General features: G+C 28.7%; 2 protein-coding genes across 2 annotated transcripts; one reads left to right on the forward strand and one right to left on the reverse strand.

Moving 5' to 3' along the window:
• Positions 1–872: 872 nt before the first annotated feature.
• On the forward strand, positions 873–4,596 carry LOC122719438 (B9 domain-containing protein 1). The gene is made up of 5 exons (XM_043945224.1): positions 873–998; positions 1,113–1,224; positions 2,002–2,110; positions 3,231–3,349; positions 4,493–4,596. Exons 1-5 carry the CDS (start codon positions 873–875, stop codon positions 4,594–4,596), a joined length of 570 nt encoding a protein of 189 aa, XP_043801159.1.
• Positions 4,597–10,737: 6,141 nt separating this feature from the next.
• LOC122719469 (trehalase-like) lies at positions 10,738–48,714 on the reverse strand. The gene is made up of 10 exons (XM_043945292.1): positions 47,817–48,714; positions 27,491–27,607; positions 25,996–26,297; positions 25,263–25,441; positions 21,412–21,593; positions 19,892–20,138; positions 19,106–19,343; positions 16,659–16,858; positions 11,542–11,709; positions 10,738–10,866 (listed from the first exon to the last, which is right to left on the reverse strand). Exons 1-9 carry the CDS (start codon positions 47,921–47,923, stop codon positions 11,545–11,547), a joined length of 1,737 nt encoding a protein of 578 aa, XP_043801227.1. The 5' UTR covers positions 47,924–48,714; the 3' UTR covers positions 10,738–10,866; positions 11,542–11,544.
• Positions 48,715–72,089: the final 23,375 nt, after the last annotated feature.

Consider the following 72,089-nt stretch of genomic DNA (forward strand, 5'->3'; position numbering starts at 1 on the left):
ATCCTCATTTCCTCGATTCACGATTCTCCTCAATTTCTCCAAATATTTAATATCGCGTCAACATAGAGTTTAGCTGAATAATGAAAGCTGTTATATTAGATAACATGACTGACGCTTTCCTGACTACTAAAAGAGAATATTCCATATTATCTACATCTTTTCACCGTTAAAATGAACCACATGTTACACAAAATCGAGGCGCATGCTTCGTTACCAGGACGACCGATTCGCCTAACCGTACACAAAACGTCCATCAGCATAAATAAACCTATTGTTAGTCTCTTTTCCATTCAAAGGTTATAACACTGTTCGAAAAAAATTAGATTTAATCCAATTTCTATCCCTAGAAATTTTCTAAAAATATCGCAGCTTTTAAAAAAAATTAGAATATATATCCCGAAGTAAAAAAAATAATCCGCGGATCTACATTATTTACGGTGGTAATAAATATAATGAATCTAAAATAAACATCGCGAATTTATTAACGTAACAATAAAAAAAAAAATATCATAGATCTAAGTTAATTTAAAAAAAACATTTTCTAAATAAAAAATATAGTGAATAATATAGCAAAATAAAATAAATGTAAAACAAAATATTGTGAAATATTTAACGCAGTGCAGAAATTTTTCTGAAATAAAAAAAAAAAAAGAAAAAAACTTATGGATTTAAAATAAAATAAAATAATCGCGAATACTAAACCTATTCTATTATCTTTATTATTATTCCTCTATTATTCCTCGAATAAAATATATCGTGGATATCGATATATTAATTATCCCGGGGAAACGTTCAGCGTATTCGAAGTGATAAAAATAAATTAAATAAATATAATAAATTAAATAAATCGATCCTCGTCGCGTAATCCTGTCATGTCGATCGAGGGTGAATTTTTCCTCTCAATCACAGGATCCATCGAATACGCGGAATTTTACGACATCGACAACGCCTACTGCAAATATGGATTTCACTTTGGCCCGGAATGGAGCGTGGTCGCGGTGAGTTATTTTGTTTAGTCATTTGACACGACTGGAGTCACATCGACGTCGATGTGATTCCAAAGGGGATTTTAACCGTCGATCGGCCACTGACTTGTGCAAAATTCCATCCAGGGTATTGAGGAGGGTTTGACACAGATATGCAAGTGCAGCGATGACCCGCGAAATCTGGCAGTTTGGAATTTCCCGCTGGAAGTCACGTTCAAGAGTACTAATCCCTATGGATGTGAGTCGATGCTTGATTTGTTTGAACGTTTTCACGCTTGGCCGCGCGAGATATTTCGCATTCTATTTTTTAAAACCGTACATTTTTATTTTTTTCTTTTTATATTTGTTTTCGGCAAAGCTTCGGTATTAAATTTCGATCCGATGTAATGTTATTTATTTATATTTTTTGTTGTTCCGTTTATGTTATTCGAGGATTTGTCTCGTTGAAATTTGTAATAAAATATCATAAATTCTCTCCTTTAATTTGTTTGCTGAACAAATAGGTTGTATTCATATTTATGGGTTGTTATAATTGAATACAGAGAAGATATGCAAAGATAAAATTAAAATTACAAATAAATTTAAAGTAAAATAAAATTCATTATTTTTTAATTTATAAACAATTCATTGTCGAATTGACGCATAGATTAACATATTGGAAATTAAAAATCAGAATGGGGAAAAGAAGAAGATTAATTGTTATAAATAATTTGAAAAAAAGAAATTTTGCCATCTCTCTTCCTTCCATTCTTTATAATTCAATTTACACTAAAAATTATAAACTTGAAATACGACGTGAAATATTTGAAAACGTTATGTCAACTTTTTTTTTACTTTCTATGCTAAGCCACCCACGCTATGCTGTCAACTCTAACTAAACACGAATGAGAATACTATGAATGAAAAATACTTGGAATAAAAAAAAAAAAATCCTAATAATATTGAAAAATTCTCTTAATAAAACTGAAAAATAAAATGTAAAAATCCTTTATCTATTCTCTATATAAAATTCTAGGGCCCCAGTTAATATTGTCTGTTTATGGGTTGGATGTCTTTGGCCACGACGTCATCAGAGGATATGGAGTGTGTCATTTGCCGTTGAAAATAGGTCACCATGAGAAAAGGTATTAGATTATAACCACTCTTTATTATTTCACAGCGAAATTTAACACCGTGTTATTTATTACTTATTGCCACACCTCGGTGTATCAATTAACGATATTTCAATCTAAGAGATAAATGAAGATCATCATCAAAAACCTATGTATGCATCGTGCCTACTAATTTTTTTAACTTATTATTTGGTAGCTAAATCAAGATAGCTTCAAGAGAAAACTATCTTGAAATAAATAATTTAGTTAGAGTTGAATTATTCAATGTGATATTGTCAAGAAGACATGTATATTTAATAATTTCCTGGATTTATCCAATTTTACGAAAATAATGTTTGAAAAAGGAATGAGTTATAGAGTCAAATTTGGAAATTTAAAATTAAAAATTTAAAATATAGTTTAAAACATTTATATTTTTTATGAAATTCTTTCATTAATTTTAATTTAAATTAAACAGGAATTTTGATTATCAATTTCACGATAAAAATAAACTAAAATTTTCCACGATTTCTCTATCGAATTGTTTCTTTGTTGGAATATTTTTAAAGAATCAGTTTCTATCAAAAATAAGAAGATCGAAAAATTGAAATGTAGGACCTAATTCCAAGACCAAATAAAAACAGTCTTAAATAAAGTGAATCGATGATCATCGAACAATAATTTTACGATCCCAAAGAAAAAAAAAAAGAAAGAAAAGAAAAGAAAAAAAAGCCACGATTTATCTTCTCTATAATCTTCAAATACAATCATCCTTCGCGCAAAACAAATAAATCTCCCCTAAATACCTCAAAACCTCCCCTAAAAATCACAAATAACTCAATCCAGAAACTTACTCCCAAAACAAACACATTCCAAATTCTCGAAATTATATTCCCAAATTATATTCACTTCGAAATCTTCCTATCAAATTTCAAACACCCCCTCGAATATCTATATCCGTTCGAACACCTCGAACTATTTACCAGAATGGGGGCCCCACCTAATTATTCGGATAATTATTACGTCGTATCTCGAGCAATCTCGAGCCACCTGGCAAACATCGAGCCACCACCCCCAAGCTAGTTTAATTAGCCAGTCCAAGCATTTCGCCAGTGACGAGCATCGATGAAAACAACGACGAAATTTCTTGCAGGGTATCCGTCTACGTGCCAGAATCTTCATCGATGTTGCAACGTTTCGCAGCCTGGTTAACCGGAAGAAGGCCAGAACTAATTGATCCAACGATATTGGCCACGGGTGGTGGTAGAGAACGTAAGGCAATATTTCGAGCCACTTTCAGTTTCCACGTTCCAGATCTCATCCTGATGGCTATCCCCACTGACGTTAAATTAATTGAACTTGCAAAGATTCGAAGTATTAAGGACAGGATTCGATATACGTCGGCTGTGTCAACGTACACATTTCCGTATTCGCGGACAGGAAGGAATTAAACTGCCCTTCTCTCCCTCTCTCTCTCTCTCTCTCTCTCACTCTCTTTGGTGAGAGAATCTGTGACGCGAGTTAATCGATACGTCCAACTTTGCTGATATCAATTGTTACCAAGATTCGGCCATGCACTGTTTTTCCTCTTTGAAAATGTCGAACGTGGGCTTGTCTCCTTTGGCATTATATCGATGAGAATTTTTGCCCCGGGGTTATTTGCTTTTTTGGACGGTGGTGAGTTTCTTTTTTTCTTTTTTTTTTCTCTCGTTGGCGTTGCAAGGAATTCTCTTCCGATTTTATCGAATTTTTGATCGTATTTGTGGTATATTTTTTTTCTTGGTAAATGCTTGGTTTGCAACGAGGTTCGAAGGATAAAAGGGGTGTTTCTTTGGATAAATTTGGTTGAATGGCTTTTATATTTTATACAATTTTTAAAAAAGTTTAGGAAAATTTGGTAAAATGGAGAATTCGGATGATAGAGATAAATATTTCGAGCATTATAAATCGAATTTTTCGAATTTTCACCGCCGATTTCACGCGCGAGAATTTATTAACAAGTCTTATCTTCGTGAAATATATTTCAATCTAACTATCATCTGCGTGAAAACTATCAAAATCTATCCTCTATCATGACAACGATATTCGAAGATATCATTAAAAAAAATAATAATAATAAATAAAATAATAAAATAAGAGAATAATTCCGATAAAAATCTTCGTCCACTTTTTAATTACATCGGGACAAGGAGAATTTTATGGGTCGAGAAATCGTCGCGAATATTTTTACGATTTTCGCGATTCTGAAGAATAACGCGGAATAAAGTGGTTTGAATGGAAGCACTTGCGCCTCAGAAACACGGTTTATTTTCCACGATTCCCAGACGCCATAAACTATGGCCGAGAAGCTATGCGCACCTGATGTTTTGCCTATTCCCCGCCACCCGAGTGTAATAACTCGTTTTATAATTGCAGTCACGCGCATGAGAGTGGAGGGTATTGTTACCGTAACGTTCAACGTAGTGCTGAAAGATTTCTTCAAGTTGGGATACAACAATGGCGATCATCAAAAAAAATAAGAAATATTTCCAGGCTTAAATCGTGATTACGACATTTCTGTTCCTTCTATCGGAGGAGAAGGATGATACAGAGAAGATGAAAGAAAATTTACATCGTTCACTGCCAATTTAAAATCGATCGTTCAAATAAGTTAAATGTTATGTATAGATACGTATGTGTATAGATTTTTGTGTAAATTTTTTTACATATAACGTAAATAAAATAGCTTTAATATTATTGGAAATGAACGTATGTAATTCATTTTATAATTCGAGAAAAAAATTATTAAAATAAAAAAAAACTTGAACTGTTATAATTTTAAAGATAATCATTCCAGATCGATGGATGAAAGATCGTTAAAAAAAAAATGGAATCGTATTCTTTAAAACGCAATTTGATTTATCCCGATACGACTTCCAATTCCCGAGATATTGTCGCGTAAAATAATGATAAGAAAGTGATACGGTTAAATGGAGATTAAGAAAGACGTAGATAAAAAATGTAAGATAATTTTAATCGTTTATTATCTTCGTTCTTATTGGATACTCAAATCTTTTGTTTGTATCTCACTAACCTATCCCACACTTTAAATAAACTGATCACGATAGATGCGAGTTTCTGGTTTATTTCTAGAAGAATGTATGTATTTCCAGGAATAAACGAAAGATTCATTCATAATTTCTCCATTATCTTAAACATATTATAAACTCTTACGAAATGTCGAGATAAAATAAAAACTATAATAATTAACTAAACTAAATAACTATAATAACTATAATAATTTTTTCTATTTCCTGATTTTAGATTTGAAAAAAATTTTAATTTCTTTTCATATGTAATTTCTTTCTATGAAATTTTAAATATTCAATACAGTTTTTGAAAAAATGAAATTTATTTTAAGTTTGAAAATAAGAGACAAGAATTTAATAAAAATTTTTTATAACTTTTTGATAATGGAGAAAATAATTTGAAAATCTTTCGATTATCGTATTGTGATTATTGTTTTCAAAATTTAACACGATACTATGGTAGAAAAAAATGTGAGGAAAGAAATGAAATTTTAAAAAAAAATTTTTCTTTAAAATACTCTATCCCGAAAAGCGAAAGCTAAAGCTTATATATGCTTTATTCTTTTAACTTATCCGCAATTTCCTTTAATTTATTTATCTATATAACCGTGCTCGTTTCTAGAATACTACGTATTATTATTTCAACAAATTATTTTACATTTCCATTCTCTCTCTTAATCCTTTTGGCAATTTGGAAGTATATGTATATATAATTAGATAAAATATGCCATATAGGATATAAACATGTTTCATTTATGATTGAAATTTTTAATATTACATAAAATAATTCAATAATAAAATAATATGACATATAAATTATATAATTAAATATGCATATTATATCTGATAAATAAATTTTCATAAATTTATTCATCAGACTCATATATTTCTAAAAGATTTTTATTTATAAGTGAAAGAATTACATAAAAAAAGAGAGAGAAAAAGAAATTCCACATGAAAAATTATTGAATTTCTCTTTTTTTGATCTTAAGAATTACAAGAAAATTTTTCAAATAACAAAAAAAAAAAAATATTTCAGATAACAATATACATTTCTACTTCGCGAAATTTTTTTTACAGAAATCAGACGCGTTTGTTATGTTTATCACGATTAAAAAGGACGTAATAATCCTAATGAAGCAACATAGAAACACAGAAACTAAATACCGAGATAAAATGTAAATTAACGAGCACTGCCTGAAGAAAGTCTGATCTCTTTGAAATGAATTGCGCAATTATCACAACGCCCAAGAAAACAAATATTCATGACAACATTTTCTAAAGTTTATGGAACATTTACGATGTATAACAAGACCTAAATTAGATTGGAAAAGCAAAAATATATACAAATGATGACAAAATTACATTAATATATTTTATCAAATATTGTAAATCATTAATAAAAAAAAAAGAATATAACAAAACCAAATAAGAAATGAATATTATTGTACACAATTATTAGAAATAATTATTTTCTTTATATATTTAAAGAAATATTTAAAAAAAATAAATCAACCACCTGTATCAAAATGCGACTTACCGTTCGTAGATAACTTCGTGCTAGTTACTACCTTCTCGATCCACCATTGCAAAGATGAAACGTATCGACACTCACGAATAAACGCGCGTATTCTAACACAATCGTGAATACAATATACGCACTTTAAACAGTCGCGAATACAATATACGTACTTTAAAATACTCGAGAATGCAATATATATATACATTAAACAATCGCGAATACAATGTGCATACTTTAAATACTTAAAAAACACCTGTACGATTTTAAATAATGTATGAAATCGATCATAGTTGCAATATATCTACGCCGTACGAAAGTCGAGACATGAATGCAATATACGTACTTTAAACACTCGCGAATACAATATGCACACTTTAAAATACTTAAAAAACACGTGTACAATTTTAAATAATGTATAAAATCGATCGCGTGTCGTTGCGACGCGACTACGCCGTACGAAAGTCGAAACGAAACTGAGCCCCCCCACCACTCGACTGTGGCTCGGCGGGCAAAGTCACGCGTTGTGTCGATAATAACATTGCGCGAAAAGGAAATATTTCGAATTTATATAATATTATTCTAATTTCTAATATCGTTTAATAATTTAATTAATATTATAAATAATTTATCTATAATTAAATAATTTATATTTTTACTATTAATATCAATTAATTATTATATCGATTAATTCAATATAATTTATGAAATTATTAATTTTATTGATTTTATAAATAATTTAATAATTAATTTACTAATAATTTACCAATATTTTATGATAATAATTATATTTTGTCTCTTTTAATTTTATAAAAATAAAATAATAATTCAAATCAATTTTAAATATTCAAATATTACATTGCACAAACATATAGATATAAATTTTATTATTTTATTAAATTATATTATATTATTTTATATTATATTATTTTATTTTTATTATATTATTATATTATTTAATTATTATTTATAATAATTAATATATTATAATAATAATTAATATATTATATTATATTAGTTTTATTATTAATAATCAAAAATTACATCACATTGAAAATGATACACATCAATAATCTAATATCATAAAATAATAAAAAACAATCTACGTATGTTATTTACAATTTCACATTAAAAATTCATTTCGAGTCCATTATCAATATTCTAACTTTATTATATTGTATCGAACCGATTAAACACTTAAAACGATATCAAAATAATAACTCCCTAGATACAAGACATGAAAATGCATTAGAATTCTACTCCATATACCTCGCTCGTGTTAAGATCACTTAAAACATACGACTTACTCTCGTCAGACTACATCATACTGTTCAACGACTTACCAAACGACCCACTTAACTATGGAACTAAATCCGATCAAGACGAATGGAAAAGAGGGAATCGTGAGCGAATTAAATCCAATGATTCGAAGTCGCGCTCGTGATACACGCGCCTTTTACCTTTCATTTATTGCTTTCTAGAAGAGCGAGCAATCACCTTTGAGGCTGGCGAAGCGTAAACTAGCTATGAGCTTCGCTCTCGTGTACATGACATTATGCACTGTTCGTGATAAGTGAATCGAAAGCAATGTTGCGTTTTGCAATTTTCTTTATGCACGATGGGTTTAATATAAATCCATAGAGTATATCATAGAGGGACGAAAGCAAACATCGAGATATGGATCTCGAAACTCGTCTCAAATTGCAATAATTTAATTCGAGGCAAAAAATTGCTGGTTGATCATTTTTGAAGTAGTACTCGACACGAAACTTTTTTATCGAGTTTCAGATATTTTGTTCCATCTTTCGGTCGAGATACGACAATTTACACGGAGGATGAGTCGAAATAGAAAATAGGACGCTTAAATATCTACGTTCTATATATATAAAAAAAAAAAAAAAAAAAAAAAAGGAAAAAGTTTCTCAAGGAAAAGTTTGTAAAAGTGTTATGTATAAGTATTATCTGAAAAGTTAAGCATTACGATGAGAGACAAATTTTTTGTGGGATATTTTTTTAGCGATTTAAATTTTTTTAGAAGTTGTAGAAAAATTATTCTTATATGATGAGAATTATTTGTTGAGAAATAAATTGATTATTAAAAAAAATTCATAAAAAGAATTCAATGAAAATGATTATTTTTAAGTGTTTGCTACATTTCGAATAATTTGATATAGTTTATTTATAATGGAAATATTTAAAAAGAATGAAAATAAACAAGAGAAAGAAAATAGAAAAGTTTTCTCATTTTAAATGATAATAAATTCTGAATTGCAAATTTTAATTATATTTTATGATATAATATGCAACAAGGAATTCAATATTCGATAAATAATCCATATTTATTGTAAATGTAAGAAATATTATACTCGTTTAATTATATTTCCATTCATTATTCGAAAATCCTATTGTTATTCGAGATGAAAAGATTTGGTTAGATTTTTTAAAATGTGATACGAGTATATTTTGAGAGTGAATTTTAATGAATAGTATATACTGTATCATCAGATTTTAACTGAAGTAACTCAATATGAACAGGAATAATGCATAGCTGACTTCATTAAATGTTGAATAATTATATTTGCTAATATGTTCAATAAATATTTCGTTATCCTATAAATTTATATTGAATTTATTATATAATAGTTAATCTTTTGAAAATATATTCTCATAAATAATTCATCATAAATGAAAAATATGATCCATGAAATTTAATTTTGAATACTTACTTTTTCTTTTTCTCCAATATTATATTTATGAATTTCTCATGATAGCTATTTTTTTCATTTATATAATTCAATTTGAATCTCCATGTAGAAAATAGGATAAAAATGAATATTACATCTTTCATCTTAATTTCTTTTCTTTTTTTATTCTTTTTACATGGCATTTATCTAATATTTTTTTCTCATTAACAACAGCTCCTCCCTAAAATATTGTTATTAAAAATATATTTATATATATATATCAATTTCTCTGTAACAATATTTCTTAATTAATTTTTAATTAAATCGATCCTTACATTTATTTGTATCATAAAATAATTCATTCTTATATACATTTGTTATACGCAGTTTAATCCCTTATCTTATAATCTTGAATTACACTCCTAAGTGTGACTTGTAAAATTTAAATAAAAAAATTTACAACAATAATAATAATAAATTATAAAATAATATTAATATATTATATTTCAACATATAATATAATATAATATAATATAATTAATAATAATATAATAAAAATATTATTATTATGTTACAATATTAAAATTTTTCAAGCCACAAATTATACCATAGTGCAAAAGGACACAATATATATATATATATAATATTATATATCTATAATGAGCGATCTAGAATTTTTAGGTACGAACGTGTTGAAAAACTTGCTGCTTTTTATAGTTTCAAAAAGAAAAAAAAAAAAAAAAAAAGAAACAAAAAAAAATCATAAGTCAAGGAGTTAAAATAAAATATCAGAAGTTTGTCGCCATTCTCCATGAGAAACAATCAAGAAACTGATATGCTAATTTTCTAGAATATAATCTACTTATTATAACAAGTAATATTAAATTAAAATAAAATACTGATGAAGTTGCACACGCAATTATTATACCTTTTTGCGTCCATGTCTTGTACACTCGTTTGTATTCGATTAAAAAGATATTGATTGACATTCATAATTCTTCCAAATTTATATCTCAATGCATAATTTTGATTATTATGAAAAATAATATTCATATGATTTTACATGAAAATTCATTTGATGATTTAAAAAAAAAAAGATTCATAATTATTTTAATAAATTATTAACAAATAAACTTTATAATGCATTCAAGTATTAAAAAAACTGAAAATAAATAAGATATTTAATAATTAATATTAATTATTTTTTCCTTTTCCGATGTATATCAATATAAATAGCTGTTAAAAATGTTTACTTGAAATTTCTTTTTCTTATATTTGCTTTAAGATAAAAGCATATCTATTTTTAACGCATTTCTAATTATTCATTTAGAATTATTTCGCTTCGAAAACGATAGAAGAAGATTTTCCTCTACAATTTTCAAACTTTTGATAAATTTTGCTGAAAATATACATAGACTTGCATCGAACAAACGGTGGGTTTTATAAAACGCGCTGCCCTGTATTTCCGTGTGGACTAGAATCGTTGGAAAATACACGTTGCATTATCACCAATGAAACCTGAAACAAAATTTAATCTAAATTTGCACATACAATTAAATAAATAATTTCCAGATATTCATAAATTGATATTTAACAATTTAAAAAAAAGGCATAATTGATGATTAAAAACAATAAAACTACATAATATTTTAAAATTAAAATTAAAATATTTGTAAAATAAAAATTACAAACTTTGAATTCTATATAAATATCTTAATGACTCCAAATTTAATTTTTTAATTTACTTCATAATATAAAATATATCTACATTTGTTAACATTTTGCAATCATATATTCCCTTTGTCATATTTTAAAAATTAAAATATTTGAAAAGAAAATATTATAGAATTTTCATTAATAACATTTTTCTTATATTTACACTATATCTTCTATAAAAAGTATGATTCAAATGATCAAAGATTACTTATCTATCTAAACATTTGTCACAATAAATCATATCTCCCCTCTATCACAATTTGAAAATTAAAATATTTAACAAATGTATCTAATTGTATCTAATTTAAAAATTACACACAAAATTTCTTCTCCAATATCTGAACTATATTCACTGCAAAAAAAACATGGTAAACATCAAAGATATATTATCCAAATAATACTTCCATCTATCACACACAAATTACACATAAATTAAATCTCCCCTCACCAGGTGAATCCATAGATTGATCATCTCACCTGCTACTGTTCAACCTCGGTTAAGTCGTCCTCGTATCCAACTTCCCTCACCTTGATGCTCGAGAAGGTGTTGAGGAACTCCAAGACTACCCCGTTAGTCCATCCGAACCCTGTCTGCACGTTGTATTCCCCTCCACCACCGCCTTGGCCGGGCACGATCGAATCGTACTGCAATTAAAACGCTAATTACACCAAGTAATCACGCGTTCTTGTTTCTCAAAGGATGGCTGCACATCCCCTTCCGGTAATTAAGTCATGCAGCTCCTCCTTGTTAACTTTCGACTGAGAGCTGTCTTAAACTTTCGACAAATTTTAAGTTCTAAAAATGAAAGTGGACGAGTTTTAAAATGAATTTTGAATTCTCTGCATTTCAATCACCGAAACTGGAAGGAAATAAAGGTATTGTGTATCATTTTGGTTGTTTAATGAGAGAAATTATTTTATTCCTTTTTCTAAATTTTAATCTTTTAAATAAAAGAGTGATAAATTTGGATTAATTTTTTTTTTTTGATTTTATTCGTTTAATTAGATAAGGTAAAAATTTTGACGCGATATGATGAGTATGTCGAGGAATTTTGAAGCATTTTTTTTATTGTAAATTTTAAGTGTGAAGAATCGAAAATATGACATGCAAAAAATCTTGTAAAAAAGAAATACAAGAATATACAAGAAAGAATGATGATGGATAAAATAATTTTCGATATCAATTATTAACAATGAGAAACGATAATTTTGAATTATATTATATTTGAAATAAAGCATTAAGAAAAATTCAGGTGATCGAAATGTATTCAAAGATACATATAATAATAAAATTCTTATATAAATAATATTACGAGATATTAAAGTTTATTTATTAAAAATAACTTACCATCGTTAATTTTCTATATTAAATAATTTCTCTTGATTTTATATTTAATATTCAACACATACTTTATGAAATATCAATCGAATAAGTGTAAACCAGATTCATTAATTTAGCAAAATTTTAAAATTTGACAGGTTCTGACGAGATTTGGGAAACAAAAAGTATCTGTCGATTTACGAGTAATATTAATTTATACTCGTTACACGGCAAATATTTAACAAAACTGAAAGTAAAGAATCGAGATGAAAATTAATAAATCATGTTTTGAAAGGAAGAAAGAGGATTTTGGAATAAAGCTTTGAAACAAAGCCTCGCGATGAACAGAAATCTCGTTTCAGTTGTTCATTCGAAGGTTGTTAAAAATATATTATTTAAAAATATGTCAACTCGACGCTATTTGCATTTTCTTTACCTTTATCCTGCTGTTTTAAGGGTAAATGAATGCATTTAATTAAAGAGTAGAGTCGTTTTCAGAACCAGGGCCAAGTTAAATTAAGATGCAAATCTACTTTCTTAAGAATTTTACGAGAAACACTTGATTATAATCGTTGAATGAATATGATAATTGTTTAAGAGCGTGTTAATTATTTCTTGTCTCATTAAGTTAAATTAGTTTCTAAGTAAACCCTCTTGTCTTTTGAAGAAAATTTCAAAATTCTTAAGTTAATAACGTTTAACAAACTTTCTTAATTTGATTCAATTTAGATTTGTTTCGAAGAGATCTGTCTGACTTTTAAATGCCCATATTTTCTTCTTCTTTGATTAAATTTTTTTAAATTTCTAAAAATTTCTAAAAAATAATTTAGATTTGCCCCAAATCTGTAATTTTACATTATATTTTCTAAACATCTTTTTTTGACAAATTACTCGTTTGCTCTTTCCTTTCAATCAATTTTCTCTTCGATCAAGTTGGTATTACAAATTAATGATATCATATCGTTTAATTAGATTGACGACCATTTATCCCTATATTCCTAAATTTAATTAAGAATTATCGTCATTGATAGCACAGATGCAATTACGGAATAGCCTCTTAAATCTTCTTTACCGTTCCTTATGTATCTATAAGGAAGACCACATGAACGTGATTTCGACTCGAGGGAAAACTTTCTAATTAAGATTTAAGTTATTACATATTATTATGCTGTACGAAATTATTTTATCGGAATATTTCGTTTCAATTAGAAAATTTTTTATCCTATAATATTGATAATACTTTCAAACTATTATTACTTTTTTCTTAGAAATCTTAATTAAATTAATTAATCCTTTGACAATTTAAATTTTTGAATTTAATAAAAATTCCAATAATATTTTACTTTTACCAAACTTTTTAACTTTTTAATTTTTTTTAAAATGTCTCACATTATAATAATCTGTTTTACTTTTTCAACTTAATAAAATTTTCAATAAAAACTTTCTATAAACATTTAATAATATATAAAATAATAAATGATTTCTCTGTCTTATATTAAAAAAAAAAACTATTTTACAAATTATCAAAATTTGTAATCACAAGCAAATAAAAATATCTACTCTTTCTTGAAAAATTCAATATTTCCACGTTAAATTCTAATTTCCTATAATAACATATATCCACATTATATATTATCATATATATATATATATATATATCATATTTGGATCGAACGATAGTTATATCGATTGACAAAAATCTCGATAAACGAAATATTCCTCATTTCTATTCTACCAACGACAAAGAATATACCGATTTTTTCTTTTAACGATTGCGATGAATATTTTTTTTAATTATCGTTGATTTCAATCGACACGTTTTTCATTGTAAACCGTTTATACATCTCAATTTCTCGAATAATTATTTTCCTTTCCTTCCATTTCGACCGTTCTGTTTCATAACGTCGTTTAACAATTATGTTAACATATCTGTAAAGCAGATAAATTTTCTTTTTTTTTTAAATTAACATTCGTTACAAATTTTGAGCGATAATTTAATTTTGTTAATTCGTTTCAGTAATTTCCAGAGTGGAGATTCGCGATCGAAGGAATATATTCCACATCGGATGGTTTATATATATATATTTAAGCGGAGAATTATCTATGGAATGCTGAAACGAGGTTCGGAATCAATATTGAATTCCTTTCAGCTCGATATTAATCTTTGGATCTGTTTACATCTATGTCCTTTAATAAGTATTATTAGAATAAATAAAATAGATATTGGAAAAACTTTGTAGGTAAATTGATCTGAATTTTAATTTATTGAAAAATCATCAATAAGTAAAATTAGAAAGTTTGTGAATAATGAAAATCTTTCTAATCGAATTCGTATTCCTTAAAAATTTGAGAATTGAAGAATTGAAAGTATCATTTATGAGTAAATTATCACATTTTAAAGAAGATTTCAACAGAAAATGATAAAGATAATCTAAAATTAATCGTTTATATTCAAAAACATTTGATAATACTTGTACAAATATTGTTATTAATACTTTGTACGAAATAGACTCCTATATTTCTAAAAAACTGGCCATTAAACACTGAGAAAAAAATATACTTTTTGTCACGATAAAATTAACAATAAAAAAAAAACGAAATATTTTTCAGAAATTTCATCAAAAACTGGCAATTAAAAGTCAGAAAAATATTTTTATAAAAAGAATAAAAGGAATACCAAAAATTGATACAAATGTTATTTACAACATCCACCACTATATTTCTTCATACCACCAACAGCGACAATTTTCAATTTGTTCGAACATGGAACATTTAAATCAATAAATTTACCCTTTGAGAGAAATTTCTGAAATATACTCTTCCAAGCTTAGTTTGTCTTGTCCAAGACTGGAGGGGGGAAAAAAAGAGAGAGAGATAGAGAAGAAAAAAAAGGAAAATGCGTGGCAAAAAAAACGTAAGGATATTTTTCATCAGTAAGCTGCCCGTTGCGAACAAGTTTCATAAATTTTCCTTCGCGTCACGATATCGTGGTCGAAATGAGGTATGAAAGGAAAGTTCATGGTTCTCTATGATGTTTTCTTCCTTCGTTCATCGAGCATCTTTCTTGTGCGATCGTGAAATATAAAAATGAACGACGAAGGGAAAAAAAGAGAGAGAAGAAAAAAAAAGAGAGAGAAGAAAAAAAAAAGGAGAGAGAAAAAAAGAAGAAGGGAAAGGATCGAATGGTTCTGACTATGTGAAAATTCATAGACAGTTGAAAAATGATGAGCAGTGATTCATTCTATCCATGTATTCGAACCCTTTGATGAAAAAGGAATATTTTAATGTGAATTTATTTATTTGTTCGGCAACCCCTGTTGCCTTTTTCGGGAATGAACATATGAAGACTCATTTAGAAGAGTAAAAAATATGGTTTTAATGATATTTGACCGATTATGTTTGAAGTATTCTGATGATTTTAATATCAATAATGGAAAATAGATAAATTCATTGGCATTTTATTGATGAAGATATAGCATATTTATATGTGGAGAATTTTCAAATTCTAAAATAAATTTTTTACAGCAAATATCGTATACTTTGCATACTAGCTATTATAGTTTTTTTTATTTTTGGAATTATGATTAATGAAAAAATAAATCAATTTTGGAATAATTAAAACTTTTAGATCATTTTCAATATAATAAAAATTTATGCCATATAATTTATGGAATGAAAAGACTATTAAGCTAAGTGTGAAATTTTTATCTTTGATACAAAAGATATTGGATTATTTTATTTTCATATCTTTATTTCAGATATTATATAAAAGAAAGTTTCAATTAAATTACTTTTAACAGAAGTATCTTTTTTAATATTTCGACCTTTTAAGAAACTTTCATCTTATTGTTTGAAGTACTATCATCTTTTTCTTCCTTCTAACTTTTAAGAGACCAAGATTTAAAATTGAGACAAAATGATTCCAGAGTTAATAAAATTGATGAAATTGATATTCTGATAAAAGAGAAAGAAAAGAAAGATTTGTAAGAATATTAATTTTTTTCATTAAAAATTCCATTGGAAGTTCAGATAGTTAAAATATTGTCTATTTCATTTTCTTTTCTTTCTTGATTGGCAAGCTATTCAATAGTTTTTTTTTTCAAAAAATATATCAATTTTCACTGAAAATTTAATAATATAAAATATAAAATATTACCTATTTAACTTCTCTATTTCTCTTGATCAATCATTTATCACTATGATATTTTTAATAAAATCTTTCCAATAATTTTTAATTATCTTTATCATTTTTCGATATCCCTTTTCAGCTTACCTTCTCAAACATTTGCCCGGTTTCCTTATAACCAGCGTAATTAGCAGAAAGCCATCTAAACGCCAGTTCATGGGCGAAATCCATTGCTTCCCTAGCCCCAGTCCAGTAGAGGCCCATTACAATAAACGATTGTAACGGTGGCCACGCGTTTGGAAAATCCCATTGTTCCCCCGTATGATTTAGCGATGTGGGTGTACCTCCTGCGGGGAAGAAATGAAAACGAATTCGATTAAACGAGTTTCCTTTTATCTTCATTACAACTCATTTTCTTACAATATGTAACTGGATGTAATTACTTTAATTAAATAGATCCTCCCTCCTCTTATACTCACTATAATCTCAAATATGAATTTCTAGTAATGAAATCAAAAAAAAAAAAAAAAAAAAAAAAAANAAAAAAAAAAAAAAAAAATAGATTTTTAAAATAGATAAATAAAAATTTTTATTCCCTGATTTTCCAAATAAAATTTCCTTATTTGGAAATACTTAAATAAAGAAATAGTATTTCAAATAAATCTTTTAGATTCACTGGATTTTGGACTCACTTATTTATTTTACAAATATATGCAAAATTTAATCCTATTATTACATTCTACACAAAAAAGAAATCTAGAAACTAAATACGTTGTTCTATTTTCTTCACACGATAAAAATGTATTCAAACTTATATCATATTAAACTTCTCTCATTTTAAATCTACGAAATTGCAAAAAAAAAAAAAAAAAAAAAGTAAATAAAGTTAAAATTGTTTTAAGTTTCACAGAATCTTCAATCTTAAATCTCTTAAAATTAAAACTGAACTTTGACCGACCAATGCTGCAGAACTAGTTACGCGATTCCAATAAAACTTTATCACGAGAAAGTAGATATCATCTGCTTTAAAATCGTTTTTGTTTCAAGCCGATACGATTCACGGTTCCTGAGATAAAGTCGTTTAAAGCGAACCACAATTTCGTGTGTTTCGTTGTTTCCATCTCGCTCGCATTCTCGACGCATCCTCGGATCTCTCACTTCCGCATACACGACATTGACCTATCACACTCGCGCCACTTGTGACTAGCGATGGAACTAAACAAATCATAAATAGATTCGAAAATTTAACAAACAAAATTCGAATCTTTTAAGAAATATCTCTTAGAAAAATAGAAACTTAGAAAAATAAATACTTTCAAATAAATTCTGAATCTAAATGTAACAAATTCGAATTATCTACGAGTATTTTCAAAATTGAAAAAACTATTTCAAAATAGAATCGAATATAGGTCGAATAAATTCGATATGTATGTTACTAAAGATTTATCCATTTATTTTCTTTATTATCTTTGAATTTCGTAATTCTCATACAATTTAAGAAATAATTACACGTGTCTCATAAAATATTTAATTATTATCTTTTAGAAATGATTCTTTTGCATTGAATTTAATTGTGGATTTATAAGTTACACGCTGAACTTAATCCCATCGCTATCTGAATGATCAGTGACAGACGAGTCACCATCCTTTTTTATCACCACCACAAACCTACATATGTACACTTTCAAAGAAAAAATGTGGGTCACGCCGGTATTCCGCGAATTAGGCTACCATTCAGCGTACTCTTTAAATGGCCAACGCTTTAAAGCTTTAAACCTTTGTATCTTGGTAACCAATTGAGATATGGACGTGAAACAAAAAGCGGTTTTAAGGCTGGCTTTTAGTTTTTTTTTGCTAGCTTTCGAAACGATTTTTGAGTAAAATTTTGTAATCCTTGAATGTGTTTCGAGGATGAAAGTTTCGAGATGGTATCCGATGTATGTTGGATAATGAATGCGTGATAGATTAACCGCGTGGAATGCTTAATCATGGTGGCTTTAGTTGTTTATGTGATATATGATGAGTGAGGTAAACGACAAATGAATTATTGATTTGATATGGAAGATATGGAGTACAATGTGAGTAGAGAGAGAAAGAGAGAGAATTTTGTAATTTATCAGATGTATGTCCTTTGTTTAATATTATTATATTAATTTTATATCATATTAATTTTATATCATATCATTTTTATGAACTTTTAAAAATGTGTTATTAATAAATATTCTAATATTCTATTATATTTATTATATTATTAAGGAATAATATAATTTTTATTCGAAAAAGAAGATAAAAAATTAAATATCAATATTAATATCGAATATTGTATTCTATGAATGATAAATGTCATCTTTTCTCGTAACCAAAGGTATAAAAAGATGTAGAATTTATTTCTTATCATTCCAATTCCATTCGATTTCATCCTTATAGAAATGACTTTTGACCACGAAAAGCCTTTTCAAAAGCATCTTTTGAATGTGAGAAATCAGAAGAAATTTATTATTTTTCACGTATATAAAATTAAAATAAGAGTTTGAAATTAAAAGTTAAGAAAAAAAAAAAGAAAGAATTATTATTATTACAAAACAAAAACTTACCAAAGAAGTTGTCGATATTCTGCGATTTGAGATATCTCAGAGTAGCTGCGCCATAATCACGTTGACCACGATTGTAACTTTTAGTGTAAAGTGGCGTAAGATTCGAAGGGTAGAACATATGCCTAGGCCTTTGGTTCTTCAGATCGTAATCCAGCCATATTCCATCCGCTTCGTTCCACAGAACATTGTCGATGGCCGTTTGAAGCTGTGATGCTATCTTTTGATAATACTGAGATTTCTAGAAAAATTATATTTATAACAATTGATATGGTATGAAATATAAAAATTTCAATATCAAAAATATATTTTATTTTGCAATATTAATCAAAAATTTAATATGAGATAATATTAAAATGACAGAGAAATTTTACTAATTTACTATTTAGAAAAGTTTCATAATAATTACTCTTATTTAACATTTCACTTTTCCTTATTCCAAAATTTATCCTTTATCTGCATATCTCAAAAGCTAATATAATCCATCAAATAAAACATATATTTAAAAATATATTCAAAATATTGAAAAACAAATACATGAATCAAGATACATGATAAATCACGATACTCGTCCCCAAATGTGCAAGGCGATTAAATTTTTACATTAATCAATCAACAAAAGAATCAGTTTCAGCTCTACGAAACAAGTTAATCTTAAATGAATAATCGACATCCATTGATCAACTTTTAAATTCTACTGATATATATACCGAAAGTCACTGTGTGTAGCACAATTTATCGGATGAATTTTAACGCGGTATGTTTGTCAACGAATGTTTCACAGCTTACCGCATTGTTCCCGAGCAGAGTGTGAAATTCGCCGAGGAGCCGGGCATTTTGTTGCAGAATCGCATTAAGGTCGACAGGTATTATGTATTGCGTGGAGATATTGTATAAACTGAGCGTACTGCTATTGTTGTTTCGTATGAACCACCTGTTGGAAAAGTCCCAGCCACTTTCGGCGCCCGCCTTTATATTATTGTAAAAGAAATCCCGTGATTTTTCGGGCATCCGCTCTGCCATGAGATAATCCTCTCTGATATTATAAAAAAGAGAAAAAAGCATTTATGTATGTATTAGTTATGGGATTGATATTGGATAAGGAGAGTATTGGAATATTTATATTTGTTAGGATAGGGAAGGATTGAAGAAATTGAATGATTGTAGAATTAAGAGATCATTGGAAATTCTGAAATTCCAAAATTTAAGGATTGAAAAATTGTGATTCTAAGTTCAGAGATTCTAAAGAAATGTTAGAATTTCTCAGAATTGTAAGATTAAAAAATTGTAGTAAGATTGGGAAATTCATAAAGTATTTTGAAATTTCGTTAAGAAATAAAGAGATCCAAAAATTAAGAAAAAAGGGAGAAATATTGAAATTTTAATTGGAGGGTTGAAAATTTTTTAAATTCTAAAGCTGAGAAATATAAGAATCCTAAAATTTAAGAATTTCAGAGATCTCTGGATCCTAAGAGCTCAAAATTCTTAGAATCCTTAGAATGTCTAACTTTGGTATCTATAAAGATTCTAAACTCGTTAAATATTCATATTAAAATTAACTATAAAGCTATCATGTATCTTCATTAATACATATCTAAAAGACAAACTAAACTATCAAAGTTGATTAAGTAAGGAGAGCAGTTTGAAATTTCCTGTCTTCATGAAATCAATGCTAATCTGAACGAGATTACCGTTTTCACGTATACACGAAACACAAACAAATTTGACAAACTTCAAATGAATTCGAAATTTATATGAAAAGCCTAAATTTAATGACAGTTCATGGGATACATTAATATTTGCATTCGATTATACTTCAAGGAGGTGTAGACCAGAGAACATTTGAATATTATCATTGCAAGACATAAATTTGTCGTTACAAATTGTTAGATCTTGCTATGAGCGTACGTGCCTGGAATACAATCTAGTTTATCATTGTGCAAATTCAAAAGTCAATTTATTATTATACTTCACTAAATATAAAAAGGAATAACAAATACAATCTATTGATTTACAGAATATTATTTGTCATTCTTATATAATTTTATAAATCCTTTTTATATTTAGAATAAAATATAAAAAGATTAATTAAACATTGAAAGAGTTGCAAGTTATTTGAATATTAGAAATATTATTAGAATATTATTAGAATATTAGAAAGGGATCATAATTTAAAAAACATTAGAAAACAATGGTCTAATATAATTAAAGGATTAAAAAAATTTTAAATTAAATTTCTTCAGTTTTAATGTTAATAAAAATTCGTATAAACATTTATAGTCTATTATATCAAGTTTATTCATTATTACCTGTAACTTTCTGGTCGAGGACTGGTACTATTAACCACGTAGTGCGCCATTTTGTATATTTTTCCATCCTTCTCAACATCGATCATCTTCTCTCGTTGCCAGAAAGAAAATTCAGTTTCCAAAGTGGATATAATCGAACGTAAATAATCGTAATCCCGAGTGAACTCCAAATATCTTGAAACCTGTTAAACAGAAAATATTATTATTAGTAGAACATAACAAACTATTATATATTTCTCATGTAGAGATATACAATTCTTTTGGATTATATTCATAAGTATGAAACAGCAGTGATAAAAAATGATAAATGATATTATTTCATGTACACTGTTTTCTTGTTTCATTTGTTTATATAAATAATAATACTTTTATTTATTCGTTCAAGGATTAATGGAATTAATGGAATTAATTAATAAATATAAATAGGTCAAAGCTTCATTAAAAAGATTCAGTGGAATAATGATAAGTACATTTTTCCATTACAAAATATAAGAGCAAATGGATATATAATGTGTTATCTTCATTAATCCATTATCATTAAGCTACATTCTAGAGTTATTTATTTAATTATTTATTTTAATTTGAATATATATTTTAATATTTTCGTGATATGAATCGATAAATATCCAGATATTTTCACAGAAAATTTAATGGTGCATTTATTAAATGAACATATGTGATATGATACAAAATATTCAAAATATAAATATCTCGATATCAAAATTTTTATAAAATCCTCTCAACCATCTCTCCTCGAATATAAGAAAATTTATTCGATCATAAATTTTTGTTTTTTATCAAATTCTTTGATCAAATAAACCTCTCTCTAATATTCGATGGAAATATTTGATATTTACAAACGATATTCATATATGTATTCAAACTTCCGTGATATTCTCTTGTTCAAAACTTGGCTATCTTCTGAAATAAACAAGCGCAGCAGCAATTCGACTATCCTTACCGAAAACACATTAGAGAGGGTTGGGGTGGTATGGAGGGTAAGCGCACCCTTCTATCGGACTTTTCAAGTGCTGTATTACGGAACAAAAGTTTCGAAATGCGCATCGTGAACGTATATATTCCTTGCCTCCCGATTTACATTTATGGAACAATATTTTCCATCTTAAAAAAAAAAAGATTATCACTTGAACTTATTGAACTCGGCCCATTAATCCGTTAAGTGGAAAAGAAAACTTGATACATTATGTAAGTATGATAATCGATAAGTACGTAGTACAGATTAATTTTCAATTGCTGAAGAATAATAAAATATTTGCTTGCAAAATAAATAATAATTTCACGTGAGAATTATATATGTGGTGGCATAAGTCACGTTATTTTAAGCAATTTATATGTAGAAATGAATATTTAAGAAAAGTTTGGAAATATTTAAAAATATTTAAGAATTCGTATTTTTCTATATTCTTTATTACTGGATTTAATTTGTTTATTACAACAATGTGAAATTATAACACAGTTCTACTTTATTTGGACTTATGATTCTTAGTTTTGTAATTTTATTTATTTTATTCAGTACTGGAGAAACGAGAAGAATATATGGAATTTTTATGGAAAATTTCGAAAGAATATTTAAATCTCGATTGATTCGAAGAAAAGAAAATCAAAGTATAAAGAAAGTTGAAGAAGAATGGATTTTTTGAAATATTATTTGAAGAATGGCTCGAGATTGCTCTTTGCTTTGTCAAAGAACTGGCTAAAAGTACTATGAGAATCTTTCCACCAACGTGCTGGTGGAAATATATTTTCTTCTCGTGAGGGCAAAGAGTTTGCACGGCTACGATTTTCGTATTTTTCCTTGGTTTTCCAGATTTATTCGAGCCAGTGCACCTGCAGTGATTCTAAATTCCTTGACTTATACACTTCAACTTACCAACCTTATTTCCTTTTTCTTTCTCCTTCATTTTGATGAAAAATTTTTCGTTCATTTAATGGAAATTACAAAACCTATTCAACTTATTTATTTTTTCATAAATACAAATCAATTCTCTACTAAATCTTATTCCAATATGAAATCTTTTCTTAAATTATTATAATGTAAAGATAACTTTTTATTTTGACTAAAATTCAGAAAATATTTAAAAAAATCAAAACACTTTATAACTCAGAACACAGCATTTTGAAAATCTTTCCTTTTTGTAAAATTACTCAACATTCCATATTTTCATAATTCTTTTTTACTTTATTATTTCCTTGTTATTCATTTCTTACAATCACTATTAAAAATGATTTTTACTTCCTTCAAATTATTCCAACATTTCAATCTAATTAAAAACACCTCCATTAAAATAATTCAACCCATAATTCAAGCATTCAAATCACCTCAAGAATTCCATAAATTTTATTTCCAATTCTCTCCTATATCCGCAAAGAGTTTAATTACACGAATATCATCTTGAGTGAATCTCCTCTAAAAAAAAAAAAAAAAAGAAGAAAAAGAAGAAGAAAAAAAAAAGTAAAAGAAAAAAGCATCGATTCCATTATGACAAAATCGTTTCAACTTTTCGTCGAATTTTCTTGCCAAAACCAACCGCGTTTCAACCACGTTCACGACAGTTCATATCGATTTCGGTCTTAAATTGCGAACTATTTTCCGACTATTGAATTTCCCCAACTCCAATTGCGTGGAAATCTTTCCAGCGCCGGACCCATCGCCTTTCCCTGAGAAAGGAAAATGCGAGAACTTTTGTTGACTCGTTGAAAGCTCGAAGGAGAAGTTAAAATTCCTTGCTCCACCGCTCCATTGTCTTTACCAACGAGGAGAATTCGAATTGGATATCGTGGAAATTTAGGTGGACAAGCAATTATCCAGCTGTCGAGTCGACTTGGAACTCGATGGAATGTATATATCGATGGAGAATGGAGAATGGAGAATGGAGAGATAGGGCAATATAATTGTAATTGCTATTAACACGATTATTATTGAAGAGATTCGAATTGGATAGTGAAATCTATCTCGTGATTCTTATTTATTGATAATTAATAAAATTTAGAAATTAATGTGAAATTAATAATTGGTAATTAAAAGTATCAGTGATGATACTTTAATTTGGCATTGTTGTTTTTGAAGATTGTATGATTGTTCGATTAATGGGTACAAGAGATTATTATGAATTGTCTAAAATGTATATAATTATTTGATAAAAGATTGGAAATGGAATTATTTGTATAGTAATCTTCTTCAGAGAATGGTTAGTAATTACAGTTTCATAAGTAAAAGTAATAGAAGATTTTCAGAGAGAGTTGTAAACAAGGGAAACAAATTTTCCAGAAGAATGAGCTCTATGGATAGCTTGAACGTTTTCAACAAGTTCAATTAAATTTTATGTGTTTCCTTTCCGTCTAGTAATTACGTGAGAAATTCACTTCCTTGGATTGATTATTCCTTTTTTTTTTTATGTTGTTTTTTTATGTCTTTAAAATGAATAAAATGGACAATTTGAATAAGGAAATTAATATATTCTATATTATGTAATTACTATGTATACAAAAAAGTTCTTTAATTATTTTTATCTTTTAATGAAATAATTTGATAGATATTATAACTATCAATTTGTAATGTAATATACAATTATGTTTCTGTCTGAATAAAAATGAATATCAATTTTGCCAACAATTATGCAAACAAAAGCTTTGTTTGCATAATCAATTTGACTTATTTGATTTATTAGTTCTAATATCGAAACGTTTAATAATTAACTAATATTTATAATTTAAATAATATTTAAATTTTTCTAAATAACACATTTTAATAATGTGAAAATACTCTTTTGCATTTATCGTAGAAAGGAAGATAAACGAGTTTAAAGACAATATAAGAAAAAATAACGTACCATGAGATGTAATAGAGGTGGCTGGCTCCTCATAAGATAATAAATTCTGCCACCATTGGGTATGAAACCATATTTCTTCACCATGTATAAGAAATTGTCTATCATCCCTCTGGCAGTTTGATACATGTCCGATAACAGCAGACCTTCAATCACCCAGTAACTGTCCCAGTAATAAAATTCTGTATAAAAAAAATATATACATATATTATTATTAAATATCTTTTAGTGTTATAAGTATCATATCGAATGAAATTTTGAACAAAATTTAATAACTTGATCAATCCACACATTAAACATAGTCAACTTTTTTTGTCAAGCTATATTTCTATATTTCTTGTTTTAGATATATCTTCACAGATTTTTATCGAAAAATTTATTAATTCCAATTGTTTATAAAACAAAGAATATTTCGAAATTATTTAGAGAAACAATTCTTTTCTCAAGATAAGAAATATTCTCAAAACACATAAATACATCAAATATTCTAAAAAATTTCAAAATTTTCTTTCTAATAATACCTACAATTTACAATATAATAATACAATCTACAATTTATTCATATTTGTTGTAAAATTTACTAGTAAAAATAATTTCTATCAATAAAAATTGAAATACCACACTAGACATTCTAAATTTAAACTTAGATTTAGATTCATATTTTCAATAATATATCAAACTTTATAAAATTTACTGAATTAAATTCTATAAACGTCAAAATATAAAATTAATTTACCTTTAAACCGACCACCAGGAATGATGAATCCATTGTTCACGTATATCAAACTATGCCTCTCAGGATACTCGGCCACCTCTGGATTGATCTTCCTCGCCAATTCCTTCCAAATTTCGTTCAGATGTTTCGCCCACTCGCGATACTTGGCCTCGTTGATTCGTTTCAAGATCGAAGGGCTCTCCGTCCAATCTGGCAGCGTCCAGTTCACGAGCTCGTTCGACGAGGCGAAATTTTCATTAACATATCTCACCAGCTGACTTTTACTCGGTTTGTTCCCCGTTTCATTCATCAAACTGTAGAAGCTGGATACAATCAATCATCCGGTTAATCAATCATCCATCACGAAACGTTGTAATGATTAGCGGTCAGTCGAACGGACCCGTATTAACGAGATAAATAAGATGTGTGTGTGTACTACGTGAATGATGAATGATAGTAAAAAAAAAAAAAAAAATATTACAAAATGAAAAAATAAAGAAATATTTTATATTTATTCATTTCGTGTGATTCGAAATAAGATCAAGAATTATATTTTAAAAGTTCAGTATTTAATTTAAATTGTAAATTGTATTAAAAAGGAAAATTAAAAATGTATGGAGAATGTAAAATTTATATAGGAATAATGGCTTGTTAATTTATTTATAAATGTTTCTTCAAAAAGTCTCAAGATTCAAGTGACTTTTATATTTTTGATTTCTATTTTATTTCGAGTCATGGAATGGAATTTCTGAATACATTGTTGAAGAAAATCAAAATATAAGAAAGAAATAATAAATTATATGATTCGATGCAGATATCATTAAACAATTATACATAATCTATCAATATGCCATCTTCAATACATAAAAGATCAATTCCTTTGCCCATTAACGCTAAACTTGAACGAGCTTTACGCTCTATTCTCGAATTCGCTTTGCAATCCCTATAAAACGAGAGAAAATTCACCCTATTTTGTTCGAGCCAGTTAACTACTCTTTCTCGTACCCCTCTGTACGTAACAATCGCCGAAACAATGCTCGCTTTGTACCACTAGTGAAAATCGAACAGGTCCTCACGAAAAAAGCGAAACAATTTAAAAAAAAAAAAAAAAGTTCTGTGATCATAGATGTAATTAAAGTGAATAAATGGCTTTTTCTCTTTTATTTATTTCTTTCCTTTTTAATTCACGGTATTCTCTACAATATTCTGTAAATACGTGTGTGTCAAAATTTTTTAATCTTATCATTTTCAATTTTATAATGTAAAACATAAATTTCGAATTATGATATTTTTTTTTAAATTCGATTCTCGAAGATAAAAATCAAGATACGCTAAATGGATTCTAAGATATTACAGAGAATCACATTTTATTCTATTGATTGTTAATTTATCAAAAAAATATATATATATTTTTTTATTAAAAGATTTGATAAGATTTACAAAATTAATTATTTTACAAAATTTATATATAAAAAGGAAAATTGACACACACGTTAGAAAAAAATCAATCACTTACTTGGAAAGAGTTATTTCGGGGTCGTTTATCTGATGAAGATCGACGAACGTCTTGCTGTCTGGGAAGATTTCAGCCAGCTGTATCGTCTTCAGCAGCTCCCCCGTGCAATAGATCTCGCTGAAAAAATAAAACAATTAAACTTAGTTAATTGTTTTAAAAATTGAAAAATCGAACTCATTTATCCCGGAAGAGGGGGAGGATGGAAAGCTCGAATATTTCAGGTGGAAGTTTTTGTTTTTCATAAGAATTACAGATAGAAATGTCATCATCCTGGATGGTGGATACGAATCAATAATCCGTGCACGGTCATTTCCTGAGCCGATTATCCTTTGATCCGATTCGTATATGAAAGCTCGTTTGACGAGGAATAAATAGAATAAAAGTCTATTATAAAATCTTTAACCATTTTGCTCTCCATTGTATCTGAGTATTGTTATGGTTAATTACTCTTTTTAATGTAATTAATGCATTGTTCGTACGACGTATCATGCATGCAAGATTCGAATGGGAAGAAAATTGTAGAATTTGTACAATGGCAAAATGTGACGTACAAAGGAAAAAATAAAATATCGAGTAAACGTTACGATATTTGAAAAATAAAGTGAAAAATCTTTATTCGAGTCAAATCATTCTTCAAATAATGTTTATAAAAATTTATTCTTCTCTTAAATAATGTGCAAGTTACAAATTGCATTTCTAAAAATTAAAAATATTAAAAGAATTAATTATATTAATTTTGTGTAATAATTGTGGGATATGAGATATTATTTGAAATTAACCTATGAAATGTGATCTTTTATATTTTTTCTTCAAATATTAAATTATTATTCTATAAAACTTTTACCTTAATTCAAAGTTTGAAATATCAAATAACTAATACAATTTGAATATTATTTTATCAACTATCTTATAATATAGCAAATTGTGTATTATAATTAATTATAAATTTTCAATATTAAATTCGATTAATAAGATTCGTATCGATAACTTAATAAAAATGCAAAGAATTTTGTCTGAAACATTAAACACTTATTTAAGATTAAAATATTTAAAATTTAACTTAACCTAAGAATAAAAACTAGAAAAAATTATTCAAAAATAGATATAATAGAAAGATAGAAAAAATTTTTCAAAAATAGAATACACACTAGAAAAAAAAAAATGAAATGGAAGAATGACAAAATTAAAAGTCGAACGAAAATTATTAACTCGCATCACGTATCTCACGAGATCATCTCTACATCGATTTCTATTCCGATAAAGATTACCCGACAATCGCCATCAACGTCCATTTCTACACATATATTTCACCACGAGCAGTTGTCACGACGATAAAGATAGCCGAACGCAAATCCACGAAAAAATGACATCACGATAAGGGGGAAATTTAACGCCGATGCGGATTTGGCACAAAGCTGACAGCAGTTAAGTAAACCGAGCCGAAACAACGCCTACTGTTCCACGTGTCCGCCAAACGAAAAGGAATTACCGTGGTGCCAAAATCGATCGAGTGAAAAACAGCTGCCAGTGTTCTTGATCCCTGAACCGAAATTTGTACTCTCGTCATTGTTACTCTTTTTTTGACATTTGAAAATATCTGTGATTACATGTGATTGAAAGGAAATAAAAATAAAAAGTTATTTAGATATTTCGAAATTAGTTTCCAAAAAAATCAGATGTTTCGATAATCATATTTTAGAGAAAATTTTAGGGAAAATATTTTGATAATAATTGCGTAATTGTAAAAGGAAAGTAGGAATATTTTTTTTTTCTTATATTAATCTTTAGTTTAACTAAAAATCAGGTCAGAAATCTTTTTATCTCGTGCTTTCTTGTCGTGTGCACTGTTTAGAGTATAAAATTCTCAGGAATTGTGTATATGAAAAACATCGTTATCTGTTTGAACAGAATCATTGAATCACATAAGACTAAACGTAGGTTTTATTAATTTTCAATGAGTAAAGATCTGTGTTGTTATTCTACAAATATTCTTCAAGAATTAAATTTAAAAATGAAGTATATGTATAGAAATTAATACAATTTATGTATTAAATAACTACTGTAAAATATAAAATTAAATGAATGTAATAGACTTTGAAATAAATAAATAAATTTTTAATAATGACATTTATAAAAATAAATTTAAATTTAATATAATACATAACATAAAATATAATACATAAAAATTTAGATAGAATATAATAAAATGTTTAAATATTTGTTAAGATGATAATTTACAAAACAAGAGTTAAACAATTAAATTTAAATTTCTTTCATAAAATCAATATTATTTTAAATAAATAAAAAACAAAAGAGAGATTCTTTTTATTTTAGAAATCTCAAAAAAATGAGTTCCCTGACGTTATCGTTTCTCGTTAGAGAAAGAGAATAAAGGACCAAATGTCTTCCACCTCTTTCTTATTACTTTTTTTTTTCGTTTCCTCTAGTCTTCTATGCATTCTTATCCTCCATCCTCAACAGGAGGTAAGGATGATATCGTAACTATGATCATCGCACCCTAGATTTCATACTTACCATTGTGAATAAAAACAGAAAAAAAAAAAAAAAATGAAAAAGAAAGAAAAGAGTAAAAAATCGTTATCGTTCCGCAATTGTCGACCTTTGTCGCTCTGTCATTCATTCTCTCTTCCTCCTGAACATATCAATGTTTTATCTTGGTTTTTAGAAAGGTATTTAAAGAAAAGTTTTGATTGGTGGAATCTCAATTCAATGGCTTTCAAAAATTTTATGGATGGCCTACAATTTTGTTCACACTTCGATAGTTATGCTTGCACATTGAAATAAATGTGACATAAATGCATAAAATGAAAGAAATTTGTTAGAACAGAAGATTTTCTCTCAAATCAGTATTCTTTTTGACTATTAGAATTGGATGAAAGAATTATTTTTATTGTTAATTAAAAATAATTGAAGAATTTAAATCCCTTTCTTAGAGACATTCCCTTCTTTATTATAACATATTTGAGTCTTTAAAAACTCAAATTCATTAAAAAATAAATAAATAAATAAATAAATTGAGAAAAAATAAATAAATAACACTAATCTATCGAAAACAATTTAAATTTTCTTATTGCACAATTACTTGGAAAATTTTTAATACCAATAATACCGATAAAATGACAAAATTATTTGAACAGGATCAAACCCTTCGAGAAATAAATTCTAAGAAAAAATATTATGGAATGTAGAAACCATAGAATCGAGGGAAAAAAATATAGGAATATGGAGGACACTCGAAGAAAGTCGACGATCAAATAAATCACGAACTGTCCTCCATTTCGAGGTGGTTGCCTCTCCATAGAGGGAACCACTTCTTCAATCGTTTTTATCGAAGGGGGATATTTCGAGTAAAGCAAATCGTTTCACTCGGGCCATGAATTTTTTTTACAAGCTACCTGCTTCTTTTGCCATCGTTTTATCGTTCGATTGATGTTATCTTCGTCAAACTTGCACGAGAACATGTCCAAGTAAAAGAAGTATACACAGGATCGAAATACTACTATAAAAATTCTTATACATCTTTCACGACGTCGAAATGTATATTTCTATACATGGAATAAAAATTTATGAAGTAGATTTAGTAAATTTAGAACACGGATATCAATATTTTATTTCAGCTCTTTCCAAATATCGAAAATAAATTATAAGATGGATATTATTACTCGAGAGACTTTTATAGTTTCTTATTATTAATTTTTCCAAATTTTTCATCCCCTGTTTTAAGGATTGATATTACTATTTAAATGCTTTTTGTATTTTTCTAAGCAGCTATTTAATTTTTTGGCGCAAAATTTTATGAATCCATTAACTATCTCAATTAAATCTTTTGATATTTCTTTTCTCAAAAAAGTCTAATGTTCAATCGATCCCATTTCTTTTTACTTAACAATTAAATTTTTATATTTCACATTCACTTTTGTCTATGTACAATCTATAACAAAGTGATCACGTAACGCGAAAATCAAGAACATCAAATGTAAAATCATCATTACAAAGTCTCACCACTGTATTATTATTCCTCTTCCTTTTTTTTTTCTATTTTCCTCGCTGAATAATATTTCCAAAGCTCCCCCAACTTGATTAAGGCCATTTCGTGGAATCGACATTACGATACTCGAAGATGGAAAGGGACCCCCCTCTTTTGAAAAAGATTTCTCAGGGGTTCGTTCAATCGGCCTAATCAACACTCCTCCTTCTTTCACGTTATTTTATCTAGATCTGAGGGATGTAATTCGGGATAAATTACATCCCCCCTCGAATGAGAGCCTTTGGAAACGAAGTATTCGTAGTACGAAATCACACGAAATGACACATGGAAACAAATTAACGAAGATTAGGAGATCCAATGATGAGATACAGTATTTTTTGGACCATGTAAGAAAACAAGTTATCAAAAGAAGATTGGTAATTATTATGTATATTATTATTAAATGAAAAGAAAGATTTTCATAATTTTTTAATTTATATTTTAAGAAATTGATTGGAGACGAGTTTTTTTCTCCTGACTTCGTGAATTTTTATTTACTCGAAATTATTCATAAATGTATTATATATTTCAAATTAACAATCGATATTCATAAAACATCCTTATGAAACAACGATTCGAGACAAGAAGAATCAACTACAATATGGAAATATGCAGATTTCTCAACGAGCACGAGTTTGATTCCTCTCGAACTGATTTCATTCAGTCTCAAGCGAATTAAGGATTCACGGTTGCTCTCTCACAATCAGTTAATTCTGTTTTCCCTTGTAACTCGAGTTGCACAGGATTCACCATATACTCGCGAATAAATCATTGTATCTGAGAGATTTCATAGAGAATTTCTCTCTTTCTAAGAGAGTTCACTTTTAATGGAACGGGTAGTGCACCACTGTAATTGGTCTAACTTTGAAAATGTAAATTTTCCATTGTAAACTGGTTAATTAACTTCACCAAAGGGTGACGATAAGCCAGAAAGAGAGAGAGACAGAGAGAGAGATTCACGTGTACGTGTATATACTTGGAGATAATTCCAAAGTACGTTTGCTCGATCCATAATGATAAGTAGCTATGATGAAAGAGGATTACACATGTGTAATCAATATAATTTTATTATCAGGTTATCGTATATCGATCGATATATTGAAAGAAAGAGCGACACAAGTCGATAAGATAAATGATGGCGAGGAAAGTAAGAATCGAGTATTATTTCTTGGATGGTTGGATATTAATTTATCCTCGAAAAATTTGTTGTAAGAAATAATTTCTCGAAAAGATGTTCTGTCTAAATTTGAAAAAAAAAAAGTGTATAAAGAAATACATTAATATTCAAAAGATTTGGAATTTATGCCCATCTTTTATGAAACTTTTTTTACGTAACAAAAATTTAATACTACATCTTTTATACATATAAAATTTATTTTAATAGATATCTTTTCTAGTTAGAATATTGGAAAATTATTAAATTTTTTCACGAAAGTTTAATAATTCTCCTTTAAACCTAATTTAATTATAAATTATCTTAAGCGAGATTAAGGAAGACAATTTTAATTCGTTTAATTAAATCACATATCCTATTTAATTAAAAAAAAAAAGAAAAAATAAAATGAAGAGTTAAGAAGAAATTTAAAAAAAAAAAATAAAAAAATAAATGGAAAAACTACATTCTTACATATGTACATACGTTACAAAATGAAATGACAATTTTATTTTTCCATAAAAACAGAAATGTCACTATTTATGAATCTCGTATATCATACTCGTTTAAAGACTTCCACCAGCATAAAGATTATTATGCAAAGTGTCGTAAATAATATTACAAAGTAGACCAAGTAACTTTTTTTTTTTTTTTTTTCTCCAAGTATCGCAATGTTTCTTTATACACTTTTACATTTCAACATACATATAAGTGCGATACGAAAATCTATCTACAAGAGAAACGTACACGTTTCAATTGCTTTTAAATAGATAAATAATATGTAAAAGAAACGACGTAACATTAAGAATATTCGAAATCTGGCAACGAAACTGTCAAATAAAATTGAATTATAGATGTTTCCACTTTTAAACGATTAGAATTACTTTTATTGAACATCTTGCACATTCTCACATATCCTTGTAACGATCACAGTCACGAGTATGGGATCATAAAGTGGATTTTTCCACGATCGTGTTACACAAGAGGATTTAAAGGAAGAATATACATATATATCTTGATTTTAAGGGTAAATTATAATTAAAAATATATCATATTGCTAAAAATTCTTTTTATTGTAATTAAATAAGAGCAAAAAATTAATAGCCATATTTCATACCAAAATGGATTAAATTCTAAAATTTTGGATACAAAAATCTACTTAAATCTTGTACAATTCGAAGATATAATATCTTTAAAAAAAATTCGAGAGAGAAAATGAAAATCACAGTTTCCAAAAATTTATGTTTATTCACTTTACACGAAAATCTCATCCTTTAAATCTCGTCCGTTTTTCTTTTACGATTCTCGATTCGTCGACGATTTACGAAACGTCGAACCAATTTCGTTTTTAAAGGCGTCTTTATAAATCCTAAAAAAATCAAGAGGTCCATAAACAATAAATCGGGGAAAAGTATCACGTTCCGGATCATTTTTACGGCGGAGAGCACGACGGATAAGTGGAATTCCAAGCTTCGAATCGAAAGTTTCTTAACGTGGATCGAGGTTTATTTAACGTGCAACTTTAATTGGACCGGTCTTTTCCTAATTTACGAGATACTTAGCGGGATTTGAGGGTGAAACAGGCAAGGTTTATCCGAGTTTTCGTGTTCTCGCCGTCTCGCCAAAGGCGTTCCACGTAATTTACATCCACGGAAGTTACGATATCAGATATCCTGATTTCGATTTCAAGTTTAAAAGGAATTGGCGACCAATTTCGATCGGTTATCTCTTTGTTGATTATCTCTACGTTTCGCGGATAATTTTTGGAAGATGATTTCTTTATTGTTTTAATTCTAACTGCTTGATAATGATAATACAGAATTAAAAAAAAAATTGGTAATTTGTAATTTTCAAAAATTTGTTAAAAGAAATCTCTTCTTTAAAATTTACATTTCGAGCACAGCAACAAAGCAAAGATTTGCCTTTCTAACGATGAATACACGAAAGATAATTAAATTAAAAATGCATAATTAATATTTCAAATACATACAGTCCATTATTTTATTTATATCCCTCTAATGATAAATCTTTTTCCAAAACCCAAAATACTACTTTTGTACCATTAATTTCGCAAATAATTAAATAAACATTTTTATCACAATTCTCAAAATTAAATTAAATTAAATTAAATTAAACGAACAAGTGAAATATTATTCAATTATTAAATCAATTAAATACAATTTACTGGCAACTAATGATATTAACGGATTATATCTAAGGATAATACATACACGTCTAAGGAGCTTGTCGATGGTTATTATCGATTACTCGATCCTTGTGGTGGGAATCTTGTTGGTACACGTGAGCACAGTAAACTCATCGATCGGAATTAAAACTGTAAACTGAAATGGAGCGAGCAAGATAATTAACAAAGATAGTTCGTGTAATTGGAATCATCTGAACTATCCTATTGGCTTGTGAACCAAGTAAATTGTTGTAAGCACGAGGAACAACAGTGTCTTATCTTGTAAGTAAGTATTTGAAAGGAAACCTTGGTTTAAAAGGGGTGAAAAGGATAAAGAAAAAGAGAAATTTGTAGAGGATAGTATTAGTGAGATATTGTTCAATTTTTATTTGTTATATCTTGTCTATTTAATTATAGTGAGAATGTATAATGAGAATTCATAAAATTAATTTTCTTTCTCCAACGGGTTTTTTTTTTATTTTATAGATATTGTATATTTCATTATTGATTAATTTTTTTCAACATTGCATGAAAAATGCATGTAATTTTTTACGCGGGAGAAAATTTAAAAAAAATTTTAAAAATTCGGACTTTCAATTCGAGGTAAATTAATTAGTCAAAAATCAAAATTAAATTAAATCATTTTTGGCTATTCGAAATATTTTCGAAATTATATTTTAAAACGTAATTTTACCAAATATTTTCATATCCCCACAACAATTTATTGATAAAAATATTTCCAATCGATTCTCTCTCTTCTTGATAAATTTCAAATTCAATTAATGAATACAAAAATGAAACAAAATATCGAGAGTAGAAAAAAAAGCGCCCTTTGAAGAAGAATCTATCGATACATGAAAAATACGTTGGTCGTTCATACTTTATCGTTTTCATTCAACGTCCAACTATTCGACACAATCGATTACTATGTAAATCTATCGTGAAATTTATCAATATCTTTTCGAGCATCAATTTCGTGGACACGAAATGGATTGGATATGAATCGAAAAATTGAGTCGTAAAACGAGACAAGAATCAAATACAGGGATCTACTTTCGACTACTTTTAAAAAAATATATAATTTAACAGATTTAAAATTTTAATGCAACAGGTAAAATATTAAAGAGAAAATTTAAATCGATAATCCATGATTCTGGATTTGTCAAACTGATATTTCTGATCATCTATAAGTTTGCAATTAAAAGAATTGTTTATCGATGATCTTGAAGTAGAAAGTTTTGTGACTGATTGATTCTTGATTGTGTCTTTGTGAAAATAATTTGGAATATCTCATTTGTTTATTCATAATAGATAAAAAATAAAGATAAAATTATAGTAATTAAAGTAATTAAATATTAATTTTAAATAGTTCCAAAAATTGTTATTTGATAAATATTATTATTAATTACGAATGAAATTTGAAAATTTGGATATAATTTATACGTTCCACCTTCTTAAATCTTTTCTAAATTTCAAAGTATACATAAGACCTCGTAGATCGTAGCCATCCATCACTCAGAGAGTGATAGGATTTTTATCGATTGAAGGTGTCGTGATAGAGTATCAATATGTCAATTATATAGCCTTTGAAGCGTTAAAAAAGAGGAATTGGAGATTGTGATATAATCGAAAATTTCATATTGAGTGAAAACAGATATAAAAATTATTACATTCTTGAAATGATAATCCAAAAACTATTTTCGTATATGCACTATCATTCATGTGCTAAAAATATCGACACGATAAAATAACACGATAAAATATCTCAACATCTTCGAGATTAATTTAATCTAACAATCAAATTTTAATTCACAAATTCAAATCACAAATTTTTTTCCCAAATGTATAATAATTCATCCAATCATCTATTATCCAACTCTTAATAAAATAATTGCTGAATATTTTCAAATAAATAAGAAGTAATGTATGCGAATAAAATGATTATTGACGGACGATGAAAGTTTTCAGAAGGAATTTTCCACGTTGCGGCGTCCAGATCAATCTGCCCAAGCTTTCTGGTCGATGAAGACTGAATAAATCTAAGGAAGATCCGTAAGAAGAAAGAAAATGGTAGATAGATACGGGAGCGCTACTTTAATTGACCCGTGAAACCTCGGAACAGTTCAATCTCATGCCGTGGAGGCGATAAGTCAGGGTGGAAAGGTCAAATTACTTCGATCGAGAAATCAATTCGATTTGCTTCGAAGACCGAGTTAGATTCATAAAAAGGGAAGTTAGCCTCCTGGGAGTTTGATGCGCGATGATCGATCGATTCTCGATCAGGGTGCGATGAAACCCATTAATGAGAAGTCTGAAATCGAAATATGAAAGGTGAAGGAAGATTTTTTTTTTTTTTTTTATTTTATTTTCGCTATCATTTTTCATCGTTTGACACTTGAAACGACAAATTGACTTTTTAAATTTTTGTTTCACCAAGTTTATGAAACGGATTCCAGAGTTTAATTCGTAGAAAGAAAATTCGAGTTTTCAATTGAATCTATATATTTAAGAAAAATATTGGTATATTATTAAAAAAAAAAAGAAGACAAATTTTTATCAATGGGATTGTATTTGAAGTTTCATCAACAGTAAACTTTTAACTTGAATTAATGGCAACGTAATAAATTCTTCTCTGTTTTTCACGAAAACATTGAAATACTTTTCTGTTTCCAATAAAATTTTAGTTATTTTTAATAAATTATGAATTTCAATTGCATACATTGTAAAATAAATTTTTGATTAAACTTTATAAAATTTATTATTATTCCAATTCCATATCTTTTATCGAATTCTTAAATTCTAAACACTTATTTGTATGAAATAATAATTCATAACACGAAAATAAGAATTAATTTTAAAAATGTTATACTTTAGCGCTCTCATGCGGCGCGCTCGTTAATTAAATTACGCATCGGCTACGGCGGCAAATTTAAATTTATTCCACAACAATATATTTTATTCCATTGCGTACGAGTTGGAAATAAAAACTTGTCGATTATCTACTTTCATTGTACACATCCTGAGAAGGATTTTTTAAGACGTTCAACTTCTTTGACCATTTAAATTTCACGCTTTATGCAGCTGGAGTCACGCTTTATCGCGAATACCCGGCTTATTGCTCCAGATACGGATCAGTAGCGGTTTTTATGAGCTTGAACATCTGCGAAATAATTTCCTCCGGTATCTTCAGCGTGTGGAAGCAATAAAATTCGCCCGTTTCTATTTCCCGTGTACCATCCACGATTCTTTTACGCGACACGCGGGAAATGTTTCCGAAAGAAAAACGTTTTGCAAAGGAAAACGAAGAGGCGGAAATAATAGGAATTTTCGATGCGTGCTTTGGTCCTTCTTTTTATCGGCTTTTACCTTTGATCTTTGGGGACAAATTCTGGAGAATGCCAATAGTTTTCGTTGAATAATGCTTGATATGCATTGTATTTCTTGTGATTGTTTGAATATTGATAATTTTCAAGGGGAGAAAGTTAATAGAATGAAAAATTGAAAATTGTAATGATTATTTTTTTCGATTTCTTAATTCTTCGAATATTAAAAAGATAATGATTTGCAGAAGGAAGTTAATAGAAATAAAATGAAAAAGTGATTTTCTTTTGATAATAAACAATCAAAAAGAAGTAAAAAATTTAAGAAGTGTGGAATATTTATAGTTTTTATCAGTCTGCTTCGAAATTCCTTTCATTCAAAATAAAATTAGTTGTACATTATGAAATACTATTTGCTGAAAATTATTTGGGCAAATTTTAAAAAAAAAAATCCGTGAAATTTATTGGAATTATTAGGAATGGATAAGATAAAAAAATTTGATGAAAAAATGAAGTGATGAAACAAGCATTTAAACAATCTAAGAAATATTTCTTTATACTCGCTAGAGATATGAAATATCTCGAATTTATACAAAAATTTATATCAAAAGTTTGCCCAAATAATGCGTATTTATTTCTCGCGAAAACATATTTATTCTTGGAAAAGAAAACTTCGTATTTTTCAATTTTCATTTATCTCTCTGCATTTCAAAAACTTATAGTACAACGATATATAAAAAAAAAAAACATATAATTATTTATAAAAGAATGTGCAATATATTAGTATACAAATTTTTCTTTAGTTAAAAATATAATCTTATTTCTTGTTATGTAAATAATATTGCTTATCTCGAGATACTACTAAGGTAATTGATTCTACAAATATTTCCAAACCGACATATCGCAAAAAAGTAAATACATAATAAAGAAAAATAAAGAAAAATAAATTATATTAACATTAAACAAATTCTACATTTTTCAATTATTGACATTCAATCTTAATTATCAATAAAAAACTCATGTTTCTATCAAGATAAAAGGCGCACAATTACAAATAAGACATAACAAAAAAATATATAATTTCAAAAATTATTTTCCTTATATTTTAAATTTCGATAATAAAATTTTAACTCAATTCATTAATTTATCACTATCAATTTTGCTTTCATTTGCTGTCATAACTAATACTCTATTTCTACAATTTGCATTTCAAATTAAATACATGTTGAATAATTGAAAATAAAATACAAATTATTCCAATATAATAATTTTAAGTATCTACATATATTTAAATATCAAAAATGGAAACATGCAAGCAATAAAGAATAAAAAATTTAGGATTAAAATGTAATTAAAAATTTTTTTTGCATGTTCTATTATAAATCTTCGACAATGAAATTCTAATTCAACAACCAACACCATTTTTTTTATAATAAATCATTCTTTTATAATAAATCAACCAATAACGATAACGTTCATATTCTTATCGTTCTTTCCACGTATTATGATCACATTTGCCCAAATTAAATACGAATTCTATTCTAAATTCTTAGATTATAATTCGAACTTGTAACGAAAAATGTTATCATTGAACACTTTGCCTCGACATCAACCAGAATCACGAATTTATGGGATATCGACGAGCAGGCTTTCATCGAGCTCGTAAAGCCTGCCTTTATGGCAACATTATGCCGGATCGAAATGGCTGTTTTTCCATTGCGAATCACGCCTACCTTCGACAAAAAACTGATCGCTTTTAAACTACGACGATTCAAACGACATCTGACCAATTTTTTAAACAACTCCTCTTCTCTTATTCTTAAAGTATCTACGATATTTTTGGATAATTCTAATTCTTAATTGATTGAATGATCATTGTAAATAATTTAAATAATTTCCAAGACTCCTCAAGAATATTTTAACAAAAATACTTTCTTACAATGGTTGAATTGTTACAATTGAGAAATTATTATTATCGTTGTTGTGTTTGTTGGAAGAAGTAGAGAAAGGTTCGATTCTTAAGGGAATGGATATCATGGATAGTTAATGGTCATGGTGGCGCTAGTATCGCATCATTGGTCCTCACAATGTTAAAAACAGGATAAAAAATGAAAATGAAAACCTGGTTTAACGTGAAATGGAATAACTTTGATCAGTAATGTGAAATGGGACAATTTTGATCTGGAAAGAACGTTTGCTTTTGATTTTTAAGAACTGTTTTCGTGTCGTAGTATTCAATACTAGGAACGAGGAAAATTTTATTTTCAAGTGAATCGATAGCATCAAGGAAATGGAAATTCCTTCCGAATAAAAACGTGGAATAGTTTAGATCAGTGATAGCACGAGTTTCCTCTTTCGATCTTTGAAAATTATACTTTCATATTGAATTTGGAAAATAAAATTCTATTACGTTTCTGCTTATCTATCGAGTTTTATAGTCGACGTGACAATTTTTATCAAATTGTGAAAATTATTTAACAAAAGATAATATTAGATTATTCAAATATATAAATGTGCAAACGATGTGTAAGCGAAATCTTTTAAAAAATCAAAGATACCATCCAAATAATTTACTTTTTCGATTATAAATACTAAATTTATTAATATATTAATGTAAAATTAAAGATATTGATTTAATTTCAATCTAATTTCATTTAAATTTATGATTTTTCCAATGTCATGAAATTTTTATCCAATATTTACTCGATTTTTAGAACACATCAATGTCTCAAAATAGAAAAATTCGCATTCCTTTTTAGCGTGAAATAGTTGCAAAACAAATGGTGATCGGTGAAAAAAAAAAGAAATAGAAATCTCGAGACAGATCGGCAATGAATTATGAATTAGCCTTGAACTCGAAGGTAAGCCATTGAACTGAATTCACAGTGGAACAATGAGGTCGGTTCAATTACATTTAATAGCGTTGAAAGCGCGGGACCATTGGCTCTCGTTGTTTTAATCCGGTGAACGAGATCACCGCTGTTCTCTCGCACACGCACATAGTTTTTTCTCTTTCGATGACTTTCCCAGAGAAATCAGATTACCAATAGCGGAAAATAACTTTTAACACTGGAATTATTTTTTTATTTCTGCAATTATTAATCTCGTGACGAATAGTTTCAACCATAACTTTCAGGTCATGAATTAACAAAATATATTTTTGTCACGTTTGTAGAAAAATATAATAATCGAATATTTGAAAACTAAAAAAAAAAAAAAATTAAAAATTATTTTTAATAAAGAATTAAAAATAAATAAATAAATATGTAAGTATATTGGCTATAAATAGTTAATGGTCATGTGGCGCTAGTGTCGCATCATCGGTCCACAATATTAAAAGAATACAATTGTTTTTGAAATAATTGAGTATTTTGAATTTATTTATTCATTTTTATTATGTTACCTTAATTGTAATTATAATGTGTTGCTTAACATGATCACGAAAGAATCTTTAAATTAATGACATTCTGAAAATCACATCACATTATAATTATATGATAAAATAACGAATTAAAAAAAGTTTTAATGTAAAAATTAAAGGTCACGATATTGAAACTGCAACGATATTTTTAATCATTTATGCATACTTAATAAATATATGAATACTTAGTAAGAATTTGTGTCATAATATAATTTCATATAGTAAGTTTCTGATAAACTGTGTGTTTGACAACTTGTTCAAGTCTGTGTGATATTACAGAGGATAGATTAAGCCATGATATTGCATTTTTGACGAATCGATATCCCGGAAATGATAAATACATGTACGAATTATTAATAATTGCAACAAACAAAATTGCATCATGCATTTTCGATATCTTTCTTATCACGTTTTCTGAAAGTATCATTTGAAAGTTGCATTTACTTTTCAATATAAATTACGAAGAACTTCGTAATTTATAAATTACAATGAAGAATGTAATAATAATAATAATATTAATGTTTTTTTGCTAAAAAATTGTAAAGAATAATAAAAAATAAAAGAATTAAGATAAGATATTATCAAATGCTTTTATATTTTTTTTTACTATAATCTACTATAATGTTCTTTCAATGAAAAACAAACATTGGAATTATTCAAATTATGAAATATAAAGGATTTTTCGCTTGCCTTTGACGAACAGAGACCTTCACGGTTCATGATAATTACTTACACGCTTTACAAACTGATAGCATTGAATCAGCACATTGTGTATCAAGCCTTTAGTCAACGAAACGTATGCAAACATGAATGGCCAAATACACGTGCTCGAGATCTATAACGAGAAGCTCAATTGATAGATCGTTTTCATGTATCATCATATTATTTACGAAAATAATAATCTTGTTACGAAGTAAATTCTAATCAATACAAATTAATATGATATAACAATAATGAATATGATGATAAAAATGTAATAAATAAATACGATGCCATATGAATAATGGCAAGCTCGTTACACAATAAATTTAATATTATTTACATTAATATGAATATGAAGACTTTAAAAATACGAATGAAAGTTAATTAAAGACTTATAACAATTTGAAGTTTGAAGTTTGAAACAAATTTGAAAAAGGATCTCATCGCTGTTGGTGAAAAAAAAAAAAAAAAAAAAGAAAAATAGAAAAGTTTTACATAATATTTATGTTTGTTTAGAGGAAAAATTGTTAGTATTTTTTTTTAATGGTAATATCTAGTAACAGTGAAAGAATGTTTTGAAAAATATTTTTAATTAAAATTTAATTTTATCTACTAAATTCTTCTGAGCTGAAACTTTTTGTTTCTCGTTCCAGTTTTCATATTAGATTAAAGATAGATTAGATTAAAGTTATTCTATAGTTAAAATATAACTAAATTAATACATTTAATCCAATCAAAGTATAAAGATAAAAACAGATTAAACAATAATGATATTCGTTCGATGGTTAAAAAGAAAAATAATTATTTTTCGAAATATTAATAATTGAAAGCAAGATTATTATTCCACGTTTCAATCACGTCAAATAAATAATTTCTCGCCATATTGAAAGAAAAATTATTATTTTATGTTTCGTGTAAAATGAACGATGTAATTTAATTTTCGGTAATAAATGTAAAAATGAAAAAAAATAAAAAAAAATTCTAATTAAAATTAATACGATGGAAAATAAGTCACGAAAAATAGAAAACATTGATATATCGAAAAATTCGTATAATAAATATCGCAGATGTACCGATATAAATGCAGCTGTGCCCCGAGTATAAGTGAAATATTGATCGTATTTTCAATGATTTTAAATTGGAAATAACATTTGAAAAAAATGTATTATTTCACCAAACATCTGCTGAACAAACTTTTGCTGAAATTGTTATCGATTACTTCGTATCAGACAAATAAATATCGGTGATAATTTTTGTTATTGGCATATTAATATTTAATCCAAAAAGTGATTGCACTTATAAAAATTGATTATTTATATCCAACGATTTTATCGGTTATATCAATAAATGAATCTATAAAACTTGAGTACAATTATTTTATTTATCGACTGTGCATTAAATAAATAAAATTGACATAAATTCACAATTACTTTGTAACAAGTACATCGACGTAATAAACGATAATTAATTTGATAGCGAGCTATTATTGAAAAATGAAGTAATAATTTCTCGTGTGATAATATTATAATTTTTACGTACTTAAAAATAATTTGAATTATAAATTATCAAATTTTTTTTACGATTTCACGGAAAATAATTGGAATATCTTTAAGTTTGAAATGGGTGAAATAATGAAAATATCGAAAACGAATTTCTTCCAACTTTCAACATTTTTTTTTTTTTTTTTATATACATTAAATATAAATTTCAAAAATTCTAAAATTTTTTCCTTATCATTTTTTACGATTTCATAAATTGCAATTCTTGGCAATCAAATAAGATAAAAGCAAATATAAATTTCTCAAAAATAATAAATTATTTTAAATTCCAAAATCCTACAATTTCCTACAATTTTCTAAGATACTTAAAAAAAAACCATCTAACAATTTTTCAAAAATTTCTTTACAGAATGTCTATTCTCTGATTTCTAAAAATAAAGTCCATTATATTTTGTTCTGTCAAATCTTTATGTAAAAACGACCGTGATTTTTCAAAAATCTTGCAAGCAATTATTTTTTATCGATCTCATTACTGTTCTAATTCCATTTCCTTTCCACATTTTTTTTTGTTTGAATTCTCATTCCGTTTAATGTCTGCAAAAACGTCGAATCTAATGACACGTGTGGTCGACTGAAACGATTGCATAAAAAGGATAAACGACAATAAGTACCGTTTCTCAAAGAAACTTGCCATCAACCTTGCATCGAAGAGATATGTAATAAATAAATGATAAACTCGCTCATTGCTATGAAATCTATGAAACTCTTTTTATATTTTGCAATTAATTACGAGATACGAGATACAACGTTTCCGGAATTTTTTCGTGGAACAAAGAAGATACTATTTTTATCTAACGATCTAACAATCTTACAAAAAGATACGTGAGATTGATTATATTGATTTTTTTATCGAATCCTTATTTTTTTCTTTTTTCTCTCTCTGTGAAGAGTCATATGTTATATATATATATATTGTGTCTTTTGTTCAAACTAAGTGTATTTATATATGTAGTTGATTTACAATGCTCTTGGAAAAAGTTTTTTAACAATTTGATTTGTTAGAAAGTTTGAGATTCTCTTTGAAATAAGAAGATTTGGAAGAGTTGAAAGGAATAAATAAGTTCGCGAATTGAACTTTTTTGTTTTCTTTAGTTTTGTTTTGTAAATGAATTGAATTAAATATCGAACTTTCGAGTTTGATTTTCAACGATATAAAAGAGTTTTGGAAATTATTACTTCAAAGATTAAAACTTTTCAAGATTTTTTCAAGATTTAAAATTTTAAAAAACTTTTGAGTCTCGATGATTTTAAAAATTCTGATTTTAAAAAAAATCTGTATGAATACTAAAAAAATTTTAATTTCAAATTCCAAATCAGTATTTACACAATTTACAAAAAATTCTATGCAAAATTGAGATTAAATTTTCCCCAAAATTCATAAATCTGCAACTACATAAAATATAAAAAATTATTTTTACGTTCAAAAATCTTCCAATAAATTACAAATCTATACATCATTTTCCAGAATATTCGAAACTATTGCGAAACACATTTTGTAATATAACATCAATTGTTTATCACGCTCTCACAAGAAGAAGAAAAAGAAGAAGAAAAAAAAAAGAGAAAAACAGCGTAAATATGATCGAATCAGAGGAAGTGCATGTTTTCATAACAATCGAGTCAAATCCTGTTCATGTTTAGTACTTCCTATATCGCTCTAAAACGTAATATCCCGATGATATCAGAATTTCATTCATTTTATCAACCAACCTCACGTATACGTGTACATATATTCGATATGTAAAAGTGGACTAAGTTTATCTAAGGTTTCGAACCGTTCTGATAATTCGTTCTTGCGCGGAAGTGTTGCTTAGACGACGAGAAAATTTATCGAGAAAATTCGAATTTTTATTGCGGTTATTAAAATATTGGAGGGGAAAAAACGAGAACTCGTGCAATTATAAGTCGAATATGTTATCGATTGTAATTGCACAAGCGTGCAATGACTGTCGAATGTTTGTGGTCAGAGTTATTAATAATTTCTTTTTTTTTTGCTCATTTTGATACGAATAATTTTTCCAAGAATTTTGATATTAAATAAAATGTTGTCGATTGCCCTGGGTTGAATGATTTTATGGAACGATTCTTTCTCTGAAATTTATTGATTAATTTTTAATTAATCAGAGAAGATTGGATACAAATGTAAGTAAGAAATTTTTTTGAGTGACACAATGATACCGATAGTGATTTCAATATCTAAACAGATATCTAAACAAAGATATCTCCTATTTTGTACAAAACACAATTCGAAATCTATTTTTATTTTACGGATCGTTGAAATTTTTTGATAAAAGATCTATGCTTGCTTTTAAATAACTCTAATCGACCTTTCTTTTTTTTTTTTTCATAGATGTTCTCATTTCGTTTTAATTACTCTACAAAATTACATTACCCTTTTACCGTTTTCGCTCATGCCGTTTGCTTTTTTTTGCAGTAAACAAATAGACAATAAAGAGAATTTTCAATAGTCGATAAATAACGAACGAGCAAACGTTGTATCGATTCACGAATTATCGTCTAATCGATCTAATCGAATTTCTCATAGCCACAACAATCGAAATTATTTTTCTCGACTGAGGTGAAAGGAAAATACCACTGGCAAATATAGAAACCGACTATAAACTCCGACATAATTATTCGTTCTCGAGTATTATCGTTATAATTACCAGGCATTGACTCCTCGTTCCTCTTTGTTTAAACGATATCAATTTGCCTGGAATAAAAAGAGGATTTAATCAATCGAAGGCTAATTTCCTATTTAGTATTCGGACAAATGGTAATTCCATTAAGATCAATTAAGATGGAGTAAAACGATTTATTAAAAATTTCGACGCGAATGGATAATAAATAAAATTCATTGATTAGATATTAATGGAAGTTTCGTCAAGACTTATGCATAAATTGAACTTATATATTTTGAAGACGTGTTTATGGAAGAAAAGACTTCTAATGAATCCTGAACTAAACCAATTTTATTTAATTGGTGAAATTAATTTTAAAAATTATACAAAATACTGATTTAATAATTTAATGGAGATTAACGTGTAAATTTACTAAACTAAGAGAGGATTTGTCTTGGATTTTTGTACAAGAACTGTGCATAAAATTGTAAAATTATTCTCAACATATATTCAACCACTTTAAATCCTTCCAAACACGTTTCTTCAACATCCTAATCCAAAACTCTCTTCCTCAATCTCAAATTCATCCCAAGAACAAAGAAACAAAAGAAACCAACCCTTCTCCAAAAAAAAAAAAAAGGAAGAATCCCAAAAAGAACAAACAAAAATCTCTCTCTCTCTTTCTCTCCCTCTATTTCTTTGTCAAAGAAAGAATATCTGGGCCAAGAGTATATAGCTCGTTAAACTTCTATTATTCTAATTAGGAAACAAGATTTTCATATTCAAGATAATTTTCATTACGAAATCAAGAATCCCATAGAATTATACGTCTAATTTTACCGATTAGTGAAATTGCAACGATAAATAAATACCATAGAAATTCACTTAACAGTCCACGTTCAGATAATCGAGCTTCTATCTATCCTTACATTACATAACCACCAGTCAGGGACTTTTTTTTATTATATCAAACTATATAATTACAACGCACAATTTTCTTCTTCATAACAATCCATTAAAACAACAATTATCCACCGCTATCTGTCTCCGACTTTTTTTTAAACTCGTTCGCTTATTTTTCAACATTATTAATTTCTCAGAAAAAAAGAAAAATCGGCCAACCTAAACACCTGTACACACGCGTACGTTCGTACAAAAAAAAAAAAAAAAAAAAAAACGAAAAATAAATAACCAAGATCTTCTATCACACTACTCCGTTGTGTATATACAATAACGACGCGAGGCCAGGGTATCTAATTCTACTTGGAAGCAGAACGCAGCGCCTCTCCGCGCCTTGGCCGTTTCCCTTTCACTCACCTATAGCAGTCCATGGCCTTGCGGTTGGCACGTCTGATGGAGGCGGCATCGGTCAAGGAGGCGATCAGAGCGACGCCGAGAAACGCGAAAAGTCCGGCTGCTGGCATCCTCGTTCCTCCCGAGAGGGGTGGGTGGCCAACTGAACGCGGACGAGTCAAATGGCCGGCTCGAGACACTTTATTCCCGCTGTCACGGGAATACAATGCGCGTCCCTCGCTTCTTTCTTCCTTCCTTCCTCGTCCACCCACGGCAAGCTAGCTGCACGCGGCTGAATCGTACGACGATCGACCGACCGACTGATACGCGCGTGGAGCGCCACTTTAACGTACGAGCAGGCAGCGTTATAACGAGCGATCGCGCTCGGCCTTCCGCTGACAGTTGGCTTGGCCGCGGTTGCGGCAAACGACGCGACGCACGACGCGAGCGGAAGCCTCCACGTCTGTAAGTCCCAACCTTGTTGTTGTTAAGTAATAAGGAGAGTCGGTGAGTTAATCGCCGCCGAGCGACGATTTGCACGGAGAGACGGATGGATAAGTGTGGGGAGGGAAAATGCGGTTACGCGGGTTATAGGAAGTTCGGTTTGGCCGGACCCTTTCTGCACGGTGGACGGAACCGGTGGTCGGTTTATATGTGTGTGGCCAGGTTGATAAGGAGGCGCTGTTCATTGGTCTGGCACGGAACACTCCCCCGGCGTGATTGGTCGCCGATTAAAGTTTCAGCTACGTTTATCTTAGGCCAAGGCGAAAGGCTTCGCGCGACCACTGTTTTTTTTCTCGGGATCTTCTTCTTCTTTGATCGCACGTGACGAGGATCTGTGATCGAACGCAACGGAGGACACTACGCGTCGTCGCGATTTCGTGGTGTGAATCGGGTGTGCGGTGGTGTTTGGTGGTTTCGTAGGTATATTTTTGTTTTTTTTTTTTTTTTTTAAGGGAGGATAAATTTGATTTTGTGAATTTGGGGATTGTGATGGTGGGTGAATGGAATTCGAAGATGATTTCAAGTGGATTTTAACAATTTTGAGTGGTTTCACGAGTGGTTTATATACATGTGGAGAAGTTGAATTTGAAAAAATAAATTTAGGTGGACAGATGGGTGTGTTTAGCTATTAAATATTATCTGAATATTATGAGTAAACTACGGATGCAAATTTGCATTTGTACGAAATTTGAATGTGTTAAATTGTATGATATTTAAGGGATAAAAGAGATGTTTGCTTTCAGTTTATTTTTTTATAAACAAGATATTTTATATAAATCCATAATTTAATTAGAATAGTTGAGCTTTGTACATTTTAGATAAACATCTTGTATTTTTTAAAAATTCTCTTTGTTACCATTTAAAATCATTATTTCTTTGTAACTTGATATATCAGTCTGCTGTTCCATAGTATTTTAATTAAAAGCACGTTAATTATTTCATTTTTTAACAAATTTTCATACACAAAACGAACGACATCTCTTCGTTTTCATTATACATTCAAAAATAATTAATTTATCGGGAAACTAATGAAGAATCATTCGTAAATAATGTTTGTTAAAGATATATATATAAAATTGTACGCGATAAAAATGATTATATATTAACAAAATAAAGGAATAATTTCATTATAAAAATTATTAAACTTTCTTCCTCTTTTTTTTTATTTTTATTCCTTTTATTTATTATATGTTTGCATCCTCGATCATCGTCTATCAATATTTATTAATATTTTAAAAATATATTGAAAAATACTTACTTGAACAAATTCGATAAGATACGAACATACTTATATAAATTGAATCTGATCGATAAGTGTTTTTTATTTAGCGAAATTTATATAAAAAATATTGAACAAAAGTTGAAAAATATATAATAGAATAAATATTTAACAAAAAAATAAGTCAAATACCTTTGATATTATATTGATATTTGAATGTCAAGTATCAATTTACTACAAAAATTTCTAAAACTACGCTAAATTAATCTAAACTAATATTATATAAATAAAAATTCTAAAATAAAAATCTATCAAATTTAATAATTAGTTTTTAATTTGACTGATGCGTAGTATATTCAAAAATTTCATACGATCAATTTCCCTTTTTTCACAGTTAAGTTGTATATATCCATTTTAATTTTTAATTGTTTCGAGTTCAAAAAAATTCCTCGATCGAGAATTACGAAAAATGTAAAAATAAATTCCATCACGATGGAAACACGAGTTTACCAAATGGAAAAGTTGATCTGTCCATTTTTTTTATTACTCTCGTAAATTTTTCTTTTTCGAATCGATTGCAACGAAGCGTTAAGCAATCGGATAGATAGTAATTGCGGCTTCAGTGAAGATAAGAAAACGAAAAATCGTATAACAGAAACGATATCTACGACGAGCGAGGTCAAGGTAACATTTGCTCCTCTCACATCCCTCGATAAATACTCTGCAGAGTATCTGGAAATTCCTTTTACACAAATTCCTTTTCCTTAACCACATTTCCACGCTTTATATTCCATTTTTCACGCGATCGCGAGGAAAATTAACAGAATCTCAAGATCAACGATTGCGATTGATTCCTACCATACGAATTTCAATGTTTAAGATTCAATAAAAGGAGAATCTTTTGAAAATTACGAAAGTAATTTAGTGAAATTTGAAAAATTAAAAAGTATTTGTTTATGCTTCAGAGTTTTAAACTAGTTATTCTATTAAATAATGAATTATAATTATAAATAATAGATTAAGTGAGACTACTGTCAAAGAAAATTTTAATTTTGACAGTCTTTTTTATATCATTATTCAAGTAAATTCAAAATTCTTTTTATCTGACGAAATTCTACCATTGGAAATTCTTAAATGAATGCTGAATTGTATGTTTCCTTACAATTAAAATTCTTTCTTTTCTTTATCAATTAACACCAAATATCAAACATCTAAAAACTAAAAATGTTAAAATAATTAAAATTCCTTTAGAATATTAAATTATCAGAATAAAAATATTGGAATACACGAAATTCTTCCCTTTGTCAATTAACGAAATATCAAATCATAAAAATCGAACAATCGCTTTTTCAATAATTTTCTTTTTCTTTTTTAATTTACATAACGCAGATTATCTAACGCAGTCTCTTCCAGTTCACCACCATTTTTTCCCCAATGAGATCAACGAGATTTCGAAAGTGCCACATTCTTTCCATTCATCCAACAAAATTCAATTTTCCTCGCGATGTAAGTAAATCCTTGAACGACAATGTCTTCGGTAAAGTGACGTTTAAACGCAGGGCCATTGAGTGGCAATTCGCTCCCCCTCAAAAAATTAAATTGCCCTTTAAAAACGATCTTCCTCCTCGACGAAGTTGCATTTTACCTCGTGAAAAATATCTTTTTCATTTCCATGAATAATTCAGGTAACCAGGAGGCGTGACAACGAGAAGACATTGTACTTTGCAAATAGGAACAATGGGAAAATTGCACTGGTTCTATCCATTCATTATTAGATTTTCTTTTCCTTTTCTTTTTTTTTTTTTTTTTTCCATTATTCAATACACGCAAACGTGATGTAGAATAGATTCAAAAATTTCAGGGCTACGTATGTAAATGATAATGGCGAGTACCTCGTGTGGAGATGTTCATGGACAGATTCGATTCATTTATCCTTAATGACTTGCATCTTTAATGATCTGACAACGCGTGCGAATTTTTATGGAAAAATTCACCGAGGAAAAAGATTGTTGAATAATTTTTAAACAATTTTGGCGGGGAAAGATTAGAATTTTAAAATAATTTTTAAACGAGTTTGTTTAGGAAAAATGAAATTTGTATTTTTAAATTTTGATAAGTATTCCGTGAAAAATGTTTCATTATATTAATAATGATAATTAATTTAAGACAATTTACATACAATTAAATAAAAAGGATATTTAACAATCTTGAAATTCGATCGACTTCTTTTTCTTTTCCTCTTTTTTTTTTTTTTTTTTTTTACAGATAAGCTTTCCTCGACACAAATATTCGTTCTAATAAATTGAAAGACGCGCAAAACATTTTAAATAACCCGTAATTATAGATAAATATTTTAAACTTTATCTGCAGTTTTTTTGCTTTACGCGGAATTATCACTGATAAACAGCATTTTCTTATCCAAACTTGAATAAATGAATATCCTATCAACTGATACACAACGAAGTGTTAGAAGAATTTAACATTTAAATCAAAAATTCATAAATAACACAACTCAGGATTTCTCAGTGGAATTCCACAAGATATTAATTAATTCGCATTATATTCACACACAAGAATACAATCTTTTTATAATTTAAGATCGTGAAATTATACACGAAATTATATTATAATTGAAACATTAATTAACGAGAATGTGCGCGCATTACGGGAATTATTGTTCAATATTCGAGATATCTCTCTCTCTCTCTCTCTCTCTCTCTCTCTCTCTCTCTCTCTCTCTCTCTCTCGTCATCGTGAATTATGATGTATTTGACACACGCTTCGATACGTGATTGGAATCGTTGATGCGACTTAGAGAAACGTCGACTCGAGGGAAAGCATCGAAATCAAGTCGTGTTTTTTTGCTTCGGTTAATTTCAAAGATTGGATAATTTGGCATTTGCCGTCTTAGTCTTTGTAAATGGAATTAAATAAAGTAAGAAATAAATTGCGATTTCTAATAATTCAACGTTTAGTGCGTTGTGTGCGTGTGTCTTAGGAATTTTTAATTTAGAAAATTGGCAATTCAGAAAATTGAATAATTTAACATTTTGTTAGATTTGTTAGCCTTTGTGAGAAATAAACCGCGATTTTTAATAATTTAATGCTCACCGCTTTATGCGCCTTAAGAAGAATGGATAATTTAGTATCTCGTAAGTTTTGTTGGCTTTGTTAAGGAATAAATTGCGAATTTTAACGATTTAATATTCATAATTTTGTACGTAAGAAAATTTTGTCTTCGCGTCTCCCCTTATAATCGTAAATAATATTTTGACATTGTAATTTTAAAAAGATTAGATAAATTTGCGTTTTGTAAAATTTTGTTAGCCTTTGCGAGAAATAATAAAGAAATAACTCTTATGCATGTGACGCTACCAATGAATTTGAATGACAGATATTGCGTATTGAATTTTTTGATTTATAATCGTTTGTTATTAATCGTATATGGAAAAAAAAAAAAAAAGAAATTTTCTATATACGATTATAAATCAGATAAATTCAATTTAACATTGAATAATTAATATATGCGTGTGACATTCTTATAGAAGAATTTAAACTTGAAAATATTGTCAAGGAAGTTACATTTAAAGGAAGATCAGAGATAACTTTTTAAAATTACAATTTTTATGATAAAAATCTCTGGAATAATGAAACGGATTAATTATTGGGAAAGATGAATTGAAATTATCTATTGTTCCAATGAAAAAAAATTATGTTTCAAATTTAATATAATTATAGTACGATGTTATATAATAGTATTATATCATTAAATTTCCGTAAAAATAAAATGATAAAATATCAGAGAAATGACGAGATTAAAACAATCTTTTCAAATATTTTCCTTATACTTTTCCATAATTTCTTCTATCACCTATTTTTATCAAGATATATATAGAAAAATGCTTTGTTTATATGATGTTTACAACATTGTTGGCTTGATAATGATATTTTTTTTAATAACATTCTCAGATTTATTTAATTTTTTTTTTCTGTTTTTTCATTTCTCTCAATATTGCGACAACTTTATACATTTATTCATAACATATACTTACCAGTTTTTATCAAAATTATGGCAAACTAGTTTATGTATTCCAAAAACGTTTTCTATTTAGATTACATTAATTCTAAACGATTCGTGGAATATTTATCTAGTAAATTGTTATTTGTATACAGTTGACACTTAAATAACATGAGTTTGGAAAAACTCTACTATTAAAAACTACTTAGAAATTCTTCTAAACAATTAAAAATTGCTAAGTCCTAAGTTTAATTGATTTTGGAAATAACTCTTTTGTTAATAAATTTTATTGCTTAATAAAATTAAAATTAAAATTTAATAGAAATAAAAATTGCAGAAATATCTCTTCCAACGATTTTCCTCTTTCATAAAAATCAAAATGAAATTTAAGAATCAATTTCAAGAAAATGAAGTGCAAGTAATAATTTGAAAATATCTGAATCTTACAAACATGCATTATGTTATTTTACACAAAAAGTAAATAAAAATCCTCTCCTCTTATCCATTATTCTATATTTTTTATTATATTTTCCAACTTTAAAAAAGCTCAATAAAATTAAAAATTGGAGAATAAAAAAAAATTCGAAAAATTTTCAATCGTAAAAATGATAAAATTACCATTTATCATATATTTCTTCCACGATTTTTAATTCATCGATCGTTACTTTACAATTGTTTAAATATTCAACGAACATTTTATCACAATTTAATCCATTAAGAATGATAATTAGACAGATATTTGACATCTATGATATTAAATGCAAGGGAATTGCTATTAATCGACCAACGTTTATATAATCGATAAGAGGATGACAGAAGATGAGACAGTAAATGGCAAATTTGTGACAATCGAGATTCCTCAAATGAATCTTGCTTTACTCGAGAAGGATACTCAAAGAGATAATTCAAGTGTCAATTACTGCTCGTCGTTACGTAAAAAATTGCTGGCAATTTATTATAAAAAAAAGAAAAAAAAAACTATTTATCTAAATAGTATCTGTGATTAAGGATTAATCGATGAATATCGCATTTTTGATATTCAAAACGAAATTATGATCGTAATCTTTTACGTATAATTATATTTTTTTCTATTAATAAACAAAGAAAAATATTTTTACGATAAAATATTACAAGAGATTTTTGTATAATAATGTAAATTTCAACAATAAATTCTTTGTAACTTTTTAATTTTTTTTTTTTTATCCTTATAACGATCTTTTAAATCGTTTCCTATCCAATCGAATATTTTTATATCGTTAGAAAAATATTTAAGTTTCAGTGGAATAAATAATAGAAAAAGGAGAAATCATTGTTAATTTCTCACACGCTTGATTTTCAAAATTTTAGATACCCTTCCAAATTTTTTCACGTTCTTTAAACTCCATTCACACGGATTAAAACATTCGACAATTTGTAACGTCAATATCTTTTTCTACCTTCCATTCTTTCTACCTATCTCCAAACTTTCTAATAAACTTTTAATCAGACTTTTGTTCCTGCAAGTGAAGCGTGACAAAGGAAAAAAAAAAAAAAAAAAAAATGTGAGCAGAATTAAAAAGTTCTTTAAACGAAATACGATCCCAACAACTTATGACAAATCGTGGATGGTTACCAGTCACCACATTTCGTTATTAACGAAATTACGAGTAAAGCTTGGTTAAGAAATGTAATCCTATATTAATTATCTGGTCATACCATCATAATGAAGTTACGCAACGCCAACAAGTTAAAATGTTCCGAGCCGAGACTAATTAATTATCCATCCTTGTTGAAAATACAATGAAAAATGAAGAGAAAAATAATAATAATAATAATACGTCGAAATATTTACGAGAAGAATTTTAATTACCACCAAGTTGAAATCGATTTGGTCGTGATTGACTGATAATATCTCATTTTCGAACCCGCAACTCGATTACGCAATTTAATCGATCCTTCGAATTAATTATTTTATCGATAAAATTGAAATTTGAATAAACGCGCCTTCGAATATCGAATCTTTTAACCACCGCCTCTTCGAATCTTCCGATCTTATGTAAGATTGATTACTCTTAATAACACTATAGTTATTCAAATCGCTTACATAAAGCGACCGATCGTTCTTTTTTTTTTTTTTTTCTTTTTTTTGCACGTGTGCATAAGTACGAAGATCCACGCGAGGCTCGCCAATGCTTTGTATTTATTGTGCCGGTGATTTGATCTGTCGGTGGATATGTCGAGTAATTTATTATAGGATAAATAAAATCGATAAATTTCGTAATAAGATTATAGGCTTAAGAATCCATTATTTACAAACGAAGAATTTCAATTGATTTGTATATTCGAAACGAAACGACATTTCGTTCGACGATAATCGCCGAATATAAACACGAGCTGTCGTCGATATTAATACAGTACAGAGACGACTGCCGTACCGAAAAGGTTAATATTCTTTCTCTAATTCGATTTTAAATAGAATTTCACGCGTTTTAAATTTCCTTTTTTTATCGTGATTATAAAAAAGAAGGGAGATGGAACAAATTATTCAATTGTTATACAAGATTGTCGTAACTGAATGATCTCGTGTCCATCGAGGGTAATAAAGTTGTACTTCGATTTTTCGACAAAAAAAAAAAGAAGAAAGAAAAAAAGAAAAAGAAGAAAGAAAAAGACGAAGGAGAATACAAGTCCAACCGCACGAGGAATCAAGACGAGAGCGATTTTTTATCGAATATCGAAGGAAGGTATTGTCTGGGATACGATAAAAACGAATATGCTTTATATTCACCGCGCGCAACCCTCCGATCCGATTCTCTCGACGCGTTACATTTGTCATAACTCGAGGCCTCGAGAACGAAGAAGAAGAACGAGAAGAATTTTGAGAAATGTAACGCGATTTCGTTGTAAAACGAGACGAATATCGTTATGGGACGATATATTTTTTAAATATCGATCATTCGACGCAAGTCCGTTCACGAGACGAAAAAATTTGTTTTATTTTACACGGTGCAACTACAATCCTTATCTCAAAAATTGTAAAACGTATTCTTCGCGATCGTTTCGAGAATATTGAACGATGTTGAAACAAGTTACGAGTCTCGAGTGATTTATTTTATTGGAACGAGATGATTTTTTTTGGGAAATGTACAAAGTAATCTTTGTTTGAATTATGAGGTAATTAATTTAAATTGGTAATTAATTATAGTAAGGTAATTAATTATAATAAATTTAATTTGAAACGAATTAGTTTCTTTTTTTTCTTTCTTCGTATAATTAAAATTATTACTTTGAGAAATATTTATGTAAAAAAAATGTCCAGACAGATAAAAATATACAATCATACAAATATCATCCCGAATGTATCGAATGAAAATAAAAATATCGATTCGATAAATTGATGAACACCTGAATCATACGATTAATGTGATATTACAACAATATCGTTTATCATTATGATTTAACGAAAAATCGAATGACTTTTATGGCAACAGAGATATAACAAAGAATAAAAAGTTTTCCTTCTTTCTGCTTTTCCTTAATTTTATTTGTTTCCACATTTGACTGGAATAAGAAAAAGTGAATCTCTTTGGAGATTTTATTTCTTAAAAAATGGAAGAAATATATTTCAAAATGATTCTAGACGAAAATTATCCAATATTTCAAACGTTGATTCTAAATGTTTTATATTTGTTATTATTCAAATTGAATTTTTATTCCTTTTATTTATCAATAATCGACTTCTAAATCTTTCTTATTTATCAATACCCAGTTCAAATCTATTTTATGCCAATCGATATTTTTCATCCATTTCAAACGATATTGTTCGATTCAGGAATATTATTCGATTCTCGAGTAATCAAATTATATTACACGAGAAATTAAACTATCATTATTTATAAAAATAATCGGATACGTAAAATCATATTTTTATCCAGATAAAAATTAAACATCCAATATACATTTTTTTTACAATAATCGCAGAGATAAAAAGAAACGAGTCAATTCGCAAATCATCTCTATTACCTTCGAACAGATCAATATCCCTATCTCTCGCAATAACATCCAATACAATTTCCATCAGGCATTACAACCATCCTTTCATCGTCGAAACATAAAATTCCCTCTGCCCTTACGCGTCATAAAAGAGAGAAGAAAAAGAAAAAAAAAAAGAAAAAGAAGAAAAAAAAATAAACCTCACAGCCTATATACTATACTCGATCGATATTCGATCGTCAAAGAGTTGCACGACCGTAAAGAAACTGTCGTTCGCCTCGATTTCAATGCATACACATCTTTTACGTGCTCGATAGAGTGTGATGCAGAGTGACGTTCGATGAATAACGATCACCCAGGCCATCGACACACGTTATGCCGTGCAACATCAGCAGGAAACACTTTGATCAAGGAATCGTGACTCCTTTCTTCCGTTTTCGAATCGAATACATTTCGACGCGAGGTGAGGACAACGTTCGAGGACGTTCCTCCAATTTCCTGTTCCGAATGTTACGACGATTTTCGAGGAAGCGAGGCCTTCCTTAAAAATCGAGGGACTACCACCACCACCAGGTCTTGACCAGAAGGAGGACTTTTTTATATCTTTCTGTGTGCGGATCACGTGCACACCGAGGGGTGATTACGATTCAAGTACGATATTTTTGTTTTTAAAAGTAGGAAATTAGAGTGGTTGGAAGGTTCGTTGAGTCATTTGAAGTTAAGTAGAGCGTAGAAACTCGAGTAAATTAGAATGTGTTGTTTTGATTAATATTAATACACTTGATTAATATTAATTTCGTTATAAATGTCGAAATTTCATCGAATTTTATAAAAAATATAATGTAAATGAATAATAATAATAATAATAATAGTAAGGAGCAATTACGATATTTATGAATTTAAAGAAAGAAAGAAAGAAAGAAAGAATCTTTGGAATTCTTTTCTTCTTTATATTGTTCAATAATATAGTATGGAATAATATGGAAGATGGACGAAAAAAGAATTGCAAATTGTATGAGTTCAATAATTAAAAGGATACGTATTAGAGAATTAAAAATCAATCAATACGAATAATTTTATTTTTTACAATAATTGCATTTTGCGTATATACGAACATTTCTCTATTTTAATCGTATGCAAATACACGTGTACTTGTTTTATTAATATATTCATTTATATTAATTCATGCACATTTTAATGCATGGATATTCAACTCTTGAGTAAATCCCGAAATGACAATGATATTTTACATATTTTCCATGGAAAATCAACAAACTTCATCGTAATTTCTTTTAACAAAATTTCATAAATTAACCTTTATTATTATACGATGACGTATGCATCTTGTTCCCCGATACATTACGAATTCATACATTCATGCAAAAATATGGATATTATACCCGTAGTATAATATATAAAATAAATTTTTACACTTCATCATGCCCGCCGGAAAAATTCCCTCTCTTGTCACACACACACAGTGTGGATTGAGAAAATAGTATAGCACGAATCAGGCCATCTCCATTTTTCTACCATATAATTCAATATTATATATTACTATATTTCTCTGCTACAACACAGATAAACTACTATAATATTACACTATTATACTAATTTTATTCTCTCTCTCTTTTTTCTCTCTTCAAAGGAATTTTAATTCACTAACTAAACAATTTTTTTACAGGGGCAACATTCATCCCTCGCACCCAACTTAAATTAAAAACCACGAAATTACTCTAATTACAACACAGATAATCTACTATAATATTACACTATTATACTAATTTTATTCTCTCCCTCTTTTTTCTCTTTTCAAAGGAATTTTAATTCACTAACTAAATAATTTTTTTACAGGGGCAACATTCATCCCTCGCACCCAACTTAAATTAAAAACCACGAAATTACTCTAATTACAACTCGATAAAGTTCAACAACGACGTATATTATATATTACTATATTTCTCTACTACAACACAGATAAACTACTATAATATTACACTATTATACTAATTTTATTCTCTCTTTCTTTTTTCTCTCTTCAAAGGAATTTTAATTCACTAACTAAACAATTTTTTTACAGGGGGAATATTCATCCCTCGCACCCAACTTAAATTAAAAACCACGAAATTACTCTAATTACAACACGATAAGATTCAACAACGACTTCTATTCCCAAATGCGAAATCGACAGAAAAATTGAAACCGCAACAATAATCGCAAGATCCATTTATCTTCAATTCGATCGATATCGGACCCAAAAAATAAAAAAAGCTTGTTCGAGTAGAACAGATTCCTTGAACAATAGCAAAATGCAGAAAAAGGAAGCACACGAAACGGAGGTGATTTCCTTCGGCGAACGCCTTGATCCCCCCCTCTCCCTCTTTCGGAATCGAATCGACAGCATGAATGGAAACGAGATTTCTCGTCAATCAAGGTGAATGTCTGAAGGCGAGAATGGAGGTCGATATCGGAGGCGGATACGACAAGCCATAGTAATTAACAGACGTTTCGATCGCAAGTACTCATCGGTCCTCAACAAATTGTGGTCTGGTCTAGTGTGTGACACGGGCGTAGCAGGAACGGACCAACTCTGCGGATCCGACTTGATGGCGGTTAGAGAATTTCAAGGGATCAGGCTGGCTACGGTGTATTATATTCTGAATAGTTGTCGTTAGTTGCTGACAAATTTTCTCTTCAGCAACGGCCCTCTCGACAGTGTGCTTATGCGCTGAAACTCGAGTATCTCGAGTTTCTCTCGATGGAATTATCATACTTGACGCGACGGTTTCTAAGTGAGATACATTTCAAAATTCCTTATCCCAAGATTTTATACGTTTCGAGATATCGTCGAAATTGTCAACTTTTATTCGAATTATGAATTAATGGAACGAGAGAATTGAAAGTGTTCAAAGTTTTATCGAGAAATCGAGCTAAAAACGATGGATTGTATTTTTTGTTTTTTGTCTCAAAATTTCTTGATTGCAAGAAATTTTATTTCCAAAATTATATTCTATTCATGTATTAATTTTCGTTTTCTTTTTCAGTCGGATATTAAGATCGAATTAAACAACAATTCTTAATGTGAAAAATCAAATGACAATTCCTTTTTTTTGATTCCATTAAATCAATCAATTTCAATTTCGTGTAATTCCATTTCTCTGTTAATTGGATCGATTAAAATTTTACTTATATTTTATTATATTTCACTGCACGAGCATGTCGCACGAAACAAAGGATTATTAGTATGCCAGGCTCACGTACGCCTTTCCATTATTATAAGTGCATATCGTTTGTGCTGGTGAATTTGGATGATATCGCGTAATATGGGTCAGATAGTCCATTTAATCTTCCTCGACTCGTGTTATGCTGGTGAATAATGCAAATTAGGCAACGGATAACGCGATATACAACGATCATATTTCGATTACTCGAGATCTTTACTTTACACTGGGTGAAAACTCGTTCTCATCTCGATGGATTAGAATTTTTTCCCCATTTTATTTCTTCCTCGAATCGAATTAAATTGAATAGATATCGTTTACGAGTAGATTTTCAATTCGTATATGTACACAGACGAATGAAAGTTTTGCAATTAGTGGAAAGTGGATGCTGTTCTGGTCGTTAATCATAACCTTGGATGTTGTTTTAACAACTTTGTTTCACTATGATAGAATGTTGAATCATGATTCGAAGAAAGATGGTATATAAATTATAATCTTCTGCTTTTAAGTAATAGTATTTTATCATTGAATCAATATAAAGCATAATAAAATAGAATATAATAAAAATTAGAAATGAAAAGAAATGAAATTGATTGAAAAGATTTGTGTAAACGATTAAAAAAATAATAAAAAAAAGAAAAGAAGAGAAGAGTTTGTTTGAGAGCTTGTTAATATCAAACATGAATTTGAATCGTTACTTTCTTTTTTTTTTTTTTCAAAATTGATTCTAAATTGTCGCAATCTCCTCTCTCTAATATTTCTCTCAATATTTTTTTTCCCAGATAATTTTCTCTTGCTATTGATGCATTTGTTTCAATAATACTTAACAATTGTAACGAATGTATATTTTTCATCGAGTTTAGTTGTTGACTTAAAAAAAAAAAAAAGAGAAAGAGAGAATATCGTGTCATCGATGATATCTATCCAATGTTGTTATTCATCGGCTTCTGATAATGTTTCGTTCCAATAATGGTTGATAACGAAGCTCGATAAAAAAAAAAATTCTAACATCGTTCGCTGAAGCGGAGAAAATAAAATTTCAATAACGGCGAAAATGTTAAAGATATGATGATAATGAACCATTTTCATCAACCCTTTACTTTACTACACCCAACTACATCCACTCGATATTGATCATGGGCTTCGATTCAACGAAGCATAATTGTACTTGTGCCAAAATTTATTTTGAAATTTCAACTTTGGAATTGAAAATTGTTAATTGAAGAAATTGTAGAAATTTGTATAGTAAATATTTTATATCCTACGTAGGTGGATATTTTCCAGGGTAAGAGGAAAGATTAATTCTGTTTAAACTTTTCACTCTATTTCATTTTGATAGACTTTTAAAAAATATCCTATTTATATTCTTTCATCGAAATAGCAACTAAACAATTTTTACTTTTCAAAAATTTTTATACAATTCGTCCTCGAATGTATAAAAATATGTAAAAATATTTTTTAAAAAATCTCATTTTCAAATCGATGCTACGAGATTTATTTAAATAAAAATTCTTCCTAAGAATCTCTCGATTCTTTCATATTTCTCTCAAAAATATTTCCAAAGAGAAAAGAAGGAGGATACGTAACAAAATTAAATAATTCGAGGATTGATTCAATTTTGAAATCGATATAAAATACTCGATCAGATTCTAAATTAGCACAGAACTTTTAATTAGTTTCACGAAATGAGATGAAATCCGACAATTCCATCCAGATATATTCGAATTTTCATAAAGAATTAATTAAATACCTTTCGATCGTATCGCATATAGTTCCATTGTTCCATTAATATGGAGAGAGGACATCTTGACACCTTCTTTGTCATATTTTATTATACCCATTGCACAACAATGTGACGTAACGTCCGAGTTAAATTTAATAATCTCTGTAAGATCTTTGCGTCATCGTCTTACTCGAGACAGATATTGGCTACCATCCCTTGAAGAGATATTGCTTTACACTTCGAAAGTAGCTAGCCACTTTGAACTGACGAACTCGACATAACAGTGAGAGATATCAGTGGAAAATTGTTGACACGAAATTTCCAGCTATAACTGGCTATAATCGAAATAGGTCGTTTTCGTTTGTCACCAAGTTTTAAACTCTTCGATATTTTACTCTTCTATTTTCTATTTTCATTCTATTTTTCAGATTTTATTTTACATTTCATCGTTGAAAATAAGATTGTTATATATCGAGAATTAATATTGCTACAGTGATAAAAATCTACTTTTATCTATCTCTTTTTTGAATTTTCTTAAAATCAGAATCCTTCCTTTGAATTATTTCTAACGATAGCAATCCACTTCGTTTTGTTCTTCTATTTTTTCCTTTCCAAATACCATTGAAAAATTTTGGATAGCAATAGTTTAACAAAATGTTGTTCCCCTTCCCCTGAATTATCTTTCACGTCAAATTTCTAAATTTTTATCACGTCAAACGTGTCTTTTTTCCTTCTTATATTAATAATAGTCACGATCGTTAGATATTACAATGGAAGAAGTACGCGAGACAACTCTTACAAAGCGTTAAGTCAACAATTTCGTCTAAAGAATCGGATGAGTAGAACTCAGTTTGCGAGATATCTCGTCCACGAATACCACGGGGTTAAATCTATTTGGACAGTGAAATTATTGCTAACAAGCTAAGATAAGAACAACAAAAGATGTAAAAGATGTAAAGATAAGACGGAGAAATACGAATAATTAAATGCACGGATAGCTAAAGATTAAAAGAAGAATATGAAGAAGAAGAAATGTGAGTCAAACTCCAAAATTTTCACAATTATTGTGAAAATTGTGAAAATATTGTGAATTAAAATCGTGAGTGTGATGAAGATCGTGAATGAACAAATTCCAAATTCCAAAAAAATTAGAGAAAAACCTTTGAAGAAGAAATGAGAGTCAAACTCCAAAATTTTTCACAATTATTGTGAACTAAAGTCGTGACTGTGATGAAGATCGTGAATGAACAAATTCCAAATTCCAAAAAAATTAGAGAAAAACCTTCGAAGAAGAAATGTGAATCAAACTCCAAAATTTTTCACAATTAGTGAACTAAAGTCGTGACTGTGATGAAGATCGTGAATGAACAAATTCCAAATTCCAAAAAAATTAGAGAGAAACCTTCGAAGAAGAAATGTGAGTCAAACTCCAAAATTTTTCACAATTATTGTGAACTAAAGTCGTGACTGTGATGAAGATCGTGAATGAACAAATTTCAAATTCCAAAAAAATTAGAAAATTATCCAGAAAAACCTTCGAATATTGATGTTAAATGTTAATCGAAGATTTTTTAATAAGTATTCGTTGGAAGTATAATAAATAATTTTTTTTCCAAAATGTTTGCACAACTTCACCACTTTTCAACAAGAACCAGTGAATCTCGTGTTACGAGAGAAACGAGACAATCGAACCTCTGTTTGCCTCTGTTTATGACAGAGCCGCTCTTTCAGCAAATGAAAATTAAGATTTCTCGAAGTGATTATGAAACTATCAGATGCAAGTGACTAAATCGAATGACGGGGATACGATAGTCAGTTTTACGATTTTTACTTCCGCTTTAACTCGAATAACACGTAAATTACGATCGGATGGGATTAAAGCTTGGAGGAAATCCAAGAAACGATGTTACACCACGTGTTTTTTATTAAACAAGAAAATGCTCGTTGCCTGTAATATTCTCATGGAAGAGAAAATTGCGCCACCATATTGGATATTCTTACTCTTTCCTCGTGATTACCGTTTTCTGAAGATTTATTTTATTACGTAATGAGAGTATCGATATCTGATTCGATATAGAAATTCTATTTTGCTTCGAATATCCAACATTTTTTGAAATGATGATAAATAAAATTATCTCTTGTTCTTTTCTTTTAAGATCCTCCATTAGAAGAGGATTTTATTAAAATTTGATTAAAAATCAAATGTCGGAAAGTTATTGAATGGGAAGTTTAAAGTGAAAAACTTTTTTTTTTTCTATTTGAATCCGAGGACGATAAAGGAAAATAATCGATAAAGAAAATACTACAGGAAATTTCGTTTTAAGTAAAAAGAAAGTAAAAGTATCTAAAGATAATAAGTAAAATTATAATATCGAATAAGAAAGAATAAAATTTTAATCGTGTTGAAAATATTAAATTTTCCAAATTTTTTCCTAAGAAAATTTCTAAATCTCATTGTACCATCAAACGAAATTTCAATTAACTATACCAACTTGTTCTTATTTGTCCGCAACTATTCGATTATTTTTCTTTCAACGATATTTCGAATTAGCCAAACTTCGTTTAATGAAGTTTCCATAAATTCTTATTCGTTTACAATAATTATAATTTATTTTTATTTTCTTAAATAATTCTTCTGTCGATATTTTACAAATTCAACAAATCATTGCAAACTATTCGCATTCGTCTGCAATCTAATTATTTTTATTCCTTTAAATTTAATTACTTTTCTCACAGCAATAATTCTATTTTACAACTTCACCGTCTAATAAAGTTTCGATAGAAAACGACCGATTCCTGTATTCTTATTTCTCTGCAATTCGATTATTTTTATTCCTTTAAATTTAATTACTTCTCAGTAATTAGTTTCCCTCCCATAATTCTATTTTACGGTTTCATTTAACGAAGTTTCAATAAACCGTGGTAACGATGATGAAAATATCAAACACGCGAATTCACTTAAAAGATGTATCATTCATACTCGTCACTATTATCATTTCCTCGCTACAAGTTTCAACTTCCTTTGGGTTAAATCGACCTTGCTTTTCACGATAAATTATCCGTCGAAAATCTGCACACGCTTATTGAATTTTTACTGGAGAAAAATTTTACAGCCTAACTTGCAAGAATACATCCGATAAAACGAGACGAAACTCAATGGACGAGGTTAAATCCAAAAGTTCGAAATTTCAAAGAAACATTTCACAACCATCAACGAACTACTTAATACAAAAACGATCTGAGCCTTCAATAGAGAAATGAAACTTCAACTACTACACCTATACACGAATAAAACATCTTTTTCGAAGAAATAGTATCACATAAATCTATAATCAAAGGAAGAGAAATCAGAGAAAACGATCGAAAAATTTAATCCTCCTCCCATAATTTCTTCATTATCCTATCCATTGCAATGGCGCGAAAAATTGTGTCAAAGTCTCGTCCATTCATCGATTGGCCATTGACGCCCTCGATGATGATGTCCACCCTTCGGTCGATCAGTGGCCACCGGTCGCCACTCGAGCCGCCACCACCACCCCTAATGAACGAACACTCTCCCCCTTCTCCCCTCCCCTCGACTGTGAAACCTCTTCTCGTTCTACTTCGTTCCAAGTGTCAACCACTTCCCGTGGCCGAGTGCCCCGATTGAAGATCGGCCGTAGTAGCTGGGAATAATCTATCACCGGAGAAGGCTCCCTCCCTCGCCCTTCCCTTTCACCTACCCTACCCTACCCACCCAACGTGATGAAATTCGGAAAATTTTCTATAATCTGGAAGAGTGATCTCACCGCGGGGACGGTAGAGATCCTCTCCCCAGGGGAGAGGATGGAACGATGTTTCGGGGGAGGAGGAGGAGAAGGAGGGGGAGGGGAAGCAAGAGAGTTGCGGAATAACTGGGGGGAGAAAGGGTGCGATAAAAAGGAAATTGGCAAGTGTGAGGAGAAACAAGCGTGCTCGAGAAGGGAGGGAGATTGTGCGAGGAATTAAAAGGGGGAAAAGGGTGTGGGGGATGTTATTGGGGAGAGGTTGGCGTTCGAAATTATTAAAAAAATACGCGGAGAAGTGTAAAAAGAGAAAGAGTTGTAGGGGGGAAGAGAATGAAGAAAAGAAAGAGGGAAGAAGATGAAGAGGAGGAGGAGGAAGGAAATAATAGTAAAGGAAATGTGATTCCTAGGGAGAGGGGAATTTTTGAAATGTATGAGTGTTACACAGATTGGAATAAGATTTACCAATGGATCGGAAGAGAAAGAAATATCATATTGGGAGAAAAGAAGTTCGTATCGGTGTAAATCAATGTAAAAAGGAATAGTTTCGAGTGAAAGTAATTGAAAGTTAACTCCAAGATGCAAATTAGAAAGACTTTTCTTTCTTCCGTTTTTATACAAAATCGTTGGAAATTATCTTGGACGAGGTGAAATTATCAAATTAACTCGAGGCTTGATTAATCTATCAATAGTCGAATCTTCTTTCGATTATTTTTTCGTGATGCGGCCTGTATTTCAACAAGGAATACACTCGACTGTTTCTTTTTGTTTATCCGTAATGAACTGGAAACAATAGACGAAGACGATACATTAGAACTAGGAAGTTTGCCAAATTTTAGAAGCGGCATCGACGTCAAATTGCCACAATGCCTATTGTTCGACGCTCGGACCATATTTTTTTTTTCTCCGCCAATTTTCCACCCCGAAATTCCTTATTTCCCTCCTTTTTCCCCTCCCCATCGGCGTGAAAACGTAAAAAATCACAGCTGCGCGTTTTCATCCCGTCTCTTTTTTCTTCTTTCGCAGTAACGAGCTTCGTTGATCGTTCGATTTCGTTTTCTTTTTTTATTTTTTTATTTTTTTTTCCAAGATTTACAAACGCGAAACTTGTCGTTCTCGCGCCAAGTGGCTCGCGCATTTTTCCAGCACGAAAATTGACGATTGAAAATTGTTATATATATATATATATTTTTTCAATCGTGCAGTTAATTAAGTTGTTAAGAGGCAACGTGTTACGTATGTAATTTTTCCAATTTCTTGTATTATGCGGAATATTTTACAATATATGTTTTAATAATGTAAAAAAAAAAAAAAAGGAATTCCAAGAATCATTTTCTCCTATCGATTCCATTCATGAGTTTCAATAAAATTTTTTCGAATTATTAACAAGAAACGGATTAACAATTATTTGCAATTAAATTTCGTTCAGAGACTTTTTAAATTTCACATTGAAAATTATGAGCGATCCTATTTACCAAGAATTTGCTAAGGATACACGCAAACGTGCTGTAAAATTCGAGTTAATTAAACTTTCTTCCTCTTCTTGGAGCTTGTCTATAGGTATTAAAACCGGGGTATTAAAAAAAAAAAAAAAAGTCCACTTCTCGTTAAAACTCTCGAAAAAGCAATGGATTAAACCGATGAAATGCAATGCTCCGTTTCATCCCTTCTTTTTTCTTTCCTCGTATCCTTTTTTTCTTTTTTTTCTTTTTCATTTCCAATTGAGAGATGCCACACGAGATGCTTGCTTTACGTTGAAAGCTTTACACGGATCGACGATTTTAATGCATCCTTGTGACATGCACAATTGCGGAAAAATGTTCATTTTTCGCCGAGACACGATTCGATCGTGTGTGATTGATGAACGATGCGTGTATTTCACGGATGCATGAATAAAATCGCTACGACCACGCTATTTGACGTTGCTGGCTAACCAAACTACCTTTAATGTACGATCTGTGGACCGTTTCTTGGTAATTGAGAAGTGGATCGATTTTGGATGATAAATAAGAAGTTTTAACGTATTTAAAACGATCAAAGAGTAATGAGTAAATAAGATGAAAGAAAGAAAAGGAATAATTTTGCATTTTGCATGAATAAAATCGCTACGACCATGCTATTTGACGTTGCTGGCTATCCAAACTATCCCCAACGTACGATCTGTGGACCGTTTCTTGGTAATTGAGAAGTGGATCGATTTTGGATGATAAATAAGAAGTTTTAACGTATTTAAAACGATCAAAGAGTAATGAGTAAATAAGATGAAAGGGAGAAATAAAGAATAATTTTGCATTTTGCATGAATAAAATCGCTACGACCACGCTATTTGACGTTGCTGGCTATCCAAACTATCCCCAACGTACGATCTGTGGACCGTTTCTTGGTAATTGAGAAGTGGATCGATTTTGGATGATAAATAAGAAGTTTTAACATATTTAAAACGATCAAAGAGTAATGAGTAAATAAGATGAAAGGGAGAAATAAGAAATAATTTTGCATTTTGCATGAATAAAATCGCTACGACCACGCTATTTGACGTTGCTGGCTGTCCAAACTACCTTCAACGTACGATCTGTGGACCGTTTCTTGGTAATTGAGAAGTGGATCGATTTTGGATGATAAATAAGAAGTTTTAACGTATTTAAAACGATCAAAGAGTAATGAGTAAATAAGATGAAAGGGAGAAAGGAATAATGCATGTGACTTTGTACCAGGACTTTGAGGATTGATAAATGGAAATGGAAATATTCTTCCTGTTTTATTATCTGTCCATTCCAAATGATAATTATTCTAGTGTAGATAAATTATCATTAATTTTAATATTGATGATTTTTATTGTTGAAAGGAGTATTCGATATTATTTAATTATCATTAGGCCATGGATTTTTCTTCATTTTTCTTCATTCGTTTTTTCACCTTTGATTTTATATATGCTCAATGATTCAATGGAGAAGCTTTAAATCGCATATCTGATTATCATAAAGTAATAATAATTCACGTATTAAATCATGTGATTTAATTACCGCTTATTTGAACATCGATGAAATTTTTAACATTACACTTAATTTTATTAATTATATTATTGCAATTAATTTATATTATTGCAATATCGAAATATCGTTTCAAAAATCATTCGATTTTAATATTATAGGCAATCGTTCCTTCCTTATTCTCAAATATTTTTCTCATCATCGAACATCGAACTGAACTTTTCTTAAATCATACATTACAAATACAGGATAATTATAGAATTTTCCAAAAAATTGTATAATCCCAACTTTTGCAAACTTGACCAACAACCAAACGTAACGTTCACAATAAATTCTTCTCAGCAATTTCTCTTTCATCCAAAAAACATTCTGCCCTCGATTTTTCGTCGAACTTATATCATATTTCTCTCGATTCTTTATTCTCAAAATTTTGCAACTCGTTTTTCCACGTTCTATTATATAAATGTTTATCGTTTATTGTAAAAATTGCAGAAAATTGTTGCTTCATACTTCTCCCCCAAAAAAAAGAGCCACATGTCATGAAAGGGAAAAGGAAGCGTAACGAATTGAAACCAGAGATCGTTGCTGTGCTCCACACCGTGAAAAATTACAATATAATAGAACCTCCATTATACGAAACAAGAAAACAAGATCGTTCGGATAAAAAAATTTTTGGGATAATAAGACACGAGACGAATTATTCTGAGAATAATTTAGACTATTTACCAAAAAAAAAAAATTGAGACAAATGGTACGAGAAATCACTATAAAAATTAAGAATTCCATACAAAATTACTCAATTCCCAAATTCGACCAAATCTTTTAACACGCAACAAAACTTTGCACAAATAATTTTCCTTTTATCGCCATATAATTTTACCATTGTTACTTTTCCCAATTCTGTATCACTTTCATCCCTTTTCCTCGAGTAAATTTCCCAAATACTTCAATATTGAATATTGCCTAACCAATAATTTTATTTCTTTTATTCCAGTGCTCTACACACGAAGATGAAAATGAAATTCGAACAATAACATCTCTGAGAATTCTCATGTCCGCAAACTTGTGGGTAACAATAAACGTTTCGATCTTGTCGCAGCATTACATTATTTCCACCATATTGCGATAAGGCAGAACGTCCGCAGTTTAAATCGTTGTGACTTAAATGCACGGGTTGGATAACGGAATATTTAGATTACCAGAACCTGATATAATTCCAATGCGTTCAACAACGTTCCTTCGCTTCCCTTAAATTGAAGAAAAATCTCCAATAATCGCCAACACAAATATTTTCAATCCGTGACGACGAATGCTTCATCGAAGCATACGTGCCTCGTTGTTATTCATTCGAACAATAAAAACCGTTTCCACCGTTTATGAACAAATATCGAGGATTTCTGCGATATTTAACGCAATTCTGCTCCCTTTTGAACGTTTCGAAATTTGAATATCGAATATCGGTATCGCGTATCTTTTCTTCGTAGAATTTTACAATCTAGATAGATTTCGCGTCCCCGTTATTTTCGATATTTCATTTTCTTCTTCGCTTTTCAATCGAATTAATGTTGCTTCACGTATTAATAAATTTTCGTTATTGCGTTGGATAGAATATTTTCTGTGTTACGTAAAAATAATTTGTTGTATTTATTTTGTCAGATTCAGATTATTGTTAATATTAGAATTCAATTGTAAACTAAGTATTATCGGATAATAAACTCTATATCCTTTCGTGGTTTTTTTAATAGCGAAAAATGTTGATCGGGAAAGGAATATTTCTTGTCCGAGTAGTTTCTTCATTAAAACTTTACAAAGTGAGAAAATGTTATTCAAAATTCATTCATAAAGTAAATTCTGCCTGGTTGCAGCGCTTTCCAACTTCGTTGTAAACTTATATATCTGCCTTCCCTCCTCCCCCCGTATCGAACACATATAACTAATTCCAAAAATATAAAAATTACTAGAAAAATTATTATATACAACGAATCGGTTATTATTTAAATGGAAAATTATATATTTCGCGTGGCAGAACTTCCTCCCTCCTAAATTCACGGAAATTATTTAGAATAAGTTGTGAGGTTCGGTACAAGGATACGATAAATTACAGAAAATCGATATTAATTAAAAAATTCGAAAATACAGAATATATAGAATACAAACATATAACGCGCAATAATTTACCAATAGATTGTACAATAGTTTCATAAATGATTTTAATAAATATTAATAAATAAATATAAATAAATATATATTTAATATTATTAATAATAATATATATTTAATATATATTTAATAATAAATAATATTTAATATAAAAAATGGAAATTATTTAGAATAAGTTGTGAGGTTCGGTATAAGGATACGATAAATTACAGAAAATCGATATTAATTAAAAAATTCGAAAGTACAGAATATATAGAATACAAACATATAACGCGCAATAATTTACCAATAGATTGTATAATAGTTTCATAAATGATTTTAATAAATATTAATAAATAAATATAAATAAATATATATTTAATAATCGAACGATTGGAAGGCGTTTGTTAGTTTTAACTCGTTAAATTCTCAAAAAATATATTATAAATATTCAAACACATTCTAAATCTTATTATTCTAAATTTCATCCAGCATTGTAAGATTTTTTCTCGCCTCAAAACAGTGCTCTTTATCGAAGATAAAGCGTCGTAAATATTATTATAATTATAAAAATTATTTACAAAAGTCGATCGATCCGGATTCGTTAATATTCAGACGAAAAATCATCGATCCTTCGAGAAATTGCACAAGCAAAGGAATCTGACTGCAATTCACGGAAATTATTCAAAATAAATTGAAAGGTTTAGTTTTTAACGCAAGGGCACGATAATTGAAAGAGAACGTTAA

The sequence above is a fragment of the Apis laboriosa genome, unplaced genomic scaffold (assembly GCF_014066325.1).
Source record: "Apis laboriosa isolate Shangri-la unplaced genomic scaffold, ASM1406632v1 scaffold78_cov150, whole genome shotgun sequence".
Classification (NCBI taxonomy): Eukaryota; Metazoa; Arthropoda; class Insecta; order Hymenoptera; family Apidae; genus Apis; species Apis laboriosa.

What these genes read in the sequence shown, in the direction of transcription:
- LOC122719438 (XM_043945224.1), top strand. Translation starts at nt 873, where the DNA reads ATGTCGATCGAGGGTGAATTTTTCCTCTCAATCACAGGATCCATCGAA. An exon ending in CGGAATGGAGCGTGGTCGCG is followed by an intron (nt 999 to 1,112) that starts GTGAGTTATTTT and finishes AATTCCATCCAG; the next exon opens with GGTATTGAGGAGGGTTTGAC. An exon ending in GAGTACTAATCCCTATGGAT is followed by an intron (nt 1,225 to 2,001) that starts GTGAGTCGATGC and finishes ATAAAATTCTAG; the next exon opens with GGCCCCAGTTAATATTGTCT.
- LOC122719469 (XM_043945292.1), bottom strand. Translation starts at nt 47,923, where the DNA reads ATGCCAGCAGCCGGACTTTTCGCGTTTCTCGGCGTCGCTCTGATCGCC. An exon ending in CACCTCTATTACATCTCATG is followed by an intron (nt 21,594 to 25,262) that starts GTACGTTATTTT and finishes TCTGTTTAACAG; the next exon opens with GTTTCAAGATATTTGGAGTT. An exon ending in GAATATCGACAACTTCTTTG is followed by an intron (nt 16,859 to 19,105) that starts GTAAGTTTTTGT and finishes TCTTCCCCGCAG; the next exon opens with GAGGTACACCCACATCGCTA.